The 72,089-nt window shown below is 33.6% G+C and overlaps 5 protein-coding genes across 10 annotated transcripts; 4 read left to right on the forward strand and 1 right to left on the reverse strand.

The window, feature by feature from the left end:
• The first annotated feature begins 4,666 nt into the window (after positions 1-4,666).
• On the forward strand, positions 4,667-14,741 carry LOC145618517 (uncharacterized). 2 transcript variants are annotated; one of them, XM_081673288.1, is made up of 9 exons: positions 4,668-4,806; positions 10,968-11,080; positions 11,438-11,563; positions 11,722-11,985; positions 12,086-12,304; positions 12,376-12,477; positions 12,568-12,666; positions 12,800-12,850; positions 14,223-14,741. In XM_081673288.1, the coding sequence occupies exons 3-9, from the start codon at positions 11,438-11,440 to the stop codon at positions 14,445-14,447; spliced, it is 1,086 nt and encodes a 361-aa protein (XP_081529414.1). In that variant the 5' UTR covers positions 4,668-4,806; positions 10,968-11,080; the 3' UTR covers positions 14,448-14,741. The 2 variants fall into 2 exon arrangements, with proteins under 2 accessions (XP_081529413.1, XP_081529414.1); XM_081673287.1 differs by having other exon boundaries at positions 4,667-4,806; positions 10,968-11,563.
• LOC145616861 (uncharacterized) lies at positions 6,662-10,166 on the forward strand. The gene is made up of 3 exons (XM_081671580.1): positions 6,662-9,234; positions 9,320-9,401; positions 9,486-10,166. The coding sequence occupies exons 1-3, from the start codon at positions 6,662-6,664 to the stop codon at positions 10,164-10,166; spliced, it is 3,336 nt and encodes a 1,111-aa protein (XP_081527706.1).
• A 22,876-nt stretch (positions 14,742-37,617) lies between the features above and the next one.
• On the forward strand, positions 37,618-41,509 carry LOC145618065 (uncharacterized). Of its 3 annotated transcripts, none has more exons than XM_081672844.1 (3): positions 37,618-37,700; positions 37,883-37,994; positions 39,991-41,509. In XM_081672844.1, exons 2-3 carry the CDS (start codon positions 37,904-37,906, stop codon positions 41,334-41,336), a joined length of 1,437 nt encoding a protein of 478 aa, XP_081528970.1. In that variant the 5' UTR covers positions 37,618-37,700; positions 37,883-37,903; the 3' UTR covers positions 41,337-41,509. The 3 variants fall into 3 exon arrangements, with proteins under 3 accessions (XP_081528970.1, XP_081528971.1, XP_081528972.1); XM_081672845.1 differs by having other exon boundaries at positions 37,658-37,700; positions 37,874-37,994; XM_081672846.1 differs by having other exon boundaries at positions 37,661-37,700; positions 37,888-37,994.
• A 1,310-nt stretch (positions 41,510-42,819) lies between these two features.
• On the forward strand, positions 42,820-43,322 carry LOC145618627 (uncharacterized). The gene has a single exon (XM_081673401.1). It carries the CDS (start codon positions 42,834-42,836, stop codon positions 43,182-43,184), a length of 351 nt encoding a protein of 116 aa, XP_081529527.1. The 5' UTR covers positions 42,820-42,833; the 3' UTR covers positions 43,185-43,322.
• A 399-nt stretch (positions 43,323-43,721) lies between these two features.
• On the reverse strand, positions 43,722-53,184 carry LOC145618057 (GTP 3',8-cyclase-like). Of its 3 annotated transcripts, none has more exons than XM_081672839.1 (8): positions 53,001-53,184; positions 52,741-52,847; positions 51,466-52,086; positions 51,218-51,385; positions 50,921-51,112; positions 46,019-46,087; positions 45,727-45,844; positions 43,722-43,963 (listed from the first exon to the last, which is right to left on the reverse strand). In XM_081672839.1, the coding sequence occupies exons 2-7, from the start codon at positions 52,801-52,803 to the stop codon at positions 45,761-45,763; spliced, it is 1,197 nt and encodes a 398-aa protein (XP_081528965.1). In that variant the 5' UTR covers positions 52,804-52,847; positions 53,001-53,184; the 3' UTR covers positions 43,722-43,963; positions 45,727-45,760. The 3 variants fall into 3 exon arrangements, 2 of the variants coding, with proteins under 2 accessions (XP_081528965.1, XP_081528964.1); XM_081672838.1 differs by having other exon boundaries at positions 43,722-44,047; XR_014107839.1 differs by lacking the exon at positions 43,722-43,963 and adding an exon at positions 48,211-48,281 and having other exon boundaries at positions 45,823-45,844.
• Between the last annotated feature and the right edge of the window lie 18,905 nt (positions 53,185-72,089).

Consider the following 72,089-nt stretch of genomic DNA (forward strand, 5'->3'; position numbering starts at 1 on the left):
TTTTCGACCCTAAATATATCAACAAAATAAAAGATTATATGTAATGAGATAACATAAATATAGGAAAATTTGTTAATTACTACCTCAAAAAAGGGGTCTTTGTGAATTACTACCCGTAAAAAAAAAAGTTGTTAATTACTACCCTAAAATTGATGAATTGTATAGATTGCTACCCTTTTCCCTAATCATCCCCAAATTAGGTGATTTAATCTACTAGTAATATCATTATCCGGCTAATTTATAATTAGTTACTTTTAAGGCATGATTAATTAAATAAACCCTAACACCACCTCTAAACCACCACTAAACCACCTCCGGCAGCCCCCTTACTCTATCCCCACCATCTCCAGCAGCCTACCCTCGCCCCGGCATCCACCCCACCTCTAAACCACCCATTGCACCACCTCTAAACCCCCAACAATCCCTCCAACCCTCGAAAAAATCCCTCCTCCCCACCCACTAGCCACCCTAGCCCCCTCCCCCTTGCTAGAGAACTCTATTAAGCCCTCCCTAAGCCTCCTCCACCCCCTTCCCCCCTTTAATCACCACCCTAATGTTCCAAAATTAAAACCCTAAAGCCCTAAAATTGAAATCCTAGGGTGCACTACTAGAAAACACCTTATTTCCGACGGAATCCCTCCGACGGACCATAATTTCCGTCGGAAAGTTTGAAATTTACGACGAAATGTCATCCTCGAAAAATTTCGTCGGAAAATAAATCTTCCGACGGAAAATCCGTCGTACATTTTCCGACGGAATTAAATTTCCTCGCAACAATTAAATTGCGACGGAAATTTCCGAAGGAAATTGTTTTCCGACGGAAATTTCCGTCGCAATTCAAAATTTGGCTCTATTTTGAGTAAAATGGCTCCTATACTTAGCAAATACATCATTTAATGTCATTTGAAGCCATGATCACCTATAACTATGTAAATGTGAAGTAATTTGAGAAAGAATGAGTTCATAATCCTAGAAATGTAGAGAATAGGCAAACTAGAACGTCTTTTGCCCTTATTTGGCTCTATTTTGAGTAAAATGGCTCCTATACTTAGCAAATACATCATTTAATGTCATTTGAAGCCATGATCACCTACAACTATGTAAATGTGAAGTAATTTGAGAAAGAATGAGTTCATAATCCTAGAAATGTAGAGAATAGGCAAACTAGAACGCCTTTTGCCCATAATTGGCTGTGTGTAGGTGAAAATGGTGCCTAATTTCAAGTATTTGGTTGTTTTATTTCATTTCTAGTCATGGACACCTTTAGAAACTATTAACTTATGCTGTTTCATGTCTTTTTTATTTAATATATGTTTGTATAATGAATATCTTGTAGGAAACCTACCAGAAGAAGGCTGAAGAAGCAAGTACTCAAGGGATTAAGAAGAGTCCCAATGAGTTGTATTGGGAGAGTGTGGGTGGCCGCAACAAGAAGGGTCGAGTAAGGGGTCTTGGTCAAAGTGCGGAGTTGTACTACAGCAACCGGATGGGTCGAGTTTCTAGGTCGTCACAGCAGTACACACCGTCCGTTGTTTCTCAGATGCAGGATCAGATGGAGCATAGGGTTCAGGCTCTTCGCGATGAAATCAGAAGTGAAATGGAAACTGAGATGCAACTCCGAATTCAAAGTGAAGTGGCTGAAATAGAGAGGAAAAACAAGGAGCGGTGGGATGAGTTTATGAGTCGATTCTCTAGCAACGACTCATGTTCTACCTTTCAGCCTCAGCATCGAGCCCCAGGGATGACCCGGGTAGTGGAGGAGCAGGTCAGGGTACCCCGGCCATTGTGTAGCCTAGCTTTTGTTTATAGTAGTATGGACATGTAGTCTCATTTAGTACGGACATGTAGTTAAGTTTATTTGTATAGCTTTTGATTATGTTTCCGCTCTTTTGGAAATAACTAAATATTATTATGTTCTACTGGGTGCATGGCTTTTGTGGAAATATATATAAAAATATTTTCGATATTCGATAAATTTTGTAAACAGGAACTAGTGCAGGAATAGGTTTTTAATATTATTTTATGGCAGAAAATAATCTAATTTGATGCGTTGTTTTCACAAATTTCCGACGGAATATTCCGTCGCAACGACTAATCTACGACGGAAAACGTTCATCGCAGATTTGCGACGGACCATGATCAAAAGTCAATTTTTTTTCCAAGGCCTTAAATTCCGTCGGAAAATTCTTCGGAAAGGTGTTTCCGACGGAATTTTCGTCGGAAAATAGCTGATTTCCTACGAAGGCTTTTCCGGCGAAGCATTACGACGGAATTCCGTCGGAAAGAGGATTTGCGACGGAAATTAACCCTTCACCGACGAAAATTTTCCGTCGGAAATAAGGTGTTTTCTAGTAGTGGTGGTGATTAGGGGGGGAAGGGGATATAGGAAGATTAGGGATGGTTGAGCAAGGATTTCCGACGAGGGGTACGGGGTCAGGGCCGCCGCGGGTAGGGGATGGGGGTATCGTAAAAGGGGGTGGGAATTGTGTGTTGGGGAAGCAGAATCGAGGTGGTAATCGTGGTGGGGGGAACAAGAATAGGGTGGATCTTGTGGTGGGGGAAAGGGAGGGTGGGTTTCGTGGTGGGGGATTGAGTGCGGGGAGTGGGTTTCATGGTGGAGGAGCTATCGGATATGTTAAGACGCCAAAGGGGGGCCGCCGGAGGTGGTGCAATGGTGGTGGAAAGGTGGTACTAGGGTTTACCTAATTAATTAAGGTTTAAGAGCTACTAATTAGTAATTAGATGAATAATAATATCATTAAGAGCTTAAGTATGTTGATTAGTAAAAAAGGTAGTAGTTGCTAAAATTAATCAGTTTTAAGGTAGTAATTAACAACTTTTTTTTTTAGGGGTAGTAATTCATAAAGACCCCTTTTTTGAGGTAGTAATTAACAAATTTTCCATAAATATATTTTATACTTTTTATAATTTACCAAATACTTTATAGGGTGAAATTTGATACGTAGAATATGTAAGTAATACTACCTTGATATACGAGTCATAGTAAGTGATGAGAATCCATTGACATTTTTGTTTCAATATTTTAATATAATGCCTTTTAGAAAAATAATAAAAGTTGATCTAATGTAATAGTTCAAAATTAAGGGAAAAAAAAAACAGGATAAAAACATTCAATTCAATAACATATTCAATTTTAAATCTCAATTTAATACTAAGTAATTTCAAAGAGAAAATACTTACCTTACCAAAATTGGATCGGTATTTTCATCACGCATGTAAACGAGAAATGAAATACTAGGTTAAACTAGAATGGGTACAGGATCGAGTACGGACACAAAACGGCTATGCAATACGATTGCTTAGAAAATAGAGAATACGGGATCGGCTAATTAAGTATGGTATAAAGTATTATGTAAAAACGTTTTTTATAAAATATTCATGCAAAAAGTTTTCCAAACATTGAATTATATCTATTTTCAAAAATTACAAAGTACATTTTAAAGAGACAAAAAATATCATTCAAAAATTTTTAAATGTCATAAACATTTTTTATATATCTATTTTAAACTTTTGTATTCAACATTGAATTATATTTACGGCAATGAATAATACAATGGGTACACTTTATTGTAATGAATAATAAATTAATGTAAAGTATTTCACTATTATGCATTAAGCTAACCTTAGTTGATTTTGTGAGATTTGATACTTAGAGCTTTTAAAACCATGCACATGCACGGGTACTATACTAGTTTTGACTGTTACAATAATAAATGACCTCCTACTCCGATCTTTCCCACTATTGTTTCATCTTCCTTTGGATAACAAAGATTTTCATCCTCCCATCTCCTTAATTTGACTCTATATTTCAAATCTACTCCATTTAATCAATTCTTAGACATAATTTTGTTTTTTTAAATTTCTTTATATGTACTGTATTTTGATTTTGGTTTTATAATTTAAGTTTTCAATTGTTTAATATTTCTCTTGTGCTGGTATATCTTCTACTTTCTTTATCTTCTTTATAATTATTCTTGGATCGTGTATTATGCTGTCATTTTAGAATAAAACATGTAACAATGGTTTTCGATTATTTGGGTTTTGTATGTGAAATTTGTTGGTTTTTCCCCCTTTAATTAGGTGTGTGTTAGAATTTGATTTGATTTTATTTCTCCTTTTTTTTATTGGTCTCATATGTTTTTGTTGTTGTTGAAGATGGTTTCTTCTTCTAGATCTTCTTTTTTTTTTCTTCTTATACTATTTGAAATATGTTGCACACACTACTAGAATTTATATAATTAACGACAATTCAATAACGACGAACTCAAAATCTCGTCGTTGTAAGCACTATTTATCCACTTTATAACAATGACCAAAAATGTTTCTCGTGAATGACAAAGTGATTGCCGTACTTAGATATTAATAATAAGATATGTCCGTCGTTAATAATTTGGAAAAAGAAAAAAAAAATTAAAAAAAAAAGTAGTTTGTCGTTAAAAAGTGACGCGGCAATAAATTTCAGAAAACCGCTAAATTGAAACTTTTTCTATCTTTATACTGCAAAAAAATTTCACGCAAAACCCTTTATTTTCCTGCCTCTTTTTGTTTTTTTTTTTTGGATTTCTAATTAGTTCGAAACACTTTCCACACAAAATTCACTAAAAATCAACGCTCAAGCAAATTCACTGAAAATCAACGCTCAAAGCAAATCGATCACTCTAAACAACGATCAAAGCAAATTCACTCAAAATCAAGAAATTCAAGACCTTTGTTCGTAATTATTGGTGAAACGGCTCATCAATTTTCCAAATTTGAAGCTAAAAAAGGGTTAATTTCAGACTTTCGGTAAGTTTATGTCTTTGTTTTGAATTGGGGTTTATTTCAGAATCAATTCTTGTTAATTTCAGATTGGGGTTTATTTCAAAATTGGGGTTTATTTCAGAATCGGGGTTTGAATTGGGGTGATTTCAGAATTGGGGTTTGAATCAATTCTTGTTAATCTGTTGATAATTAGGAGTTTTTCTATAGATAATGTGTATAAATTGGGTTTGAATCAATTATGGCTATGATAAATCTGAATAACTGATTTGATTAAGTTTGTTCTTATGTTTTGTTGATAATCATGTTCGTTTCCCCCTTTTCATTTTATTCTCAATTGAATTATGTTATTTGCTTTTTGGTTTGATAAATTATGTTAATAAGTACTTTGATTTTATTTTTCTGAACTTTTTAATTGTTTGCATGTTCACTTTCCAACTTCCTGATGATTCAATGTATGTATATGGATTTATTTTTTTCATGTTTTCTATAATATTGTGCAATGTCGAATGAATTTCTGGGTGTTTTGGTTGTATATTTATAGTATTAGTTAAAAAAAAATTCACAAGATTTGTTAATTTGAATTTCTGATATGTATTGTAAAAGGACAGCTTTGTTAATTTGGGTGTTTTAATGAATTTTGTATGTTAAGTTATTGAAAAAGGACATGGGTATGGGCGTATAGCTTGAGTACTGTAGAATCGGAAGGTATTAAAACTTTTATAACACCTTGTCTCCCACTGCCCTCCAATCTTCTCACTGGCACACCACATAGCTTCCCCATCAATAGTCCTAGCATCCACCCCAATCCCACATCCTATCTCTTTCAACACTCCCACATCAACATTAATTTTGATAATACCTGTGGGCGGTGTACTCCAGCAATCTTTGCCTCTAATAGTGGTCTCAGCTGGGCGCGAATCTCACCATCCATTTCAATCATGAGCTTTCCTACATACTCCAACACCTCACTAGCGCTCTTCCATTCATTCTCAAACAAACCCCAGTTTCTGGCACCACATAAGACCCCAACAAATCACCATTACCCACCTTTTCTCCTGCACACCCAACCCCTTAAAAGACTGCAGCACCCAGTCTACAAAAGACCTCCAGTTACCTTCCACAGCCTATCTAAAACCACTTGCTTCCCAGACATCCAAGGCACGCAGACATCAGAAAATAGCATGACAAACACTCTCATATGTCTCCTCATAAATCCTGCAGTTAGGCGAAATGCTAGAAACACTTTTGTTCAGTCCCTTATTTGTTGGTAACACTTCGTGACACGCCCTCCAGAAAAAGGTTTTAATTCTAGGGATGACCTGCATACTCCACACTCCTCTCATTTCACCAAAATATGAGCAGCTACCCCCCTCCTCCTCCCCTCCATGTATCAAATTAAACACTCACTTAACTACTCTTGATTCTAATTTCTCTTTTAGTATATTGTTTTATATTTTGATTAGCTTCAGAGTAGTTGCAAAGTTGTAGGTCTTTTTGTAATTTCTAGGAAATCAATAATGATGTCTCAAACACTTAAAGTAGGTAAATAGACATATTTTTGAGATAAAATTAAATGATTGAATAATGGTTCTATTTATATGGAAGAAAGTTTTATCTTTATTACAAAGATTGTAAAATAAAAAAAATGATATGTAAACTAATGTTTCATTTACTAGACCTATAATTTACTAAGCTATAATTACTACGACGAAACATAATCAAGTATGTAAACACAATCAGACACTTAGTTTTGTTTCTACTTTTATTTTTTTTTTTAAAGATAGTTTTGTTTCTACTTAGTTCCATCTATATTTGAGATTATTGTGTTTTATCTTTTTTTTTTTTTTTTTTTTTTTTTTTTTTTTTTTGCTTATAGAAAATGACTCCTAGTAAGGATTGGATGACCATTGAGGATTATGTTAATGACCCATTATATGTGGAGGGAGTAGATAATTTTTTAGACTATGCATTTCAAAAGTTAAAAACTTCGACAATACGTTGTCCTTGTTGTCAATGTATGAATGGGGAGTCAGGTAATCGTGAAAAAGTCAGAGAACATCTACTAGTTTTTGGAGTTGTTAAAAGGTATACCTTTTGGTATCATCATGGAGAAGAGTTAGATGAGACTCAACTCGATTCTGATGATGAGGCTAATGGGAGAGATCATGAAGACCATGATGAAATGCTTAGCATCTTGCAGGATCTTCATCCAGAGTACCATGATGGGAGTTCACCCATTGGTGTTAATAATGTTGAGGAGCCAAATGCCGACACTAAGAAATTCTATAGTTTGCTGAAAGATTCACAAGATCCAGTATATGAAGGTTGCAAGAGTTCTAGAATGTCAGCACTCTTAAAACTCCTTCATATAAAGACTCTTGGTCGCTGGAGTAATGAATCGTTTACCATGCTATTAGATTTCCTTAAGAAAGAGCTTTTGCCCGAAGGATCAAATTTGCCCGATTCTTACTATGAGTCAAAGAAGATCATGAAAGATTTGGGGCTTTCTTATGAGAGAATTGATGCTTGTGTCAATGATTGCATGTTATATTGGAAGGATAATGAAAAGTTGGATGCATGCAATGTGTGTGGTGCTTCAAGATGGAAATCTAACAAACATAATGGGGAGGACAAATGTAAGAAAAATGGTAAGAGAATACCTCATAAAACACTGCGATACTTTCCTCTAAAACCAAGGCTTCAAAGACTATTCATGTGCTCTAAAACTGCTTCTTTGATGACTTGGTATCATGGTAAAAAGAAGAAAGATGGTACGATGAGACATCCTGTAGATGGATCGGCTTGGGAATCATTTGACAAAGAGTTTCCTGACTTTGCATCAGATCCTCGAAATGTTAGGTTAGGGCTTGCAAGTGATGGTTTTCAACCCTTTGCAAATTCAAAAACCAACTATAGTATTTGGCCAGTGGTTCTTATTCCCTATAACTTACCCCCTGAACTTTGTATGAAGCAGTCAAATATGATTCTGTCAATGCTTATTCCTGGTCCTAAAGGTCCGGGTAACGCAATTGACGTATATCTGCAACCCTTAATCGAGGAATTGAATGACTTATGGGCCACTGGGGTAAATACTTTTGATGCAGCAACTCAACATCATTTTCAACTGCGTGCAGCTTTGATGTGGACCATTAATGATTTTCCAGCGTATGCAATGTTATCTGGATGGAGTACTAAGGGGTATTTAGCATGTCCTTGCTGTCTTAAAGATACCTGGTCGAAGAGGCTATCTCATGGGGGCAAAGAATGCTTTATGGGCCATCGAGTGTATTTGCCAAATAATCATAGATGGCGAAAGGATAAGGCTTCATTTGATGGAACAGTTGAGCAGGGTTTACCTCCAAAGCCTTGTTCAATCGACGAAATTCTTCATGAGCTAGAGGATCTCGAAAATATCATACTGTCTAATGATCCACGAGTGAAGACAAAGATATCTCATGAGCTTAGGGGAGACAACTGGAATAAGAAAAGCATTTTCTTTAAGCTTCCATATTGGAGGACACATTTATTACGACATAATTTGGATGTGATGCATATTGAGAAAAACATATGTGAAAGCATTCTTGGTACAATGATGAATATTAAAGGGAAGACAAAAGACACCATAAAATCTCGTCATGACTTACAGGCTATGGGGTTGAGGCCATCATTACATCCAACCAAAGAAGGGGACAAATGGAAGATGCCACCAGCCCCATTTACTTTTTCCTCTGTCGAAAAGCAAAAATTCTGCAATTTTTTAAAAGAGTTAAAGGTTCCCGATGGTTTTTCATCTAATATATCATATTGTGTTAACTCTAAGGAGGCCAAAATTTCAGGTTTAAAGAGTCATGATTACCATGTCATACTTGAACATCTTCTTCCTTTAGCAATGCGTGGCCTACTAACTCCACTTGTACGTGAAGCACTAATTGAGTTATCAAGGTATTTTACTATATTATGTGCTAAAGTAATCAATGTGGAAGAGTTAAAGCAACTAGAGTCTCAAATTCCTATTACTCTCTGGAAATTAGAGAAAGTATTTCCTCCTTCTTTCTTTGATGTGATGATGCATTTGCCTATTCATCTAGCTAGTGAAGCCATAGCTGGGGGTCCTGTTCAGTTCAGATGGATGTACCCTATTGAACAATATATGTACAAGCTTAAGTCTTATATAAGAAATAGGGCTCATCCAGAGGCTTCGATTGCAGAGGGCTATTTAGCAGATGAGTGCATGACTCTTTGCTCAAGGTACATGCAGAATTTTGAAACTAGATTTAATCGTCTTGAGCGAAATTATGAAAATGCATATGGTGGTGATGAGGCCTTGCCTATATTTAGTCATCCTGGTCGAGGCTTAGGTGCTCCCAATATCATTGATGTTCCAAAGTGTGAGTTAGATCAAGCTCATAATTATATTTTGAAGAATTGTGATGAGGTTCAACCGTTCCTTGAGTAAGACTTTTAGCCTTAGTAAGTTTTTCCTTTTTTTCTTTGTTGTAGTTTTTTTTGTTTTTTTTTTATAACTTTTTTTTTTTAGAAAATTTTCTCAGGCTAATGCAACCAATGGATTATCTGAGGAGGAATGGAGTGAGAACTTTAAAAAATGGTTTAAAGAAGAAGTGAGCCATTAAATTTTCATCAGATTTTAAGATAATTAAAACTTGAAGTACATTAATTTTTTTTTCTTTTTTCTTCTCTGGTAGGTTGCTCGATTATATGAGACTAATAAGAGCAAAGAAATGGAAAATCTCCTTTCACTATCACGTGGCCCAACCCAATATGTAACCTCTTTTAGTGGTTATATTGTGAATGGGTATAGATTTCACACACAAAATCGTGAAAACGCTTTGAGAACACAAAATAGTGGAGTGGTTGTGATTGGAAACACGGGAGAAGGAGATGATAACATAGATTATTATGGAGTAGTAACAGATATAATTGAGATGCAATATCTTGGAGGAAATCGAGTTGTTTTATTTCGTTGTAAATGGTGGGATGTATTTGATAAGGTTAGAGGAATAAAAGAAGACAAATATGGAATTGTTAGTGTTAATTGCAATAAGCAATTAAAAACTAATGAACCATTTATCTTAGCTAGCCAAGCAACACAAGCTTTTTATGCCATTGACAATGCTATCAAAGGCTGGTATGTCGTGTCAAAGACTCAACCTCGGAGTATATCAAATGAGGAGGCGACTGATTTTGAGGAAGGTGATGCATATCAGCAGGGTGAATTTTTTAAGCCTACTTATGTTGCAACCTCGTCTACAACTGCAAGTGCTGAAATTTGTAGAAGTCGGCTGGGTGTAGATCCAATTTTTGTGATTGACACGTCAAAAGATATTGGAGAGGAAGTACCTATGAAGAGGAGAAGAGAAGAATAATCTGTTAATTAGCTTTCTTTTAAGCTATTTAATTTTATTAATAGGAATTTTTTGTAGTCTTTCACTATTTCGAAAGCATACTAATAAAATAAAACAGAACATGATCATACTGTGAATTCTGTTCTGCATGTTTACATTCTAAATTTTATGAAAAATGACCTGAACATTGGGGAGATGAAAGGAATATGTATCTTTCTTCGCCATATATGATCAGTTGACATTAGCATATGCAGATCAGCTGCATAGTTTCAATTAAGCATTTGCACTTATTAGTGACTTAGTTTTGAGTGTAATTTATCTGTATATGCATTCAAAATTTGGAGGTTACAGTTTTTTTTTATTTTTATGATTAATTATATAAGACAACCTGCATTGATCTATCATGTTTATCTGATTTTACACATCATTGATTTACTTTGTGTTGATTGTAAGATATCTGTATATGCATTTAAAACTTGCAGGTTACGGGTTGCTTTTTTTTTTTTTTTTTTTTAATTACTATGATTATGGCTATACAAAATACAAGTTATGGACCTCTAGAAGATTGAAAAGCATTGTTTTTAATTAATTATACTTGGATTTGTCTGAAATTTTTTTTATTAGCAATTAGTATCAGGTAAAACAGATGCCTCTTTTCAGTTTGTCTATCTGTGTGTGTGCAATTAGAAGAAAAGCTATTCAAGCTGGATACATTCTAAATTTTATTCAAATCTGTCTTTTTTTTTTCTTCTTATTATAAGTTAGACCATGTAATATATGCGTTGCTTTTCTTAATATAATTTTTTTTAATGATGTTGACAGGAACATTATGGCTGATCCTACTGGAAATACTCGTAGACCATCTAATCTAAGATCTAAAAGAGAATATGTACCACCTCTTATGCTCGCAAAAGGACGTGGAAAGGGATTAGCAGGTCTGTATCCATTCAAAAGTAATGCTAGACCTAATGTTGATGGCATTGGGGCTAGTAGTGATCTTTTACAGAGAAGTAAACGTCCTATAACCCATTCTAGTTCTGGTGCTGATTCTCTTTGTGTTAATAAAGGTCATATAACATCAAATAAACGTCCTTTTGGTAATGTTATTAATTATGCTCCCACTATTTCTCCTAATAATGTAGAAAGAAATGTAAGAGCTTCCTTTAATCCATTACCTAACCCCCATATTCAAAATAATAATGATATGAATGTAGATGATCATAATTCATCTTCTGAGTCATGTAATGAGAATATCAATGATGATAATGAGCTACATTATTCTTCACCCGAAGATGAAGATATGCATTATCAAGAAGGCTATGCAAATTCTGATGGCCATAATAATGAGTCAAACTTTCAAGATGATGAAAATGACAATGAAATGGAGGCACGTACAACAGTTCAAGGAGATGCCAGTGGTAATGCTTAAACTCTTTATAATTTGTTTAATTCTGCCCATGTCAGTTAATGAACCACAATAAGTTTGCTTTTATTTTGATATAAATATAGGTTGTTTGTATTTTCTCTTTGTCATTTATTTTTTGATACTTTTAGCAATAAATTCTTTCTGTTGAAGGTGATGACCAATCTACTAGTAAGAAGAAAGCAGGGAATGAAAAAAAAAAGAGGAAGAAACAAATGTAAAGAAATTGCTAGACTAAAACCCAATGAGAAGCTACATATCGAGTTCTTCAACAATCGAGCCGTAGGGGAGAATCACAAAGTATTTTCAAGACATTTGGGAATCATAGTCCGAGATACTAACATTTGTCCTCTAAGAGTGCACAAATGGGATGATATTGGGGACAGAGAAAAAGATCACATGTGGACAGCAGTCACGGTAAGGATTAAGGACAATAATTTTGATGCTTTGACTTTTGTTTGCCAAGTTCTGTTTTATTTATATATTCTGAACACTTCATAACATTATCTTTTCTTAGGATGTTTTCACAAATGAAAACATGGAAACTTATAAGGAGCATGTTCTTGGGCATATGAAAGAGTTGTGGACAAATTGGAGAGGAGATCTATTAAGGTATAATGTTACAAAGAAAAAACTATCTTTAGAAGCTGCTGCTAAAGGTAATCCACCTAAGGGACTTGATAAGCAAGAGTGGAGCTGGCTCATAAAGGAAATTTTTTCAAAGGATGACTTCAAGGTATTTTTTACTTGAGCAGATAGTATGGATATATGTATTGAATTTTTTTGAGATGATAATTTTTTTTTCAGAAAAGAAGTGAAAGAAACTCTGTTAACCGAAGTAAATATCCTAAAGCGTTAATGCCACGTACTGGGAGCAAGCCTATTAGGCAAATCATTTGGGACGATCTGGTATATAATTAGTTTGGTAGTTTATATTCTAATTTGATTTCAAAATGTCAGATATTCTTGGGATAACAATAATGTGACATGTCATGATAGGGAGGAAGTAAAGGGAATAAACCTACTTTGGTTGATGTGTTTTATACCACTCGCAAAAAAGGCAATAGCCTTCCAAACGCGGAGACAATCCAGAAACATGTATGTACTTTATTTACTTTGGTTAACTTTTTTTTTTCTTTTTTTTCCTTTCTTTTTTTTTCCTTTTTTTTTTTTTTTTTTTTATGTTTCTTCTTCTGTAATATTAATTTGGTCATGCTTATATATGCTGTAGGCTGAAATTCAAGAAACAATGGAAAAAGATCCATCACTTTCCTATGTCCAGGTAACTATAACTCTCTTTTGCTGTGAGTTATTAAACGTTGTGGACTACTTCAGGCTATTTTCCCTCTCCCCGTAGTGCTTGCTGATTTTGCTGTTCTGTTTTTTTTTATTTTGCTGTTCTGCTGTTCTGATTTTGTTAATCTGTTGTTTTGATTTTGCTGTTCCGATTTTGCTGATCTGCTATTCTGATTTTGCTGTCCTGCTGTTCTGATTTTGCTGTTCTGCTATTCTGATTTTGCTGTCCTGCTGTTTTGATTTTGCTGTCCTGCTGTTCCGATTTTGCTGATCTGCTATTCTGATTTTGCTGTCCTACTATTCTGATTTTGCTGTTCTGCTATTCTGATTTTGCTGTTCTGCTGCTTGTACTTCTGTCCCCTTGAGTTTGTTCTTTCTTCTAGCATAAACATGAAGTGGTGGCTGACCTGAATGAGGCGGTTGACCCGAATGAAGGGCTGGGTTACTTGGGTCCATGACATACACTCCCCTGAATTGCAAACTGAAAAAGGCATATTAAACTAGCAAATTGGCAATTTTTGGCTCTCTTGAGAATTAGATAGCATATTGTAAACCCGTACCAAATCTCATACCAGAAAATTAGGTAGCATCGGAAATAATGTCTCATATTTGATTTATTTGAGTTTCGTTATATGTTTTATTAGTTTTGGAGTGGTGAATGTGTTTTAATATCTTGTGCATTGTAGACTTGTAGCCGGAGACTTGAAGAACAGGTCAACTTTTATGGACTGTTGTCAAAATACAAGAACAAACAAACAAAAACAATCCATGGACACTAATTATTTCCACACAATTTGTGTTCGTACTGTCATTTACTCATTTGTAACTTGTTAACATCAATATACCGTACAATAGCTTTTAAACCTATGCAACTTATGTGTAATAAACTAATAATGTACTTTGTTATGCCTAAACTTTTAGTTAATGCTTGGAAATTATTTTGGGACTCCTTTGATAAATTTGACACACCTTTATTTGAGATGATCATTATAGAGCACAAACTCCATCTAGAGCTAGGTACTGACTATTTCTCTCACACCAATCCCTTTTGTGATAAACTTTTTGTTTGAATCCTAGATTATTGTTCTAAACTTCTATAGTGGATGTAATTTTTCCTAATTCTTATCAGACTTAAATATCAGATTAGTAAGATAAGCAGATGTCAGAGAGGAATTTGTCTGACTTTTAAAATTAAAGGAAATGATAATAATTTTTTATCATGTAGATTTTCCATATGAATATATTAAATGATTTATATATGCCTATTGAGCAGACACTTTATTTTCCATGCATTTTAATTTCTCTATAATTAATTTTGTGTTCGGTAACATACTTTAATTTCTTTCTTTGAAACTTAGGTAGCACAAAAGGTTTTTAAATCCAAGTCTCGAGATCGTGTTGTTGGTTTAGGAGGAGGAATAACTTTAAAAGATATGATTGGACCACAACCAAGTAGAGAAGAGCTTCAAATTGAGTTGACTGCAACCCAAAAAAAAATGAAGATCTTACAAATCATGTGGAGACTATTCAAGAAGAAAACACCGAACTTAAGAGTCGCATGGGTTTGGTTGAAGCTGAAATGAAGATGTTGAAAGATACATTGATAAAACAATTCAATGCTTCGTTTTCGAATAATGGTTCCAACACACAAACTCCGAGTACCTGATTATGCGTGCAGAGCTTTGATGGTTAAGCCCATAGATTTAAATTTCAATCATTGTTTAGTTTGTTTAAGAATTAATAAATACTTTTAGCATTAAGGTTTACTTTAGAATTTTGACATGGAGTTTTTATTTATTAATTGTGTAGTATGGATCATACTAATTTTGTATGACAATATTTTTACTTGAAATAAAAATTGTTCATGATTGCAGATATTATGTATATAATAACTAATTATTTCATCATAAAAATACAGATTCAAATAATTGTTACAGGCTAGGGCATGCAGCTCTTGTACTATATATCCATTTATAACGACAAACATTTACCGTCGTTGTTTCACAAAATTTTGAATAATTAGATGATTTTCATATGATTTAACGAGGGATAATGTGGTCGTTATTGAATAAAAGTTTGTCGTTTAATGATATTTAATTACGACAACAAGGTGCATCGTCGTTAATAAATAACGATGAAAAGATTTTTTGTCGTTCTTAAGTAACGACAAATATGAACATTGTCGTTAGTTACTAACGACGAACATCGTTGTTATAACCAATAACGAGGGAACCTGTTACATCAACTTGACGATGAAATTTTTTTTGTCGTTAATAATTTTAACGACCACTTTTTAGGCTTATAACGACAAATTTGTTTGTCGTTAAAAACCCTTTTTTTAGTAGTGACAACTTTTTTATTTCACTGTACGATTGTCGATCAAGTATGGTATAGTGATTTGATTGTGTTTTTATGTATTTTTTTTAGAAAAGTATTATTATGTAATTTGATTGTTTGTTGATTGCTTAATTTAATTTTGTGGGAATTTATTTGATTTCCCCCTTTTTTAAAAAAAGGGTTTTAAATTGAAATTTTAAATGCTAGGTTAGGTACCGTGCCATGCACGGTTATTTTAATTACTCCATATTTTCTTTATATAAATTAATTTACGCCTTTATGGCATACAAAATAAAAAGTTAATATATTTGTAGAATAAATTATATTCCATCATAATTACACTTCTGTAAAAAGATTATTTATTTCCTTATTAATCCGTACTTAATTGGGTAATAACATAAGAAAGGTAAATATAATTGTTTGTTTATTTGGTTGACAAAAAAAACTTTTTTTTTAAATGACTTCTTTAAATAAAAAATCTAAATTTAAAAAAAAAAAAATTACTAGTGACACACCAGGAGATGACACGTGTCATTGCTGGTGTGTCTTTTAGTATATAGTTATTGAATATAGTTATTGATTGATGATTTGGTTTTCTATGCATATTATGATTTTTACGAGTAGTTGTTAAAAATAGCTAATAATATATTTTGATAGATTTTTTCTACTTAAATAAGAAAATGATGGTTTTGGGAATTTTATATTCATATTTAATTATGTTAAAACGTGCATCGCACGAGACTAACTTAGTAAGAAAACTACTTCATTACCCTTACTAACTCTTATCCAGCCTCCGATTCCTTCCCTCACCTCTATCCTTTTCATTAAGGGTAAAAAAGTCTTTTAATCTCTTATATTCATCTTCATCCCTTATACCACTAAATATTTGAGAAGGATCACTAACTTTTTGTATCCCTATCCCCACCCCCTTTATTATTATCCCCATCCCTCTAAATAAACAAAAGAGTACTTTAATCGATCATTCGATCCCCTTTATCCCTACTTCTCTTTTATCCCTCTAAATAAATTATTTGTATATAGCCTTAGAGCAACCCCATTGGTTGCCCATTTAAGGTGGGATCAAGAGAGAGAAAAATAATAAAGACTTTGTCTATCTATGCTACTATAGAGAAAACTAACAAGCATCTATCTACACTATAGATTAAAGGCGTTTCGAATCAAGTCCACATGCCATATGGCACTCTCCCAGCATTTTGAATCAAGTTTACAGGCCACATGGCACTCCCTCAGCTCTCTATATTGCTATTATTCCATCTCATTACACATTTAAAAGTCTAGAAACATGATTTATATAAGATTCAAACTCTTGATCTCAAGATGATTTGATAAGAACTAACCATTGAGCTATATATTAATATTTGTCCTTAATAGAAAAAAAAGAAATTAATATATAACAACATAATATAAACAATTATTATCATTATAGTACAATATTTGAATCATTAATATATTAACTGTAACACCCCGATCTGACTTCTCGTGATCTTAATTGGCGTTACTAAACCATACTTTTTTTTTTTTTGACAAGACTAAACCATACTTAACTTGTCATTCGCAGTGGAATTAATCATAGACAATCAATCACATAAATTATCTCATAACAACCTGTGGGTTATGGGCCCACAAATAAACGTACTCCTTGATAAAAAAATATTCCCTTAAAATAATACAACTAATGTGGCTATAAAACTTGACTAACTTGAGTTTTGTCGTCATCATACATCATTGCTGTAAATTTTCACAAAAATAGAAAACAAAGAAAATACAGGTTATACCAAAAATGAGTGGAAAACTCAGTAAATAACTCTAGCCCATTAAACAGTTTATTTTTCTTTCAAAATCATTTTGAGCAAATATCATCATATACTTTGTACATAGATAACTGTTTAGAAATAATCTAGTATCATTATCATTAAAAGTTGTGTCGGCAAGGATCATTCCCTTTACATAAGATCATAAATAAGTAGGGCTGTGCAGAGTACGGTCTAGACCGCACCAAATCGCAAACCAAACCGCAATTTTGCGGTTTGGTGCGGTTTGCGGTTTGAAAATTGCGGTGCGGTTTTCAAATTTGACCAAACCGCGGTTTTGCGGTTTGGTGCAGTTTCAAAAAAATTTCAAACCAAACCGCACCGCAAACTGTTTTACGATATTATAATATATATTTTTATAAACAAATATAAAAATAAAAGACCATAAATTTTTTTAGCCCTTCGATCTTTTTAGCCCTTACGATTTGACGGGGCAGCTGCTAATAGCCTCGGGATTCCTTTAGCCCTTCGATCTTTTCTCAACTTTTCTAGTCATCTCTACACAAAATCACACTCCCACAAATATAAGATATACTCTCCTCTGTCTCTCTAAAACAAAACAAAAAGAAAACACACAAAAATAAAAGACTAAAAAAAAACTAAATAAAAAGCAACAAAATACGGGTTACCTCCCGCAAAGCGCTTGTTTATCAAGGTCCTGCTCGACCATACTCGTTCTCTCAATCGGAAGAATTCAACGCCTTGAGTAACTTATCAAACGCCCCTGCAAACATTTCATTAGGCACTAGATAGGGCTTAATTGCAATCACAATAATCCCTACAAAGAAAAGGTTAGGAGCACATAAAGAGAACTCAAGGTAGAAGGAAAAATCAAAAGAGGGGGATGAAAATACACCACAACCTTCTACTTCCTCCGAAAAAAATTTAGAATTAATAGAACGAACATGGAGGTAGTCATTGTCTTTATCATCCAATAATGATTTGAATATTTTACCCTCATGAATAACCTCATCATCAACAAAGGAATTTTCAACCACCGTTTCTACAACTAATGATTTTTCAATCACTAATTCGTCAACCAGTGAATTTTCAACCAAAAATTCTATAACGGGTTCTTCATCGTCAATAACATTCGTATTATTATAGTGTGCATAGACTTTTTCATCAAGAGCCTTCCAATAACTTTCATTAGCAACTAATCTTTTTCGAATATGATCATATGTTAATGGAAAGACTCTAAAATCATCAGGAGCACGCACAAAAAACTCACTATAAGGGCATTCAGGATTTTCATGACAAAAACGTTGACAACAACAGTAGTCAGGTGCTGCATAAAAATCATATAATTCTTGTAGTGTAAGCATGGGTAATTTCAACTCATAAGGAATATAAGGGAAAAAAAATATATAATAATTTAGACTCTAATAACAACTAGAAATAAAAATAAAACCGTTTCCCCGGCAACAGCGCCAAATTTTGACAGGCTAAAGTCGTATCACCTAATCAAAAGTATTACCTAAATCCTCTAACTAAAGTAGATAGGGAAGTAGGGTCGAATCCACAGGGAAACTGGTCTTTTTACTCCTAATTAATTAATATAGTCTAAATTATTAGAGTAACCAATTTGTTGTATATAATGTGAAACTATTCTACGGAGATCAAGTTCAGGGAGAAAATCAATAATAAGAAGGCCTAGGGTCATAGGTTCACCAATAATTAATATTCCGGGATAAAACATAACAATCAATCAATCAACATTGCACAAATAACATGATTAACAGGCTCTCGCAATTTATTAACCAACATAGATCTAACAGGCTCCCGCAATTTACTAGATCTAAGTTCCTATTGAAAATAGCCTTTAATATCAAATTAACATCTGCTCGATTCATCAATTTAATATTGCTAGACATTCACAATCAAATTACATCTGCTCGATTCATAACCCAATTGCAAAGAATTAAAACAACTCAATAAGAAATTATCATGCAATATCAATAATCAATAATAACAAATTATCCCTTCATATTAATTATGGATCCCCAAGAACCCTAGAATTAAACTACTCGCACATAATAAAATATAAACTAAGCAAAGCAATTAAAGAAGACATGATTGAAAAAATAAAATAAATAACTAAGATTAAACCAAGAGTTGTAGAGAGAGAAACAAGAGAGAAAATAATACTAAGAGTTTAATTAAGGAAGAGAGAGAAAAATTAGAAAGAGAAAAGAAAACTAAACTAAAACTAATAAAACCAAAACTAAACTAAAGAAACTAATACTACCTAATCTCCTCCATTCCCGTAACTACTACTACTCCCTTATATAATTAAGGAATACTTTTCCACTAAGACTCAAACTACTATAAACTAAGATAAAATTATGAAAATAAAATCCTAACAAAAGACAACTAAGCAAAAATAAATCCTAGGATTCCTATCTAAAGTCTGACAAGAAAACTAGAATATCTTAGAAGTCCTAATTCTAACAAATTAATCACCGCCTAACACAACTAAAGCTGCTACTCCTCTGATCCATGAAAACCGAGTAAGCAAGCCCAATAATTCACAGGCCCACTAACTGAATAACTTGATGCTGAAGATGTCCGCCCAACTGGCCTGGGTCTCGCCTGATCGGGCCCGGTCAACTGGGGCTGCGAGCTGGGCTTTGTGGCTTCTTTTGTTGCCCATTTCTTCTCTTGTTTGGTCCGTAATTTATGTTGGAAACGTTGGACCTGTTCATATATCGAGCCCTTAATCATCAAACCAAATTTAATTAGCTCGACCTTAGGCTTAAAATTTACGGTCATAAATTACGCTCCGTCTCTAATATTTTTGTAGTGGCTAAAATAGTCCGGGAATTATCATAAATCTGCAAATTCCTACAAAATAATACCAACTCTACAAAAACACTAGAAAACGTATATTAATAATAAAAATAGCTTCGCAGAGCTCAAATAAGCACAAATATGACCGTGGGATGGGGAATAAAAATATATATAAAATAGACTTATCATGACATAAACTAAACAAGATGATAATTGTGGAAAAACCGCAAACCGCACCGCACCAAACCGTATATTGCGGTGCGGTTTGGTGTGGTTTGTATAGAATTGCGGTTTGGTGTGGTTTGTATAGAATTGCGGTTTGGTGCGGTTTGAAAAAATCACAAACCGCAATTTTACGGTTTGGTGCGGTTTGAGACCCAAACCGCCCCAAACCGCACCGTGCACAGCCTTATAAATATGTATAGTTTTGGACAAACATAACTTTTATTCGTGTGGGATTGATTCCCCGGCCCATTTCATTAACATACTTTCTTTCACCTGTAACTCACCCATTTACCATGTTCAGTTCATTTTCCAATGCCGATAGAAGTAACATCTATCATATCATATTAAATCATTTTAGAATAACTTTATACCCCATATAAATTCATAGCACATTGGCACATTTCATAATCATTCATTCGTTACACTTAAATAAAATAATCATAATCATTAAACATTTCCTACTATCAGGGGGAGCCAGTGCTCCTTACAGGGGAAGCCATTGCTTCATCATAATAGATCATGTTTGCATTCTTATAAGTTAAGAGAATAACATGAACAATGGTCATTCATAACATCTTGTAAAACTGTAAGATATTTTACAATCAATCATACATTTCAGTTCATCGTAAATCATCAATACGGTATCCTTGTGAGTTCTCATAAAACCTTTAATAGATTTCATATATTCATAACCTTTTGATGAACATGCTAGTTGCTAGACAGTATGACATAGTGGAACATCTTCCGCAATGGGTAGGTGCCCATAACATAGAACAGGTGCTCGACATAGTTGGGCTGGTACCCCATGGGTACATACGTGCATCATAACCTACAAACATATATTGCCAGACGGACTAGGTTTTTCACTTTTAGTTATCATGTTATGTAACTTTTAATAAATTATTAATAGATTATAAACATAATTTTGTGAGATCCAAAGATCAATAAACATCGTATATTCACAAAATCATTCATAATAAATAAATCATATGACTGAAACACGTCAATAAACATATTCATCATCTCGCAAGTCATTAAAATATATACAAGGGTATCATACGAGCATACATATGATAAAATAACATGACATTAAAATCTCACACGTGCACTCATAATTACCAAACATAATTGTCACATGTACGAGACTTAACACAGTTGCTAGACATAATAGTTACATATACAGGACTAAACACAATTACTAGACATAATGGTTACCTCATTCGATCATCCTTAATCATCATCATCTCACTAATTCTCCAATAATCATCATCTGAACTCTCAACCTCCATCATTAGTTTGTCATTGCCATGACTCATTCAATCAATCATACCGAATAAATTAAATATAAATACTCTTTAGAAACTTAATAATTCAAACCCTTTAAAAAAACAAATATAAACTCATTTTCAAAGAATAAAAGTAAAACAAGCACTACATTGAAAATAGGTACTACTACTATTCATTTTACCAGTAGAGAAATAGATTAAAAACATACTACCTCCGTTTTTTTTATTTGTTGACACGTTTTGACTTTAGCACTATTCACACAACTCCCTTTGACCTTGTTTTGTAATTTATATGTGAAGAAAAATATGGTTATGTGAGATCTTGTTAGATTCGTCACAATGTATATTTTCAACATATAAACTATTTATAATTTTTGCTTATCGATAATTAAAGATATTAATGATTGAATTTGTACATTGGCAAACGTGACTAAACGAATGTGTCAACTGAAAAGAATGGAAGAAGTATATACTACTACTACTATCAATATTAGGTGAATAAGATTAATACTATAAAACACTTTAAATGCAATAGCACCATTCGCATTTCGAGAGGGGATCCTTGTATTACTCATCTGTTTTTTGCTGATGACTCTTTATTGTTCTTCCAGATTTCTCCTCCATCTTGTGATTATTTAATGGACATTCTCAGGGAATTTTGTGAGATTTCAGGCCAAATGGTCAACCTTCAAAAATCCTTTGCTAAGTTTAGTCCGAATACGCCTCCCACTACTAGAAATGAGCCATTTTCCGATGGCCAAAATCCATCAGTAAAAGTGTAAAAAACCATCGATATTTCATTTACCGATGGTTGCCATCGGTAAAAAACCATCGGATCATAATACGTCGGGAAAATCGAAAATACCGATGGAAAAGCCATCGGTAAAGTTAATACCGATGGTTTTACCGATGGCTACAAACCATCGCTACCTTTTTAAATACCGATAGCAATAGCCATCGGCTTTTTTCTTCCGATGGTCAAAAGCCATCGGCATTTTTCGATTACCGATGGCTTTGGCTATCGGTAGTTTTTTAAGAAAAATTAAAAAAAAAATTAAACCCCCTACCCAACCACCCACCCCCTGCCCCCTACCCCCCCCCCATACCCCACTCATACCTCCTACTGCCATCTACCCACAACCACCCACCATGCCACCACCACAACCCTTATCCACCTACCACCACCCCCTTGAACCACTTAACACCACTAACCACCACCCGAAACAGTACAAAATAAACCCACAAAAATCAACCCGAAATCAACAATAAAAAATCAAATGAAATGACCCTCAAAATCAACCAAAAATACGAAAAACAACAAAGATAACATTGAAAATCAACCAAAAAACAAAATTCACCCCAAAAAGACGAAAAACATGAAATCAACCCATTTAAAAAACCAAAATCAACACAACATTGCCGAAATTAACTTTAAAACAAAGATAACCACGAAAAATCAACAACCAACAATGAAATCAACTTAAAAACCCACGAAATCAAACAAAACCGAACATACCTTCAACTTTTGTCACATACTTAAGGTTTAAAAGGTCAAATTCGACCACAAAAACTCCAGATCTGGAGTTCTGGAGTTTTTGTGGTCGAATTTGACCAAAAAAACCAACTACCACTACAACACCGCCGCAACACCGCGAAAAAAGAGATGGCGTGAGGAGATAGAGACGGCGACAAAGAGAAGAGGGAAGAGTGAGAGCAGACCCAAGAGATTAAGGAGAAGAAGAAGATAGTATAAAGAAAGAGTAGATCGGTAAGAGAAAGAGCTGAGCAGAAACACAGAGGAGATTCGGAAGAGTGAGAAGAAGAGAAGAAATGAGAGGAGAGGAGAGAGAAAGAGAAGGAGAGAGGCGAAAATGATCTGGGACTCTGGAAGAGAAGAGAGAAAGATGAAAAAAGAAAGTAAAGGGGTGGGCTAGGGTTTGTGAGGTTTTTTTTTTTTTAAAAAAGGTAATCACCGATGGCTAAAAGGCATCGGTAAATTACCGATGGCTTTACACCATCGGTATATTTATTTTACCGATGGCTAAAAGCCATCGGTAAAATAAGTAAATATTCTCTTAAAAAATAAAGAATTTACCGATGGAAGAAAGCCATCGGAAAAAATATGCCGACGGCTAGACCATCGGTATTTATTTTTATACTGATGGCTTGATAAAACCATCGGTAATATATTTTTTACTGATGGTTTTTTATGGCCATCGGTATTTTCCATCGGTAAAAGCACTTATTCTTGTAGTGTCCGGATTGTAAGGATTATCTAGCCTAGTGTTTGAAGCTCCAGCATAAGCCTTACCTAGGCTCTTATCTTGGTTTAACTGTGGATTTAGGTCGTAGAAAGGTTTTAGAGTTCTCTTATCTAGTTGATAAGACTTCTAATCACCTTCCGGGCTTTGCGTCTCTTCATCTTTCCGCTGCAGCGAAGCTGGTTATAATTAACTCTCATGTTTTATTGGTGTTTAAGATTCCGGTTTTGATCTGTGCCCGAGTTGATCAAATGTTGGCTAGAATTTGGTGGCTTTCTTCTTCTACTTCTCGGGGGTTAGCTTTGCGTTCAACTTCTCTTCTCAATTTGCCTAAAGGTTTAGGTGGGTTGGGTGTTTGAAGTCGAGGTTGTTTTTATTCAACAATGCTAGCTCACCAGAGTTAGCGCCTAATTCAGCATCCTCAATTATTGGTGTCCAGAATGATGTTCTCAAAATATCCCTCTCTTCGCTGGTTGGGTAAGAACAGGATCAGTCGTCCCTCTTAGGAATGTCGGAGCTTAATGGATGGAATGTCTACTATGGCTCAGGGACTTGCCTAGAAAGTTGGTTCTGGTGTTCAGGTTCGGCTTACCGAGGAATCTTGGGTTCCTGGGGTCCAGTTCAGTTCAAACAAGGTATTTCTGAATCAGTCTTACCGACTCTAGTTTCTTCTATTATTAATCCGCGTTCTACGCGTGGGATCTGACTTTGGTCCATTAGTTCTTTGATAATTCTAATGCTCTTTGTATTCTGAGTATGGAACGACCCCAAGAGCTGATGGATGACTTTGGTTATTGGAAGTTTACTAGAGATGGCATGTTGTCTACCTAATCAGCATATGCTTTGCTGATTAGGCAGCTCTCTGTTTCAACTGCCTCTGCTTCAATTCCATCAGATTGGTGGAAACACTTTTGGGGTCTCCGTATTCTTCCTAAGTTTAAAATGTTAGGGTGGAAATTACTTCATAATGCATTACCGCTTTATCCAGTCTTGCGAAACCGTGGGTTGCTTGTGAATTTGATGTGTGTGTTATGTAATCAACAGCCTAAGAAAATTTCTCATTTGTTTCGTGATTGCTCCTTCTCTGCTCACCTGCTAGTTTGTGGTCCTATGGGTTTTGATAGACATTTCCTCAGTGCAAAGCCGTTCAATATGTTGTTCATTGATTTAGTTTCGGGGTTTACTGCCTCTAATAACTGTGAAGGGTTAATTACTTTTTTCTCCTTGCTTTGAGCTGTGTGGCTTACTCGTAATAGCGTCATTTTTAATTAGGCGTCTTGCTCTCATGCCTTGGTTTCAGGCCCTTGATTTTTGTTCCAAAGTTGTCAATCTACGGAGATCTATCCCTTTTCTTTCTCCTTCTTTACATACTGTTTGTTTGCGGGGGGATCCTTCTGATGATCTTGATGTGTGTCTTATGTTTGATGGTGCCTTGTTGGCAGTGGACAATTGTACTGGCATTGGTTGGTGTCTTCGGGAGGCCTCTTCGGATAGAGTATTAGGAGGGTGTGCCAGAGCTTGTAGGACTTCCTCTGCTCTTCAAGAGAAATTGTAGGCCTGTTTGGGAGGTCTTCATATGGCCTTTCAGAGAGGTGTTTGTCGCCTCCTTATCTACATTGAATGTGTTGTTCTTGTCTCCCTTGTTTGTCATTTACGTTCCGCGGATGTTGCCCATGTTTGGTTACTTCAGGACATTAGCTCTACTCTTTTGAAGTTCGAAGCTTGTCGGATCTGCAAAGTTCAACGTTAATGGGTTTCTCCTGCTCACTGGTTGATTGTGAGGGCTCGCCCACGACAATTTATTTTAGGTCTTTTTAGTGTGACTGTGTTTTCTTTGGCGTGTTTTGTTGTTTATTAGAGCTTATGGTAAAAAAAAATAAAAAAATAAAAAACTTATTGAGAAATGAGTATTACTACGTAAGTTATATAAGTATATGACAGTATGCCCATTTAAAAGCAAATGCTACCATAATCATTAATTTAAGAAATAATAGTAGTTTTCAATTTGTGTAGAACTACTCTAAAGATAGATTGTTTTGTGAACAACTACCCATTTTTTAAAATATTGTTTACAACTAACAGTAAGATGGCAAAAGTTTGTCTAGCACTACCCATAAACGGTTTTTGTCAATTGAGCCGATTGTGGGATGGTGGGGCCCACTCCTACGGATTTCCACTCAATCTCTCCTCCTTCAATTATTTTCCCTCCAAACTCATCCAAAAACCCAAGAGGAATAAAATAATTTGAGCAATTCAACATAATTTCTCACTAAATTGGGTAATGATTTAAGCTATTATTTTAATTCTTTGTCTAATTAATTGGTTTAGAGTTTTTCATTTTACTACAAATCATTAATTAACATAGTCATGGATTCAATTTAGGGTTTAGGACTACAATTTAGTTTGGGGATCTTAATTTTTAGGGTTTGTGGCTTTAATTGGATTAGGGGTTTGCTTATTTCGTCAATTAAAAAGTTGGGGTTTTAATTTGAGCCACTAAAAAGTAGGGTTTCCCAAATTATGCGCAACAATCTATAATTGCCACAAATTACATAAATTTCTAATAAGGGGTTGGATTTAGAGATTTGCTTAGGTTAAATTAAGATGTTGAAAGGTGGAGGGCAAAGAAGAGGAGCAAAAAATGGAGGAACAGTAAATGAAGGAAGAGAGATAGTTAAGAGGGGGGGTTAATGGATGTAAACTGTAGGATTGGGCCCCACAAACGGCTCAATTGGACGAAAAACATTTATGGGTAGTACTAAACAGACTTTTGCTATCTTATGGATAGTTGTAAACAACATTTTTATAAACGGGTAGTTGTTCACAACACGGCCTATCTTTAGGATAGTTCTACACAAAATTAAAGTAAACGTCAAACTTTAGACCCTCTTCAATGGTGAGACTCAAGTAAGTTTTTTTAGGAGAGAGAGGGTATTTTTGCAAAGTATACCAATAAGCTGGTATCTAAACTTAACAACTCCAAAAGAAAGTTGCTAAATTTAGATACTCAACTTTGAATCTCGTTTGACAAAAAGTGTGGGCCCTTATCAATATTATAATATGTTTTATAATTTACGTAAGTTTTAACTTAATTTTATTTTTTTTGTAAAAAAAACTTATAATATGATTTGGTGGATCATAAATTGAAAGTGACATTAGTATACTTTTGAAAGTCTCACCATTGGGAAATTAGACTTCACATGAGTTGCTAAATTGAGAAGTGGGTTGGGTGTCACCATTGGAGGTAAAAAATAACTCATTTTGTATTTCAATACTCAAAGTTGAGTATCACCATTGGAGATAATGAAGTTACAAGCAAAAAGAGTAAACCTACTTTGGGTTTTTTAAAAGGCAGTTCAAGAACTTAGGCCCCGTTCATATTTACTGAACTGAGCTGAACTAAACTGAACTGATTGGAGCTGAACTGAACTGAATTGAGCTGAAATGAATATTTTATGAGAAGGAAATTAGGAGCTAAACTGAACTGAACTGAACTGATTGGAGCTGAACTGAACTGAACTGAAATTAAGTAAATGTGAACAGACCCTTAGTTAGGAGACTATTTTTGGTGGGTGAAAACAAAATCATGAATGATAGATAGTGAATGATGAGCGGTAGCCATGGTGTTGTTAGCTTCTTTAGTGGTTGGAATAATGGTAGGAGTATTAAGTGTTGTTAATAAGCTTACAAGAAGAAAATAATAAGCGATAGAGTTTGCAATGTGATAATCATGGAAATTGAGCAACAAACGATAAAGATTGAATTCTCATATGTTTGGTTCTTCTATGGCGTTTTTGTAAATAAATTAACTACTTTATTTGTAATACCCCGTATTTTTATACGTATTTTATTTAAAGTATGTATTTAATGAAATATTTAATTAGTTATAATCATTTTAATTAAAGCATTTTTATTAATATTATTATAAAAGGAAAGTTTATTTAATTATTTTATTTTAAAAGATGGGGTTTTAATTTAAGAAAGTTTAATTTTAACAAGTTTTATTTGGGAAGGGATTAGGAAAATTAAAAGAGGAAAGTTTAGGGTAAAAGGGTTGGTAGAGAAGGGGTATAAATATCCCACTTATGAGGCAAATCAACTTTGCCCAGAGTGGAGAAAACCCAAGGTAAGCTTCTCCCCTTTTCTCCTTACTTTTCTTTCTTTATTTTCTTCCTCTTCCCCTTCCCCTTTCTCACGGCCGGCCACCACCACAGCCACACACGTGGCCGGACCACCACCGCACACCACCACAGCCACCGGCGCACGGCCAGCAGCTGCGGCGGCACGCAGGCGGCAGGTGGCTGCTGCTGCCGTGTTTGGCTCTCGAAAAAAAAATAATCTTTCTTAATTTAATTTAATCTACGCTTAGATCTAATTATAAATTATGAGTTTTGGGATTAAATTTTGATGTTTGAATGTTGTAATTATGTTAATTAATTTTCAGATTTGGTTTTAATTAAAAAGCCCCAATTTTTGAAACCCTAGGTTCTTGATTTATGAAATTATGAAAGTATATGATGTATTAATATTTAGATCTTCAATTTAAGTGCTTTAAGACTAATTTTCAGCAAGTTTTAATTATAAAAATAGTGCAGGAATTTTATGTAGAAACCTAAATATTATGTTTTTAAAGGAAATTTAAATTACCCATTAAAGGGGACTTAATTATGGTGTTCTAAATATAATTTCAGCTTATTCTAATTAATTTATGAAGGGTTTTAAAATTGTATATATTGCTGGAAATTTGTTTAGAGTGGACTTTGATACACTATTATAATTTTAATGTACATGTAGGAGACTTTGAAGTAAGCGATTTTTACTAGTCGTGGCGAATTTAAGATCATATTCAAGGTACGTTCGCGTACTTAGCATATTTTTGATGATGTAGGATCATGCTAGGCTTAATTTCAATCAATTGCAAGTAGTATCATGCTAAGGTTCATGTATTGAATTGTGAATTATTGGTGTTGGTCATTGAATTGTGAAGCATGAATTATTTGTGATGATCTATGGATTGGAAAATTATATTTTGGCATGATTATATGGACTACATATTTATGTATGGCATGATAGAGAGCATATTTAATCAAACTAATTGTTTAATTATGTTTGGATTATTGAAAAGGAATTTTATTATGGTTCATATAATTTTTATTGATGCTTTAAGCATGAGGAAGGAGCTATATAAGTGTCTATGCACACAAGGAATAAATTGTATGTTGGTGCCTTTGTGCACTTAAGGTGTTTTTAACACCGAGGGATAGGATTGTTGGCGCTTTATGCGTTTAAGGTGTCTTTGACACTGAGGTAGAATTAAAAAGGGTTCAACATTAAATATTATGTGGTCACTAAATATTCAAGAATTAAATTGGTATGTTTGAATGGTTGAATTATTATTGATGATTGAATTGTTATGCTTTGAGAGTCATCACCAAGTCTAATAATATGTAAACAACGTAAAGTGAAAGAGATTACACACCAAAACTCTTGGAACGTATATACCTTGAGTATGAACATATGGGGAGAGTTATGGGGTTTTATATTTAACCATAACTTCTAATGGAGTACAGGACGCTGTATATTCCCTTTTATTATTATTATTATTATTATTATTATTATTATTATTATGCGCTAGAATTCCGCCACCAATGGATGTGGCATAGGTGATGCTGGCACGGTTAGCTCACGTGTCAGTGGGCCTCAATTTATTGAGGTAGGTTTGGTTTAGTTGGAAACCCGTTCGATGCGTAATCAACGCTAAATAAATTATTTAGTGTCCAGTTAAAGAGTTTTGTTGTTTGTTGTGTGTGCTTGTAAACAGGTGCAATGAGGTAAGTATGTGTGATGCTAGGAGTTGCATGTTAGTGTATTTAAATACGCTTATGTACTCAGCTTTGCTGATTGTGTGTATTGTTTGTGTCTGGCTATGTCTTTATCTTGGCCCTACGATGATCCATTTTAATGGAGAGTAGTGGGGGCAAGTAGAGATACTCTTTTCAGGTATTGAGGCATGTTCATGATGGGGCATGAGTGAAGAGAGAATTATGCTAGTTTCACTAGGATGTGAAATGTTTATGTTTTGGATATTTTGTTTTATTGATTGTTGGACTAACACTATTATTTGATTGATCGGTTTTTGAATAAGGGCCTTAAGTGGTTCCAAGTTGTAGTGGATTTTATTTAACTTGGTTTTGTTGATTTTCAACTTTACTTTTGATTAGTTCGGTTTTTAAATTGTGTTATTTCTTAGTTTTGACTTTCAAGTCTTCCGCTGTGTGTCTTTGATTGTTGCCTTAGCCGTTTTCACGGTGGCGGTAGTGTCTTAGATATTCCTTAAACGTATTTTCAAGAGGGGAAAGTGTATTTTAAAGGAAAGGAATTTCTAGGATGTTACATTATTAAACTTTATTTTTTTATGGAGCCCACAATAATGAAAAAGTTATTGATTTATTCACGAAAAATACCCCCTGATAAACAAATTTCGTTCTCAGTATGAGAACAGAGAATTTTCGAAGGATGAATTGAAGTAGTCCTCTTTGCCTTAACCATGCATGAAGTAGTGATAACTATAGTTTTATTGTAGTAGAAATTGGATGAGGCAAAACTTGATCTTATCCCAAGTCATTTCTTAACCATGACTGAAGAATTAGGAAGGGGTGGGTGTTGTCTTCTTATTCTCTTGAAAACTTAATTGTAAAGGAGGTAACGTTTAATACTTATGGTGTATTATTGCTAGAACATTAAGAAAAGGATGATAAGACCAAATTGCTAACGGATAATCATGGGGTTTTAAGCAACCAATTATATAAAGAAGTAAAATTAGACTTTGTATTATCAATCCCTTAACCGTGAGGGAGATGGAGAAACAAGATATGGGTTTTGTCTCTTTAGGTGAGCGAGGGCACTTTGGTCATTTCATTGTCTCGGTAAAAGTATAGGGCTTGATGAAAATCTTTAAATATTAAACGAAACATAAAATATCATTTGACCGAAAATAAATTTTAAAATAAATTACTTTCGTTCATAAAATTAGCTTCCGAAATAATATAATCTTAAAATAAAACATTCGTACTTAGTAAAATAGATATTAAAAGAATATAATAAATCATGGTTTTGAATCTCAGGTATTACATTCATATTTATTGTAATACATGTTATAATCCGAGGCATTGCTGGGGCTAAAAAACTAGTTTATTTTATATATTAAAACGCATTTATAAAAACGTCTATGTACATAATTCCTTTTATATTACGCCATGTCACCTCACAAATAATTCATGACGCCACATCACCTACCCGTTATCTCTTAATGCTACATCATCACTTAATTAACCTTAATCGTTATGACGCCATGTCATTAGGGATGGCAGTGGATCTGGACCCGGCCCGGATCCGTGGATCCAGATCCGTTTTTCACGGATCTGGGTCTTCAAATTTTGGACCCGACGGATCCGGGTCGGATCCGGGTCCTGCTGAAAAAAACGGATCTGGATCCGGGTCTTGCCCCCAGACCCGGATCCAGATCCGTTTACCCGTTTTTTATTTTTTTATTTTAAAAAAACTATAATTATTTGTTTCCTTATTAAAAATGTTGACAATGTTAATATTGATAAAGCCCTTTCAAGAGATGAATTTTCAATGCCTTATATCAAATTTACTATCTCATTTGTAAAATCGTACATTTATCATTATTTATAATTTTTATTTCAAAATATAAGTGTATTAGTTGGTTACTTTGTGTTTTTGGATTAGTTGCATAATTATAATTTAGGTTGAACTTAATAACCCCCCGACGGAAGTTTTAAATGCATTTTTTGACCCAAATATTAAATTTTTGCAAAAAATTAGGCAAAATATATTGGACCCGTTTTGGACCCGGATCCGAAGCCGGATCCGTTGGACCCGTCGGATCTAGATCCGGGTCTTCATTTTCCAGACCCGACGGATCCGGGTCGATCTAGACCCGGTCCAGATCCGACCCGTCGCCATCCCTACATGTCCAAGCAACCCACATTACTTCATAGAAAAATAAAAGGTTTTGGGGATTCGAACATCCAACTACTTATAACAAAGTTGGCTATTTAACCATTTTAGCCCATTATTAAGCATGTTATACATATGAAAATGAAATGTACATTAGTGTAAACCAAATGATTTAATTATTAAAAAAACACATCTACATCTATCTATAATAATATTATTAAAACTCATGGGGACAACATGCTAACGACATGTGTCACCCATATGCCACATATGCACTACATGTCATCCTACGTATCATCCCTTTTCTCTCACCATATTGATGAATTGTATTAATGTATAATCTCTTTAACAAAAAACTCTTTATTGGTCTAACTTTAATGCTATATAATATTCTTGTCAAAAAAAATGCTATATAATATTAAGTGTTTAATTTATTTGAAAAACTTTTCATATAACCTCTTAATATATTTTCATTTAGTAATGAATATTGTTCAACATCAACTCTTCTAAATTAATTTCATCAAACTTATCAAATTATAGTGATCTGGGGCATCGCCGGGTCAATAACTAGGTCAATAATAAAAACTAATCTATACTACTTCCTCTGTGTTATAATAAGTGTTACACTTACCAAATTCGGCCGTGTGTTAATAAGTGTTACACTTCCTTTTTTTTTTGGCAAAAAGCTACATCTATACTTATATATTAAGCAAAAATTGCTTAATATATAAAAAGCGTTTCTAAAAATGTGCCATGTGTTCTTCTAGCATATTTTTGTTTCATGTCATGGTTAACAAAAAATGCATACAATAAGGTTTGAACACAAGATCGACCTCATTGAATGAAGACCAACCTACTACCATCCAAGATATAAGCTTATGTTTTTCTCTCTATGCACATAAATATTTAAATACATATTAGAAATAAAAGCAAAAATTATTCAAAACTATTTATTATTGTTATGGTAATACGAGTATTATAATTTCCAACAATAAAAAAATTCTTTCAAGCTCTTTGATAATAAATATGATAAAAATACTCAAAGTAACACCCGGAGCAACGCCCGGGCTGAACACTAGTTAAAATATTATATCTCTCTTTTTTTATTGGTGCCACGTGGCACACTTCAAAGTATTTGTACAATGTCATGTCACTATATTCAAAGGTTTAAGCACAACATAAGCTTGTCACTTCATTTAACAAAATAAATTATGCTTTGAGCGAGAATCGAACCGGTAACCTCCAATACATTTACCATCTCAACCGACTTTGATTGACATCTTTAATTTAACATAATTAGCAACTTGGGGCATCGCTCGGGCTACACACTACTAAGCTAGTTTATATATTAAAATGTGTTTATAAAAACGTCCAAGTTGTGTGACATAGTTACTTTTAAATTACGCTACATCACTTCACAAACATTTCATGACACCTCATCACCTACACAACATCTCTTTATGGCCCAGGTCATTAATATTTTTCTTGTAAATAATCTGTTATACTACCTCCGTTACATATTAGTTGCAACTTTGGGCAATATCTGTGAGAGATAAAATATTCCAAAGTTGCAACAAATATGTAACGGAGGTAGATATATTTCTAAAATTTGTTTCAAAAGGTAATATAAAATATTCTATAGCTTGGTGGTAAGAGTCTCAACTTTAAAATTAAAGGTTGCTTCAAATCTTGCGGAGAACATTTTTTTTAATATAAGTGCATGACATGCAATGAGAAATATGTGGAAGGTAGAGCCACGTAGCGTTGAGTGGGTGATATGGCGTAATAAGTAGTTAAGTAGATAATGTGGCGTTATGAAGGGGGCTACGTGGCACATAGACTTTTTGTAATACCCCTCATGATTGCTTTAAAGGAGTTTGATATACTACTCATATCAACAAGATGCATCTTCCTTTTAGGGAGCTCATATGCTAAGAATACTCCATAGTTAAGTGTGCTTGGTTGGGAGTTGTAATATCCCGTATTTTATACGTATTTTTATTTAAAGTATGTATTTAATGAAGTATTTAAGTAGTTATAATATTTTTAATTAAAGCATTTTATTAATATATTTTTATAATAGGAAAGTTTAGGGTAAAAAGGGGTATAAATATCCCACTTATGAGGCAAATTAACTTTGCCCGGAGTGGAGAAAACCCAAGGTAAGTTTCTCCCCTTTTCTCCCTTACTTTTCTTTCTTTTTTCTTCTTCTTCCCTTCCCCTTCTCACGGCCGGCCACCACGCCTCACACCACACGCGTGGCCGGACCACCACCGCACACCACCACAGCCGCCGGCGCACGGCCAGCAGCTGTAGCGGCAGGCTGCAGCAGCCCAGCCTTGCCGCGGTGGCTGCTGCTGCCGTGGCTGCCTCTCGAAAAAAAAAAATGTAATCTTCTTGTTCCTATTTAATCTATGCTTAGATCTAATTATAAACTTTGAGTTTTGGGATTTAAAACTTGATGTTTGAATATTGTAATTATGTTAATTAATTTTCAGATTTGATTTTAATTAAAAAGCCCCAATTTTTGAAACCCTAGATTCTTGATTTATGAAATTATGAAAGTATATGATGTAATTATGTTTAGACCTTTAATTTAAGTACTTTAAGATTGATTTTCAGCAAGTTTTAATTATAAATATAGTGCAGGAATTTTAAGTAGAAACCTAAATTTTATGTTTTTAAAGGGAATTTAAATTACCCATTAAAGGGGACTTAATTATGGTGTTCTAAATATAATTTCAGCTTATTCTAATTAATTTATGAAGGGTTTTAAAATTGTATATATTGCTGGAAATTTGTTTAGAGTGGACTTTGATACACTATTATAATTTTAATGTGTAGGAGACTTTGAAGTAAGCGATTTTTACTAGTCGTGGCGAATTTAAGATCATATTCAAGGTACGTTCGCGTACTTAGCATATTCTGATGATGTAGAATCATGCTAGGCTTAAATTCAATCAATTATAAGTAGCATCATGCTAAGGTTCATGTATTGAATTGTGAATTATTGGTATTGGTGATTGAATTGTGAAGCATGAATTGTTTGAGATGATTTATGGATTGGAAAATTATATTTTGGCATGATTATATGGACTACATATTTATTTATGGCATGATAGAGAGCATGGTTAATCAAACTAATAGTTTAATTATGTTTGGATTATTGAAAAGGAATTTTATTATGATTCATATAATTTTTATTGATGCTTTAAGCATGAAGAAGGAGCTAAATAAGTGTCTATGTACACAAGGAATAAATTGTATGTTGGTGCCTTTGAGCACTTAAGGTGTTTTAAACACCAAAGGATAGGATTGTTGGCGCTTTATGCGTTTACAGTGTCTAAGACACTGAGGTAGTATTAAAAGGGGTTCAACATTAAATATTATGTGGTCACTAAATATTCAAGAATTAAATTGGTATGTTTGAATGGTTGAAATATTATTGATGATTGAATTGTTATGCTTGAGAGTCATCACCAAGTCTAATAATATGTAAATAACGTAAAGTGAAAGAGATTACGCACCAAAACTCTTGGAACGTATATACCTTGAGTATGAACATATGGGGGGAGTTATGTGACTTTATATTTCATCATAACTTCTAATGGAGTACAGGACGCTGTACATTCCTTTTATTTTTATTATTATTGTTATGCGCTGGAATTCCGCCACCCAAGGATGTGGCACAGGTGATGCTGGCACGGTTAGCTCCCGTGTCAGTGGTCCTCATTTCATTGAGGAAGGTTTAGTCAAGTTAGAAACCCGTTCGATGCGTAATCAACGCTTAATAAATTATGTAGTGTTCAATTTAAGAGTCTTGCAGTTTGTTGTGCGTGCTTGTAAACAGGTGCATTGAGGTTAGTGTGTGTAATGCTAGGAGTTGCATGATAGTGTGTTTACATACGCTTATGTACTCAGCTTTGCTGATTGTGTGTTTTGTTGTGTCTGGCTATGTCTTTATCTTGGCCCTACGATGATCCATCTTAATGGAGAGTAGTGGGGGCAAGTAGAGATTCTCTTTTCAGGTATTGAAGCATGTTCATGATGGGGCATGAGTGAAGAGAGAATTATGCTAGTTTTCATTAGGATGTGATATGCTTAAGTTTTGAATAATATGTTTTGTTATTTGTTGGACTAACATCATTTTGGTTTTGACGGTTTTGAATAAGGGCCATGAAGGTTCCAAGTTGTAGTAGTTAATATTTAACTTGGTTTTGTTGATTTCCAACTTTACTTTCGTTTGGTTCGGTTTTTAATATTTGCGTTATTCCTTAGTTTGACTTTCAAAACTTCCGCTGTGTGTCTTTGATAATTGCCTTAACCGTTTTTACGGTGGCGGTAATGTCTTAGATATTCCTAAATGGTATTTTTAAGAGGGTAAAACGTATTTTGATGGAAAGGAATTTCTAGGGTGTTACAGGAGTAGTCTTGGGATGGGTGACCTCCTGGGAAGTTTTCCCGGGGTGCGCATGAATGAGGACAAAATGCGCCGGAAGGACTTGTGTTGGTATGTGGGGACAGTTGTTGGCCCTCGATGCGCATTTCGTGACAATAGACCCCTCCCTAATTTGTTTGGGGTCGGGGTGTTACACTTTTTTAGAAACGCATTTTAATATATTAGTATAGATATTTATAGGTTTGACTTTGGTAAATATCTTCTAATACTTGTACTATTTTCTAGGCATAATAGATGGAAGGATTTAAGGTGCGTTCTATTCACCTGATTTTCACTTATCTGAACTTACCTGAACTTATTAAAACTTATTTTAGTTGTAATTTATACTTAGGTAACCTTTATCAGAACTGATTAACCTGATATGAACTTATCTAAATTTAACTGAACTTATCTTAACTTATTACACCTGAAATAAGTGAGAATAAGGTGAATAGAACATACCCTTAGCACAAAAGAAAAAAAAAATAATAAAATGATGTCATCATACATTTAGGCGGGATTTTGTTTTTATGAGAGCATGCCATGTGCACAATTTAGGAAGAGAATGATGTCAGCGATTTCAACTTTAGTATTAGTTATAGATGGTACTTTTTGATAAAAAGCAAATGAGACTATTATTTTGGGACTTAAAATTGGCTATAAGGAACTATCAATAAAGGACGGAGGGAGTATGATTTTAAATAATCGTCATTGAAATCAATCTAACAAGATTTCATATAATTACTTTATACTACCTCTGTTTTTATTTAGTTGACACGTTTTGACTTTTGCACTATTCACTTACCTCTCTTTGACCTTGTTTTGTGCTATACGTAATGGAAAATATAGTCATGTGGGATCTTGTTAGATTCGTCACGTTATATACTTTCAAAATGTCAACTTTTCATAATTTTTGGTTATCGATAATTAAAGATATTAATAATTGAATAAGTGCATTGGAAAACGTGACTAAAGAAACGTGTCAACTAAAAAGAAACGAAGGCAGTATTGTTTGTATGTATTCCGTTTCTAAATAATTAATATTGTTAAATAAGTACTTCCTCCGTCCCCAAAACTTCGACCCTTTTAGCCTAATATTAGTCCCAAAATGATCCACCTATTTGTATTAAATTACCCACCAATTTACAACAATATTTTTGCAAAATTAGCTTATAAATTTTGTTTTTTCATGTATTTTTAATACTTTATCTCTCTAATTTTTTACAAACTCCATGTAAATTTATCTTTCCAAAACGTTTTTATTTATGTTATTTAAATTTTTAATAACCGCAAAATCAACCCAAAATGATCAAAATTTTGGGGACGAAGGGAGTACAAATATAAATTATTTAAAAACGGAGAGTATAAGTGACTGTGATTTATGGTCAAATTTTTAAAAATTTGACTCACATAATTGTAATAAAGATTATATCCTTAATTTCATGGTAAGAAATCCCCCAAAATTAAAATCCCAAACGATTTCATTCCCCTACACGTGTCAAATTCCCATTTGCCATAAAACATTAAAAAAATGTTGGAATTTGACAAAAAATTACGAAAATCGAGAGTCCAATTTCTTGTAAACTGCGTTCAATTTAAAACCCCTGTTTCACTCAAAACACCAACACAAACAGAGAGAAAGACAAACTCAAGAACGCTCCTCCTTCTGCCATTCTTTTTTCAGGTTTTTATTTTTATTTTTCCCTTTTCAATAATTTCCTTGTTGCTCTTGAATTATTTTGTATTCTTGTTAATTTAAATCTTTTTTAAGAAAATTGGATAATTGGGTATATATTTTTTTTGATTGAATTCTTGTGCTAAGTTGGTTTGTTGTTGTTTTATTTGATGAAAATTGAGGGAAAAAAGTGAAGGTAGAACGACAAAGAAATGGAGACAAAGAAGCAATCTTCTCATTGTTGGTGGTTTGACAGTTACAATAGTGCAAAGTGTTCTCCTTGGCTTGAATCTGCTGTCAAAGGTTCTTCTTTTACCATTAATTTTGGTTTTAAGAATTTTTTTCGTGTTTTATTCGTGTTCTGGTTCAGTTGTCACGTTACTAGTTCAAATTATGTTATCGGCAGTGTGCCGTGACTATTAATTTGGACGGAAGGAGGAATTTAATTTGTGGGTTGTTTGGGTTCAGCATATTTGGGTTAATAAAGATTACATTTTTACTTGTTTTTAGTCCATAATTTCTGGGTTATGAATTCTCTGTTTGTGCATTTTGAAAATTAAATTTTGATTCTTGATTATAAGTGTGTTTCAAAGTCACAATCTTTACACTTTAGGCATATAATAAATTTTGTGAATTAAATCTTGATTCTTGATTTGTTTCCCTGAAAATCTGTGATATTTCTGTGTTTTATGCTATCACAAAAATCATGAAATTCATTGAACCAAAAAAAAAAAAAAAAAAATAAAAAAAAAAAAAAAAATCATGATTTCAGTCAACAAGTCTTACTCAAATTAATTGTTAATTTAATTTAGAAAAATAATTAAATTCAAATGTGGCCTGTTATTTTTTAAGGCCGGTAATAGGTTACTTTGATAAATGAAGTATTTAAATTGAATGCAATTCATTATAATTACCAGATGTTTGATGAATTGATGTTTATGTCATTACAATAATCACTTGGTCAATCACTCTGTTGTTTAGAGGGGAAAGACGGGAGCACACAATTATTAAATCAAAACAAGTTCCGTCAAAGTAATTAAACATAGTAGGGAAAGGGTCTAAACAAGTTCCGGTCCAGTCAATTTAGTTCCGGGTTGTTTTAAATATATCGCGTTATCCCTAAATTCTTGGATGAGAGTGTCACATAATATTCATGCCCGACCTTATTTAGGAGTAATTAAGTATTAAGTAGCTCATAATCCTGCATAAACTAAGGATGGATAATTAATTAATTAATTTCATAATGTTACTCAATACAAGTAATTAATTGCTAGCAAGTTATGTACATGAATCATAGCACACAAATGTTGTGTTACTAACAAGTTATGTACAGAATATTACTTTAGTATAATTGAATGTTGAATTCGACCGTTGGAGGTTTTTAAAAAAGATGTACAAAAGTTGTGAATTTAAAAATTGTGACTAGTGGAGTGTTGACTTTATGACCGACCGATCTATTGTGAATTTGAATAGAAGTATGGTTATTTAAAATTGTTATTTTTGTACAAAGAAAATGATGTAATTGTCTTGTCTAGTTCAAACTTTTAAACCAAGGATAGTGCATTATGTATTTATGTGGCGGTCCACTCTTTCTTTTTCTTGTCATCTTTTTTCCACTTTTGTTGGTTTCAGTTATCACTAGCAAGTGTGCAACCTTGTTTCTTGTTTAGGATTAGGAGTTTTTCTAAACATTGATTTATAATATATTCGTCGGCGACTCTAAACTTAATATCGATTGGATGAGGATTGTCTCACAAAAAAAGTCAAAGTAGTAATTGTTATGAGTACATGAATTTGATCTGAAGTGAATTTGATCCGAATGAGTTATTTGTCATCTGTACTCACAAACGTTTGTAAGTTTTAAATGGGGCTTCAAGGGGATCTCTTGGGACTATTTAAAAGGGATAGTGAATTTGTAATATGATTTAGCTAAGTTAATGAGACAAATAATTAAACATAAATTAGAATTATCACTCTTAAACATAAATACGAAATATTTATTATACAATTTTATAGTATAATTCAAGATAGAATGACCTTTTGTGTGTGTCATGACTAGAAATGTAATTGAAGTGAGTTCGTACATGGAGTCACACATGAAAATGCTTGTAGTGAAGATTGCGGTTTGATTATTAGCATGTTTAATTACACTTCAAATCAACAGTTGCAAGTTAAATCAGTTTATAGATCGACGTTATCAGATCCTTGTGCTAAATTTGAAACTCTTGTATTTATTGAATTGACACAATGTATTAATTCCTGTTTGCTGTTCTTATTTGTATTGCTGTTAATATGACAGAGCTCAATGAGAAGACAGATTCAATGCTGAAGCTAATAGAGCAAGATGCAGATTCCTTTGCACAGCGTGCAGAGATGTATTACAAGAAAAGGCCAGAGCTTATTAGCATGGTGGAGGACTTTTATCGGGCTCACAGATCACTAGCTGAAAGATATGATCTACTTAAGAGTGATCGTGGTGCTCGTGTTAGGTCCCCCTTGAGAAGTTCTCTCTCCCTACCAAAGGAGGAATATGAATATGTGCTTGACTCTGCTACTAACTCAGTTAAGTCTTTTGATAGCTTTGCTGAGGCGGCGTACAGTTCTGAGGAGTGTGCTGAGTCTGAAATAGATGATCCTGATCATGAAGATGAAGTTGTGCAAATTGATCAGGAGATAGAAAAGCCGTTTTCTGGTGGGGCTAGTTATGATGAACTGATGAAACTGAGGGATGAATTGGATCGATTGAGAGAAGAGAATGAGAATCAGAAGAACATTATCAAGCAGAAAGATGGGGAGAAAGAGGAGTTAGTAAAGCAGTTGTCAGACAACATCAGTAAGCTGCGAGAGATGAGGGAAGAAATGGCTGCAGTTAAGGAAGATAATGTGCTTGTTTTGATGAAGGAAACTAGTGATTTATTAGTACCATTTGACGAGGTGACAAAGTTGAACGACGAAATGGAGAGTCTAAAGGCAGAGAACATGTATCAGAAGGAGCTGGTGAAGAAGAAAGCGGATGAGGTAATTGAGGTAACGAAGAAGTTTGAGGAGGCAAAGTTCGAGTTAATGAAGTTTGAGGAAGAAGCAGAGACTAAAAATAGGTACTTGAAGGATGCACTTGTTCTAAAAGAGGAAGAAAACATAGAAGTTGCAAGGCAATTTGAAGAGGCAAAGTCTGAGTTAGCGAAGTTGAGAGAAGATATTAAAAAAGAGAATGGACAGACAAAGAATGAAGAGAAGCAAGAGGCAATCAGGCACCTGAAGGATGCACTTGTTGAAAAAGATGAGGAGAAACGCGAGGCAATTAGGAAGCTAAAGGATGCACTGATAGAAAAAGACTTGGAGAAAAGAGATGCAATAAGGCAGCTGACTGATGCACTTACAGAAAAAGATACCGAGAATAAAGAGGCAATTAGGCAGCTGAAGGATGCACTTGCAGAAAAAGATGAGCAGAAACGTGAGGCGATTAGGCAGCTTAGTGTAGCCATGGAAATTCTCAGGGAGGAGAGTAAGATGCTTAAGAAGTCAATCGTCGATATTTCCCCCAAGAAAAAGAATGCTGACTACCAAATTTTCAAGGGTGTTAATCTGGGCAAATTGTTCAACTTATCTTCGAGCAGTCAAGATAGTATTGTACCTCTGAAGTAAACTGACATTCGTCCGAACATATTAGCACATCTAGAACACAGTTTTGTTCCAGCAGGCATAGGGTCGATCTGAAATCTAGATTAAGGATAAGGATTATGGTACTAGGTTGTATAATATGTTACTGTAGCGTACATATGTTCGAAGATTTTGTCTGATTGTAAAATTGCAGCTTGTATTCATATATCTTAATACAATAATATGTGATATATTTTTTCTCTCTATTGAGATCTATTTTAAATGTATATGTAAGTACGATTATATATTGTCACATTTTTCAAATCCCTCACAATATAGGGTATGATATAATTTTACAAATGTACTCATGAACAACTGCAGGGTTCTGCCGCCCTTACAAACACTAAAACACTGATTTACGAGTCGTATACTTCATATTTGATAACCTTCAGCAGACTAGTGTTTACTACAGGGTGCAACTCATATACTCTATGATAAAATTTATGTACTAAAGTCTTTCAAATGACTAAATAAGATTGGTATTCAAGTTTTTTTAGTCAATTCGGCACTACTATTGCATACTTGTGTAGTTGTGCATACCCTTAATAATAGTTGCCTATCTTCTCAACATTCCTCATCATTCAATCTAAGTGACTTTTAGGAAATTTAATAAAATTATTAACTATAAAAGCATTAGGAAATACAACAACTTTGTTCATAACTTCATATATCTAAAATACGCAAGGGTATCAGTTTCAAAATTCATATAGAGGGATAAGTCCAATGAGAATGGATACGATATAAGCTCAATTTCATGAACATTAAGCTTGACGAATACTTCATACTTCATTGTACAAAATATGTTCTTCGTGTTACTTTATTTTTTGTTTTTGATAAGGTTAAAATACACCGAGATTAGGGCAGTCTTTTTTCAACACTAAACGTGATTATTCACCGGATTTGAAGTCGTACCTAACACTCTCATAGCATGTAACCCAAATAATTCCTAGAGAGGTCTTGTGATTTAACAATCAACAGTAAAGATGCTTTTAACAACCTTTTTTTTTCATTTTAAACCTCAAAAAGCAATTTATCAGTTGCTTTTTGGAGGAGACTAACAAAGTAATAATAATTTAAGAAAAGAAACAGCTTTTCCATTGAATTAGTACATACAAAAGACACTAACTATTGCCTCATCATTCACCTTTTGAAACCAAAAAATACAAAAAAAAAAAAAGTTCCATTCAATTTCATAATTCATCAATCTCTTCCACTTCTACCAAATAACAAAAAAGTTTGTCCCCCTTATTATTTTTTAGTACAATAAATTCTATAAACTACTCAAGTAACTTCAAATAAATTATCATCCTACATTAAGAAATTATTGCAAAAGATACAGTACAATGTAATACAACTCAATCATATAAGTAATTAACATAAATATATACCAACTTTATCAAAAAGTGAGCTAAAAAAATACAAAGTGGGGTGGTGCAGTATTACACCATTACAGTACCTTGAAGCTGAATTCACCAGAAAGCAATGAAAACAAGAATCACCATTGCAGAACTCAGTACAACAGATAGTTTCGAAGCGAAAGCAGAGGATTCCGGTATCATGGATGCTGTAGGGGACATGGAGGAAGGCAGTGATGAATCAGGATTAGGGGTGGAGAGGGAGTCAGGATTAGGGGGGCTTGGACTTGATGGAATGATTGGAAGTGACGATTCCGATGAAGGCGGGTTCGAGGCAGAGGTTGGTGTAGTAGGAAACAGAGGAGTAATATCAGGTGATAATGCAGGAGAAACAGAAGAAAGAGGAGAGTATGGCAGTACACTTGGTTCAGCTGCTATAGTTGACAGCTTAAATGTTGTAGTTTTATGTGTTGTATAAGCATTGCAGAATGTTATGTAAAACATGGTGAGATTTAGAAATATTTTGGGAAGGTTTAAGGAAGCCATTAAATGTTAAAAGGGAAACTGAATGTTGCAAAAAATGTGATAGAGTTAGAGAGAGAAAGAAGAGAGAGAAAATGTGGTTACATAAAGAGATGTGTTAATGATATAATTTGAAGGGGTTTAAATGATTTGGTGAATAAACTGAATGATAGGTTGGATGGTGGAGTAAGTGGGATCTATAGTGAGATTACAGCTTGGCATGTTTCACTAAGGGACAAGTTAGATATATGTACCTTTTTTTCCTGGTACACATGTTACTGAGGTGTATTCCTCTTTGGAAATTTCTTTCTTTTCGTCACGGTTATCTAATTTTGATAGTCACAAACGACAGTAATGTAGACGATATTACAGACTTAATACGGTAAATGATATCTGCTATTTTCTACAGTAACATTGCGAAATTGCTGTATGTTAACCTGTATGGTTGATGAAATTTCATATGTAGCAATTTTATTAGCTGAAAATAAGAAAGTGAACAGGGGATATAACAAATTTATTATTTGATACTGAGAATTGTGTTGTTTGTAATTACAAGTCCAAACTCGTTCTTTTGAACCACGAGTCTGCTGGTATGTTATGTTAAGGTACTGTGTATACAACATACAAGGTATCAACTTCAACATACAAGGTCTTGCGACTGTGAAGCTTTTCACATTTCAGATATGTGAACCAAATGCGTGATGTTCCAGTCTCCAGCCTGGTGCCATGATCCTGCTACACATCATAACCAAAGTATAGGATGAGCAGATCAACTTGTGTACTTGAGAAAGAATGGTCATTATTCACTTATAACCGATTCTGCAAGAATAATAAACATCAAGGGAAAATTAAGGGTCAAATGACTAAAACATATAGCCAAAAAGTTCAATAATAATGGCAGAATACAACACAATTGACAGATAAATTGAATGAGGAAAATTGATCAATCCCATAAAGACTAATAGGCAAGGAGCATTAATATAATGAAGAAATTACTCCATAAAAGATGCAGTTTAAATTCCAACAGCAAAAGTTAAAAACTTTATCTAATTATTAAAATTTATAACCTATCCAAATCATTATATGTAATATTCATGTATTGTTTTCTATTGATGCATGTAATTCAAATTCATACTATTATGAGCATAAAGTGAAGGAATGTATGTTTGATTACTGACTGAAAAGAAACTCTATAACCCTCAACCTATGTTAGTCAGACTTGGATAAACCCTAAACCCTCAACCAACAAACAAAAAATTCAATGTAAATGTAAAATGATTGCAAGGCAGACTTTAGTTAGGACAAAAAAAAAAAAAAAAAAAAAAAAAAAATAAAATAAAAAAGTAAATAAAAATTAAAATCAACCAGAGCTCCAAGGCCCGTTGAAACAAGAAGTAAAATAACCTACAATAACAAACCAATAACAAACCATTGTAGCACAAGTGAATTTACTTTCACATAAACATTCTACAAAAAAATTAGCATTTACAAGTAAATTTCTGGCTAAAGTAATAATGCTCCTATTTATTTTAGATTCTTCACCATCGTGTTGTTTCAACTTCATATGCCAGGGAAAATAAAAATCCCATGCTCCTATTTATTTTAGATTCTTCACCATCGTGTTGTTTCAACTTCATATGCCAGGGAAAATAACAATCCCCTCATAAATTGCAGTGAATGATGATTTCCAACTAATTTGGCTTCTAATTCTCATTTTGGTAGGAGCGAGAGAGACAGATAGCAGATGACATATTACTTTTGTTGCACAAAAGCGAGCTGCAACGAAAAAATTTATAGCTCCCTACACGTCCTTCAGCATGATAAAACTAATTTTTGAGCAGTAAAAGAATCATTACCAACTTCATACATCATTCGAAATACGACTCTGTTAAGTAGGCAAGCTTTAGATAACAAAAACTTAGGAAATACGAAGTATAATAACAAAAATAAATAATAAATAAATTAATAAAATTGCTGCTCTAAGCATACACCAACTAAGATATCAGCAAGCAGTAACTTGACAGCTACATAGTCTGTAGACCATGCCCGCAAATTGAACTGCAAACTAAATGTGTTGGATTATCATCATCTAGCCCTAACCTGCTTCGCTGTCAGTAAAAGAGCAAACTAACATATTTATTGCTGACTATATACATTCAAGAAGCAGTTTGGCACTCTGGCATGACACGCTAAATGCATTATTGAGCATGACTTAACTTTCATGAAAAAGATATCCTATGAGAAAATTAAGCAAGCAGAAGATTAATCAGAGTAAAACAATATGAAACTTATGATTGCCAAGGACAAATTTCAGCTTTAGCATCTATCGTAGATATTGATACATCAGAAAGTCTAACTAAGACCTGTCACAAGAAAAGCGATACTATCAATATCATTTATCAAAAGTTTAGTTATCAGATTTTTCCTGTTAACTATGTTACCTAACAAGGGAAATCATGAAGTACGAAACAAACAAGATCTTTAGGTTTAAAAGCTACCTGAGGGTTCTGAATGAAGATACACCACCAAGCCTTAGCCACCAATACGTATCATTGGTCTATTAGCCGTATTTGCAAGGTCAAACATTCCTGCATGAGCAGCTTTCTTCCTTTTCACCTACATCAGAACAACACATAATTTCTTATTATATAAATTCTTCTATAAAATAACTTTTCCAGAAACAGAGGGTGCAACTTGCTTCAGTCACCTAACTTCTCATAAAAAGTATGACTAATTGACTACAGGAGTCACATGCATCATTTACAAAAGAGCTGAGATATTAGAACATACTGCTCTTCCAATTATTTCCATGAGCTCATTGTCATCGGCACCACTGCGGATGGGGTCTCTTAAGCTCACCTGCACTCCAAAAGAATCATTAATGATTGCAATTAATCCTATATATTGAGTGGATAAGGAAAATCAAAGCAGGTCAAAGTTAGAAAATCATAACATGCAAGTTATGACTTTGACGATGAACCTTTGCTCCAAAAGCACTTTGGCCAATTGCCCAATACTTACCAATCTCAATCTTATGAACATATTCAACAGGTAAAAAAAAGCCTACGAATTTAGGGTTGCTTAGGTAATACATTACGTTTTCACAACCTGGCCGGCAGACTTAGATGATTTATTATTCATACCAGTAGCACCATGGTCCTTTTTCTTGAGGTGACAGGTGTAATTGCTTACTCCCTCAGTCCCCAATTAGTTCAGACACTTCTCATAGCATAGAGTTTTAAGTCTATCATGCTTAGTAACCTGTTGCAGGATAGTAAACTCAGCTTTTAGGATAAAGGAACCATTTCTGCCCAGGTAACCAAAGAGATGGTCGATAACCATAGAAAAAGGCATATCAAAGCGGTTAACCACACCCATTATGAAGGGATAACCACACCCAAGTAAAGTTAACAGTGCTTATGAAGTTATGAGAGAGCATGAAAGTAGATTTTATCAAAGTTTTCACTCAGAAGGTTCTAGATCTCAATGACATTGGTAAATCGATGATTGGTATGAACTTTTCTTGTCGACAAAGGAACACCAAGTTCTGCTTTTTGTAATGGACCGACCAAACACGACCAAATAACAGAGAAGAAAGCAATAGAATGGTAAAATAGAGAAGAAAGCAAAAGAATGGCAAAATAGAGAAGAAAGTTTGAGGCTTTGATTTACAAAAGTAACAGTTAACACAATCGATAGGTTTAGCCTATCAAGCTCTATAGTGAGTTGAGCTCACAACTCTCTAATGAGTGAGTGACTTGAGGTCACAACTCTCCTAAGGAATCACAAAATTCTGCCTGCCTTCTCCTTTCCCCTCTCGATCTATCTATACTAAAGCTAAGGACTATAAACCTAATAATACTAGACTACCAATATTTCCCTTCCTTAGGTTAATCTATTACACGTTTTAATACTGGAGCCTCAACTGCATCATAGGTCTTATAGCATGATCTTCGTAATCCCTTCCTCTCCTCACTTCTCTCTCCTCCATCTCATATGTATACCTCCCCCCCCCCCCCCCCCCTACTATATCTTCCTTATACCAAACCACAATAAAAGCTAACCTAGAGACAGAAGAATCAGAATAGATATTTAATTCCTTGTAGAGCTGTAAGAATACAGATCCCATCCACTAATTTTCTTTATCCTCTACAAGGTATTGCACTATATAATAACAATCGTTTGCATAGTTTGTCATCCTAGCGTGATTTCTAAAGCCAATTTAAAAACTGTTATTTTCTTTTAATTAAGAAAGACATCAATTGTTGCTATTATCAGATCCACTTATTGGGCTGTAAAAATAATGATCTAAGCCTTTAATCCCCTGAGGTGACATAAGTTCATATTCATCTAAGAAACATTAGATGGGTTCAACTTTGAACAAGTTAGAAGAACTCAAGTTATAAAATTTAATTACAGTCATTATCACATATATAACACTCCCTTCGTTCCCAAATTATGTACTATTTCTCTCAAATTTCTTGTCCCTAAATAGTAGCCGTGTTTCTTATTTGGGTGGGGTCCACTATCTAGTAGCTTTTTTTACTAGTAAAACAGTTATAAATTTAATCAACAAAATCGCAATATATGATCGTACATGGCTTGTTTATCCTACTAAAAAATAACTCAATTTTCTTCTTTTTTTTAATTATTTTTTTTTTAATCATTTGTGTGATGACTTTTTTTTTTTGTTATAAATTCCTACTAAACTTCAATATAGATCCACTATTTTAAAAAATCCATAAGAATTTACATCGTATTTGATAATTTGGGATTTTTATTTGGTTTCAGCAAAAAGTTACACAGTACTTAAATTCTAAGCACTTTTTCTGATCAATGGGTCAAATTTTTTAGGTCAAGGAGCCTACAGGGAGGGGCAAATGGGTAAATCAAAATTATTAGTGATACTAATAGTTTTAGACATGCATGGAATTAAATCTCAGCCACAACGTGTTGGCATTGTAAGGGTTCTCTTAGCTTACCAATTACCATTGCTTGTGATATAAGGCCGCAACAAGCGCAAACCATTCCATTATCATTATTGTGATCAAAACTGCATCAAAGATTTGAAACCATGTTTTAAGGTGTGGTCAATTAATTTTTACAAATAAAATCCCACAGGGATGTAAAGGGTGGGAGATTAAGATAATTACAAGCAGTATGCAGTTCTTCTAGGAAAAAGGCAAGTAACTATTTGATAAAAACATTTGAGGCCTTGCTATGGGCTTGTGGTATAACTAAGGGAGTAAATTTAAATTTGATTTTGCATGGAGGTTAGAGAAGGGGCAGTTGTATGATACTTTCTAGTACCAAAACTGCAGTGCCTGCATTTTTTATAGTAAGTGGGTTGTTAGGGGATTTCCTCTAGAGACCTTAACTTCACTTAGTCTGAATTTTGAAATATGGATTCTGCGTTGGACATGTTTCTACATCCTACTTTTCTTTTTTAACTTAAAACATTTCTCTTGTGTACACTATTCACGCACTCTACTTCACTGCCATTTATACTTTCTGGAAACATAGTCATATGGGATCTTGTTGGATCCGTTTAAATGTTGTACTATTTAGTTTTAATATATTTTAAAATGCATAATTAAAGATATTAACGATTAAAGTTATGCATTGGCAAGTGTGAAAAACAGAAAACTTTGCAAGTAAAAACCAACAAAGGAAGTATATACTTAAGTTCCCAAATCTGGTCAATGGGAGGGTCAAGAGTTAAGTCCTATTATTTTACCCTGGTTGAAGTCTTCAAAAGTGGTTAGAGATGCTCTTTAGGTTAAGTAATACTAGGATTTGTCATGAAAGAGTATTATCTGTAATGGTCTATGAATCATTCGAGTAACTTAATAGTGATGAGGAAGCTCAGCTTTGTTAAGGAAAAAATTGATGTAAAACATACAGAAATTTTGTTAATTACTTAGATTACTTTGGCAAACTGTTCTGGCCTTTAATGGTACCTCAGAGATTGATAACAGATAGACAGATAGTTAAGGCAAATTAATAGAGGAATGAAGGCTAGAATAGAGTTGGATGATTTTATTCTTCAGAAGATATGTAGCATGCCTCACATTTATGAAGTAGAAGAGTTGGATGGTTTTATTCTTCAGCAAGCTGTTCTTTAGTTACTCTCTCCTTTTTATTCAAGAGCATCGGAAGGTGAGTTAAATGGAGTAAAGTATAGTGTAAGTAGAATTATTAGGAAACTAAAAAAATGATAGAAAAGAGATAGCTAGTAGTTAAATGGAGAAATTATTATAAAAGCTTAAGTTTATAACGAGTTCTTTACTTCTCCTCCTACCAATTTTTTTTTATTTTTTATTTATTTTTATTTTTTATTAATTTTTTATTTTTTACAATGAGATTGTAAATTGTGCAAAGCTTGACAGATTAGAGTAAAGCTTGATCGTTTGAGCCAACAAAAAAATTCTTAGAAAGGCCTTGTTATATTACTAATTTGTTAAAATATGGAGCCCAACAAATTCCTAGATCTATATAGTTTCATGATGGTTTCTTTTTCAAAATTTCTTTCTGGATGTGACAAGATAATATGCTTCAATAGCTTCAAGCTTACAACTTTACACTGATCAATTTTACACTTGTATTTTACAAGAACTTGGCAAAATTTCTTTCTAATACATTGGACAAGTTTCTTCCTGACACGAATTTCTCATAAAGATTAGCTTTTGTGAAGAGTAGACTTTATATCTGGTGCTGAACATGATGGTAGAAGTTCTTCACAAGGGAAGAAATTTTAGAATCCATTCTGAAGTTTGATGTTCTAAGAAGGCTTAAGTGGGGTATTGAAATTACAGGATAAAGTTATTGACAGAAAACTCGTTCTTATTTTTAGGTAGAGGAGGAGTAATAGTGGTCTTTCCACCTTGACTTTTCCAGAGTTGGTAGATGGTCATCCTAGGAGATGGGTTATGACTGATGAGGCTCAAGACAAGGAGATACCTACCTTCTCTATTTGTTTACTTCAGCCTTCTGATCTTGAAGAACATGATTCTCTGTGAGACAAAACGAGGTTCATTAATGGCTTGGGAGGAGCCATCCCCCCTCCTTTTTCTCTCTCTTTCTCTGGCCAGTGAGGTAGGTTGATTTCAGTCAGGCTACTTAATATATTCAAACAAAAGACATTATCAAGAGAAACATCATTTTGGTCCATTACACTCCAAAGTGAAAGCAGATCTTTCACCTCCATCGTATAGGATTTTTTTTCAAGCAAGTGCAAACAAAAAATTGCTCACTAAGTTCAGTCAATAACTCAAAGTCGGCCAAGGCACTTCAACAAGACCCCTTTATCACTCCACAGAAAAATGCCTTCATAAAGACAAGTTGAGCATGGCATTTTATAAGGAATATATAGAAGTGTCATGCAAAAAATTGACAAAGGTAGGTAAAAGGTATTTTTGCTAGTCAGATGGAAGAGAATACAAATGGATGGAGACACTAAGCAGCAGAACAAATGCCTTCAAAAAGACATGTTCACCATGGCATTTTAAAAGGAACATGCCTTGAAGTAGACGCAACAAAAATTACAAAAGAAGATTAAAGGTACTTTCAGTTTTGCTAGTTTAATGGAAGTGTATACAAATGAAGGGAGACACTAAACGCCAGTGAAGTGGCAGAATATAGCCCATGATGAAAGTTCAGGAAAAAAAATAACTAAATCATGAAGACAATTACCTCTGCAGACCCAAAGAGGCACACTTTCAGGTTCCCATCAGCTAAAAGTCGCAATCGATTGCAGCCAGCACAAAAATGCTCAGTCATTGATGTGATGAAGGAAACAGTTCCACGATGTCCCTCAACCCGAAAATTCTTTGCTGTGTCTGTGGGATCATCATTTAGTCTCTTCAAGTCAGAAAATTTATTGACCTGTAATTTAGGAGTAACCAATGAAATGTAGAGGAGATGAGGACTTAAAGAGTATGATTCATAAAAACTCTTCATAGCACGCAAAATTGCATACGATAGACATACCACTTTATCCATCATCTCATGATAAGACACAAGTTTCTTGACATTCCAAACATTTCCGTCAAATGGCATGAACTCGATGAATCTAATATTAATAGGCTTCTCACGCGTTAATTCAACAAAATCACATATCTCATCGTCATTAAACCCACGCATGACAACACAGTTCACCTAAAAAGGCAATAGTGAAGAATGAACACACATAACATAAATAGGTAGGGAATACTCAAATTAAAAGATGAATAATATACCTTAACTGGATCATAACCAAGGTCAACAGCAGTATTGATTGACTCCATAACCTTTTCATGCCCTCTCCTCCGGGTCATGAATTCAAATTTTGCAGGAACTAATGTATCTAAGCTAATATTCACTGCATTAAGGCCACACATTTTGAGCTTTGGCAGTTTTCTCGCAAGTGTAAGTCCATTCGTTGTAATGGCCAGTGTTTTCAATCCCTTCAATTCAGACAGTTGCAAGCAAATATCCTCAATATCTTTCCTAATTGTAGGCTCCCCTCCGGTCAAACGTATCTTATTCACTCCACAATTGACAAATAGACTTGCCAGTCGCACTATCTCATCTTTCGAGAGTAGTTCAGGGCCAGGAGTGAGCTCCACCCCATCAGCTGGCATGCAGTACTGACATCTAAGGTTGCAACGTTCAGACACAGAAATCCTCAAATACGTATGCAACCTCCCAAACGAATCAACCAACATGTCAGAAACTGAGCTTCCTTTTGTATCATCTTCAACCATCTTAGTGCAAGATGTTGAGTATGTATCAAAGACAGAACCACGACTAAAATTATCGATCAAACCTCGAGAAGCACCGTTACAGTCCATAAAATAAGACCCATTTCCATGATCAAACTGGTCAACAACGTCAATATAGAAAGATTCATTACAACCCCCAATGTGACAAAATCTTAAGCCAAATATTTCAATTTCCATAACCAATTTTCAAGTATCCTGATGGACCCATTTGGTAAATAGTTATAATTTCGATAACAGGAATGAATTTGTACGTAAATTTGTAAGGAAAAAAAAAAAAACATGTGCCTATCATCATGTTACTACTAAACCCGAGAAAAAAAATATGAGTGTTTGACAAGGTAGCGGTTTAGAAAGTAGATAAGTCCGAAGAATACAATGGCCTTGTTTGGCAATTGGCTGTTGGCTGTCGGCTGGTTTGATTGGCTGGTTTGACTGGCTGTTTGTATTGGCTTTTTTGTTGGCTGTTTGACTTTTTATTAGTCTAAAAACATGTTCGGTAAAATTGGCTGTTTGATGTTATTAGTAACTTAGGTAGCCAAAAGCCAAAAGCCAAAAGCTACTCCAAGTAGCTTTTTCATTTTGGCTTAAAAGCCAGCTTTTCAGCTGGCTGAAAAAGCCATTTACCAAACACAAATTTTGGATGTTTGACCAAATGAAAAAGCCAAAAGCCAAAAGCCAACCAAAAAGCCAATGAAAAGCCATTTACCAAACAAGCCCAATATAACAAAATAAAACATATATGGAAATTACCACATTTTGACATAAATTGAGTCGTCTGTAACTGAGTAAAGCTTTTGGTAAGTAGCGCCACATCTTCAACTCAACCAAAACAAATGGCGTCTTTCAATAATTCAACTCTATAACAAGAACAAAGTGATCAGTATTCAGTACACCTTAGAAGACCCTAAATTGACTACACTAGTAATTCAATTAATGAATTAATTGATATTCAAGGATTTAAAAAATCAATTAATTGATGTCCAATGATTGAATAAAAAAGAGCATGTTACCTGAGAAGGTGGTTGAATGGAGGAGAGAAAGCTTGAGAAGGTGCATCAATGGAGAATTCAGAGTAAGCTTCAATGGAGGACAGAGAAAAAGAGGGGGTTTAGAAAGGTGGAGTCCGATTGCGTTAAACTGTGAAAGAGGAAAGAAATGTCGATGAGTCAATTGCTAGATTAGTAGATTGAGATTCTAATGTAGCCAAGAGTGGTGAGTTGGTGACTTTGTAACTTTGTGGGTCGTTCGGTTGTGTGTATCTATTAACGAGGGTATATTTGTAATTTTATCACAAGACGAGAGCATTGGACGATCTGCCTAGTGCCTTCTACCTTCGTTTTGTGGATTAAGGGTCGCTTCTAATTTATTGAACTGAACTAAACTGAATCGAATAGAGTTGGATGATTTTTTTGTGAGAGAAGGAAATTAGGAACTAATTGGAGCTGAATTGAACTGAACTGATTGGAGCTGAATTGAACTGAAATTAAGCTGAAGAGATCGACCCTAAGAACTACGTATACTAAGGAAAATTATAAATGAGGACCACATATATAGGTACTTTTGTATGAGTAAGCCTTAGTTTCTCAATTGAGACAAATGTTGCTGACTCACCCCTCTTCCCTTCCTTCTTATTTTTTCGGTGTAACAATGGCGGTTTCTTCACCAAAATCTAACAACACTACATACACCAACTCCAATTTCGACGATGAATGCCCTAGATTTTGAAATCCAAAATTCGATAATTGACTCAGAAGTTGCTTCAATTGTGGAAAAAACACTCAAAAGCTGCTTCAAGAGATCGTCTTTTGTGGCAATAAGCCAGTCAGCCGAACAAAAAAGATACCCTTGTAACAAACTATGTAAATTGGGCTCATACTAACTCATTAGGGAAAGGTATTTGCTAATTGCCATGTAGTTGGAGCAGTGAGAATGGGAAAAAAATCACAAAATTACATTGTTATCCCTATTTTATTAGCTGAAAAGACAGCTTTCACCCTTTGATGAGAAGCATATAAGGTTTCTCAATTAAGAAACTTATATTTACATCTTTTGTATTAAAGAGGAGAGAGAGATAGAGAGTAAGACATTTATTTATTAATAAAATTTGAACCTAAAAAGTGGGGGTTGTACTTGTAGTCTTGTAGATAATAAAAAATGAATAAAAGTTGTCATAAAAGTAATAAAGTGAAGTGAATAGAACTCAGAAAAACGGATGACAATTAAAGTGAGCACATCTTAGGAAACGAAATTTGCCCGTTTTTATATAAGTATTAATTAGTTCAGTTCAACAAATATTTTTCATAAAAATATATTTTAATCACTAAATTTGTAATTCGAAGAACAAATATAATAGAAAATCCTCAAAGTTTTAGTCCATGTTCTCTTTACCCTATATTTGTTGAACCGAAATTAATTTTTTTAAAAATGTAATGATGATTTTTGGACTTTAATTATATTTACTGAATTGAATTAGGAAAAATTTGCATATTATCATCTACAAGTAACACACTTATTGATGTTACCACCCCTCTCCCCTCCAAAAAAAGTTATTTTAAAATACCAACCAAAAAAAAAAAAAAAAAAAAAAAAAAAAATTAGATTTCACCACCATTTAGCACTTTATGTTTAAAAAGTTATTAAATCTAAAGGGACAATGATACACATACATTGAATGTATGTGGTCCCAACATATATACATTACCGATTAAAAATTGACAACTCATCATTAGCTAAAAAATGAGAGGAAAAATTGAGAGGGAAAAGTTTCTGGTTTTTTACGCCATTTACCATAAGAAGGAAGGACAAATTTCATTAGCGCCAAATAATCTTTCTTGTTACTAAAAAAAATATTTTAGGTTACTAAAATATACAATTTTTTTACTGAGAAAATAGCATCCTAGTCAACGTCATTAATGAAGAGAGATGTTTATTATAAGAATCGAATAATGCTTTAGTAGAAACACATTTGAGTGGCACATACACAAGCTCAAAAAGTGTGTGATCGAATTGGTTTTTAAGTTCGGGCCAAACGAGAGTGGACGCTCAAGGTTTTAGTGGTGGAATTTGGCTTTTTTGGAGAGAGGAACAAGTCTCTGTTACGGTTTTGGATAATCATACTCAGCATATCACTATTGAAGTGGAACAAAGAGGTGAAGAACCTTGGATGTTCTCTGTTGTTTATGCTATCACGGACTCTACGACAAGGAAGGATTTATGGAGAGAATTGGAGAATATTGCAAGAAATTTTACTGGCCCTTGGTTGATAGCAGGGGACTTTAATGATACTGTCTCTATGAATGAGAGAATAGGTGTTGGTGGGGCTGATATGCAAAGAAGGTGTAGAAAGGTCTGTGAGTGGGTGGAAACCAATAACTGGATCGATTTGGGGTGCTCGGGCCCTGCTCATACATGGTGTCGAGGTTTAAGTGCTGCTACATTCAAATTTGCAAGGCTTGGCCATAGTTTTGTTAATGAGGAATGGAGTTTAAGATTTCCAAAAGGTGCGGTGCACAATTTGCCTAAAAGTGCCTCGGATCATTGCCCGATTCTTATCAACATCAATGGCTTTGTGCCTATCCCAAAAGCTATCAAACCATTTTGTTTTCATGCCGCTTGGATGCACCACGAAAGATTTGATGAATTTGTCTCTCACAATTGGGACAGAACTGCTCCTTTAATCCTCTTTCTTCTAGTCTTTGCAAATAAATTAAATGACTGTAATAGAATGGTGTTTCATAACATCTTTCGCAAAAAGGCAGAGCTGGTTACGAGGCTAGAGGGTATTCAAAGATCTCTTGCTGCTGGAGGGCCTCGACACTTGTTGAAGCTTGAAGAAAAATTGAAGAATGAGATGAGCAAGATCCTCGATGAAGAAGAATCCCTATGGTTTTCCAAAAATCGAGGGCAGAGGCTATTTGTGATGGAGATCGAAACACTCGTTACTTCCATCTGTCAACTCTATCTCTTCTTTCGAATAAATCATTTATCTTTTTTCAAAGTTGTCAATAACATTTTCTTCTGGATCGTTTGATGAAATAGAAGACTGAGAATTGTTTTCCATATTTGAGCAATAAAAGAAAAAGTCTTTTTTAGGAGAGAGAATATACAAGAACACAAACATGCAAAATGTGTGAGAAAATAATGGTTTTATAGACAAATAAAAAATATCAAAAAAAAAAAACTATTTTAATTAATTTCTATATCTTATTTTTACATTTTTGTTGTCTTTATCCAAAACTCTAATTAATTATCTTTATTATTACATTTTATCTTTATCTAAAACTCTTAGTAAATATCTTTATTCTAAATATCTTTAGCCAAAACTTTAAGTAATCACAACTAGGGGTGAAACGAACTCAGTTTAAAACCGAACCAAACCAAACACCGAACCGAATAAGAAATTTGGTTTGGTATTTTTTTTTAAGTGGTTCGGTTTCGGTTTTTTAAAACAAATCGGTGTGTGGTTCGGTTTCAGTTTGCAAAAATGAAAAACCGAACAAAACTGAACCACACCGAAATATAGGCCCAATCCAATTAAACCCTAGCCCAACTCTTAAATACCCTAGGTATATAATGCAAAAAAAAAAAAAAAAAAACCCCTAATCACTCGGCCTCTCTCTCTCTCTCCACCCTTTCTCTCTCCTTTCCTCTTCTCTCTTGCGGATTCCGCCATAGCCCATTCTCTCTCCTCTCCTCTTCTTCGCTCCACGCCTTCATTCTCCTCTTATCTTTTCCTTTTTCTTGTCTTCCTCCTCGCCACCATGAACGAACACAAACGATGGGAATTCGCTATCAAATTCGCCCCCTTCACCATCTACGACCACCATCAACTAAATTCAAGGTCTTCATGTCCTCTTTTCATGTCCACCATCAACCATGAAGACCTTTAAAACCCAAATTTGATGGTTTTTCGATGGAATGTGAGGTATGTCCTCTTTTTCTTTGTTTTAATTTAGTTTGAGTAATATTTTTCTACTAATTTATGCTAAACTTCTAATGTATTATGTAGGTCCAATTTTTTCTGATATTTCGGTGCTTTTTATTCCAATTTTAGTTCAATGATATTAGGGTTCTATCTTAATTTTTTCGAGATTATTTGTTTGTGGATCTATGTTTTGATTGGTGTGGTCTGGTTTTTTTTTGCAAATTTTGATGTTTATGGTGCTTGATATGAAAATTCGGTTTGGTTCGGTTTTTTTTTATGAAACTGAAATAAATATGGTTTGGTTTGGTTTGGTTTGGTTCTGTTTCTAAAGTAAAGTGGTGCGGTGTGGTTTCTAAAATCCAGAAACCGAAATAGAGTGGTTCGGTTTCGGTTTGGGCAAAAAACCAAACCAAAAATCGAACTTTCACCCCTAATCACAAACACTCTAAGTAAACTCTAAGATTATTTAATTCCTGGCTAAAATATTGCTATGCATGACTAAAATATTGTTATGCCTGACAAAAATAGACGAATAGCTGACATTAATTATCTAATATCTGACTAAAACACGCTAATTTCTGACTTAAATATTGTAATTCCTAACAAAATATAACTATAGACACCTAATTTTGGCCTCTTGTCCCGAAAGGAAGTGCGATGATGTTACAAAAACCTGTTCTTCATGCTAGACCAAATTTGAAGTGTTTATTGACTATGAAATTAAAACATTATGAAGTAAGATAAAACCCATACTTGAGGCCAAATTATCCTAGAGCCTTGTCCGATTACTAATTAGGCCTAAAACATGTTCATACATGTTTAAACTTGATTAATAACGGACCCAAATGCGTCAAATGCAATGATTTAATCCAATGGAACCTACATTGTTGAAAAACCGAGCCAAACAGATGAACCAAACATCAAATTCTCGTAAAAGGCCTATACAAATGGATAGCCCTTCCAAAGAGCTTTCCAACGGTATATTACAGGCTCAATTCCGAGCTAAAACAAAAGAAGTTATGATCAAAACACTAAACTGGGCCCTAAAACCGACACCCTTGCACTCCAACGGCCATATATTTTGATCTGTAACAGATTTTAACCTAATTCTAACAGCATTGGAAATTAGACATTCAAAGCTATCCATTGATATCTCACACGCATAAATCCAACTTTGCCATCAAAAGTCATGGAAGTTTTAAAAACGCGTTTTCGTATAAGGCAAACCACAAACCAGCTGAGATGTGTGCGGCACCCAGCGCGACTCAGAGAGTTGCGCGCGCCACCTGACGCTGCAGCTCAAAAACCCTAAACCTAAATTCTTATGCCTAAAATTAGGGGTCTTCGTTCAGCACGAAATACACAGAAAAATCAGTATTCTAAACCCTAAATTCTGAAATCCCTAATCTCTCTCAAACCCTCTTACTATCCTACTACTTTTCCCTCTTTCTTCCCAAGTAATCTTCAACCCTAATCCGTCCATTGAAGCTCTTGTAGGTACGAAGAATAAAGAAAGTCCATAAACGCATAAGACGGAGATTTAGCATAAAAGAAGAATGGTTAGTTTCCTGAGCACTTAGATAAATCACTTTTCTTTTATTGTTTAAATAACTTTAATCGATTAATTAGTGTTGTTTGATCACTTTAAACAAACTTTTAATTAATTAATTCACATAGTTTTCTTTCGTTAATCAAGACTAGAATTTGTATAATTAATTGTTGTTTTATCACTTAAGACAAGGCGAATCTTGTTTATTTATACTTCTTTCACGAATATTGATTAAATAAGAATAACGACATTTGAAATGTAATTCTTACATGATTAATGCGTGTAGATAAAATCAACTAACTTAGTTTTTAAGTTTAACGTTGCATATATTGTTTGGTGATGAAATTGTGAAAAAGGAAGAGCTAGTAGAGGCTGCACTAGGGCTAGAATAGTGATTCCTCCCTAAAAGGAACGTTATTTTAGTACCCTTGCTCCAGAACTCATTTCTGGTTTATGTAGACCAATAATTTGGGCATGGGTAAACTTACGATTCGTGCTAATTATCCCATGAACTCCACATGGGAGAAAGGCATGAACGAGGTTTATGAGTTTTTCTAAAACTCATTGGCGACTCCCTACTTGTTTCTTATAAAAAAGCGTGGTGATAGAATCAACTCTAATTCAAGGTCCCCCAAACAATCAGGAATTCAAATCCTAATACACCCTAACAACTGTAGTGTCCTAGGCTTCTAAAGGGCCTTGGGCATCTAAGGAGAAGGATCCCCTACGATTACTGGAACAAGAAGGATCCCCTACGATTACTGGAATAAGAATAACGACTTTTGAAATGTAATTCACAAATGTTTAAGTGGTTGTGATTCAGAATCTGAATTTGAAGATTACTGGAACAAGATGGTTTAAAAACATGGATTAGAAAAAAAAGAAGGGTTTGACAGGTTATTCGGGCTACGAGAAAAATGGTGCACGTACAGCATTGATCGAGCAAGGACATTTTCTCAACTGGAACTCTTTCATCTCAAAGAGTAGAAGTAACAAACAGAGCAATTTCATTCAAGGCTAACAGAACCACTAAACTTTTGGAGTTCTTTCACATATTTGAAACAACTGTTAGAAGATGGAGAAGCACTGAAAGAGTGACAACTTCAGATGTACTACTGAGAAACCAACAACAACAACAAAAATATAAAACATGCAGCTGAAGTTTATACTCTAAACTATACAAGGATTTTAAGTTGGAATTTGATACAAGTCTAGGAGCATATGCAAGAGAAAGGCCACTTCAATGCAATATGTCAAATTCTTTGATGTTTCTCTTGATGAAGATTATAAGCACACCTATGAAATCATATATCACAGTCAAAACCATGAGTTTGAGTCTTCTTGTATGTGCTTCATAGAGACCAGATTGACGTGCTTTCACATCCTTAAGATAATGCAAATGTACAACATACATGATATACTAGAGGGATACGTTCTGAAACGTTGGACCAAGCTTGCTAAATCAATGATATGGGATGACAATGAATCGGGTACGTACATACTTTTTTATTTTAAAATTTATTAATTGTTAATTTAATATAAAATAAAAGTATTATTATTCTTGATTATTAGAACTTATTTCTGACAAATATACTCTTATACCTGACAAATATAGTCTTTTTCATGTTAAAAATATTGTTATTTCTAATAAAACTATTTATTTCTGACAAACATAATTTAATACCTGATACAAATATTATTATTTTTGATAAAAAAAATATTTATTACAAACATAATCTTAATAAAAAAAAACTTATACATTAATACCATTTTCTGCTTCAGTAGGAAGCCTTTCATTACCATCACCATTAAAAACTCTAATGTAAAAATTTGAATCATTATCGTGATAAATATCCAGTCTTTCTCCATCAACAATATTATTGGATGCTACAAAGCTTGTCCATGCATCATCAACAAAACAACCACCAAACCTTCATGTATCTTGTGGTACGCTTATCACTCTTACCTCCCAAAATCTGCCATTATTCCCACGATAGACTCTAACTGGACACCTAAATTTTAAAAGAAAACTTCTCCGATGCATTCCGTAGTCCGCAGATTGCGACTGGAATAAAAAAAACACAAAAAAAGAATGAAATCATTTAATATTTACTAAAACACAAAACAAATGTATATATATATATAAAACTTAATGTATAATGTATTTACCAAATTAAGTCGATAAATTGATCTGAAATTAACATAACATTTTGCCATATTTACGAAGAAATCAGCCATTGTCTTTAAGATTGTATAGTAGAAGAAAAATATAAGTTAATGATATAAGACTCAACCTTATATAGAAACAATATAGGTTGTTAATTGAAGTCTTTTAATAGAAAAAACTTGATTTAAAACAGCATTTAAATAGAGAATTGTTATGTATGAACAGCAATAATTAACATGTAATTTAACAGAAGAACTTATGACTTTACTCAGATTTGTATGACTTTTTGGTGATGCAATAAATTACTTTTTCAAATTTGTATGACTTTTTGATAATGGAAAAAATTACTTTTTCAGTTTTATAGGACTTTTTCATGACTTTAGTCAGATTTGTATGACTTTTTCATAATGCAATAACTTAATTTTTCTGGTTTGTATAACTTTTCATGATGCAAGAACACTTATGGCTCTTGCAGAAAATAATTTTTTTTTTCTGACAAATTTGATCTTATTCCTGACAAACAATATCTTATTCCTGTTCGAAATATTTTTATTCCTGACAAAAAAATCCTTTTGGAAAACTTATGGCTCATGCAGAAAACAAATATAAAAACTTATTCCTAGCTTAATAAAAAACTTATTCCTGACTTAGCTTATCTTATTTCTGACATTTATAATCTTATTTATGATATTTATATTGTTATTACTGACAACTATAATAGTATTCCTGATTTATATATTTTTATTCCTTAGTAAAATTGTCTTATTCGTGACAAAAATGTAGTAACTTTTTTTTTTGTTAGGTAATACAACTACAAATCATTCATTAATAAACACTCCTTAGAGGCAATCAGTAACAAAGAATTTCAACAACCTTATAACATAATGTCAAAGGAACGAAGAAGCATCAAAAAATGTGATGATGCTTTGGAACAAATGTACAAATCTGTAAGAAAAGTGTTCCAAACAAATCAAGAAAAATCCGCGAACTTAATGAAGAAGAAGAGAGAAGGAATACAGTAAAAGATCCAAAACGACCAAAACCAAAATAAAGGCCAAAGAAAAGAATTAGAGGACAATTTGAAAAAAGAACAACAACTAGAGATCCAAATGAGTTTGGAACAAAAACTCCAAATCCACAACTAATTTAATATAGGGTCATTCATCAAATAATTTTTTTTATTCAAAATAACTGTAAAAAATATTATGTTCTGATATTTTGATTTTGATATTTTAATTTTTTAATATAAATTAAGCTTTGAAATTTTTTTTCTTATTCCTAGCAGAAGTAATTTAATTTATGAATAAATCAATGCTATTTGACTAACATAATTTATTCCATGATAGAAATCACTTATTTCCTGAACAAAATAAACTAATTCCTAACTGTCATTTTCTTATTCCTGATAAAATTAATCTAATTTCTGACATAAACAATCATATACTTGACTGATTATTATTAAAGAAAAGAAACTTAATATTTGACTAAAAAAATATATATACAAAACATAAATATATACATATATAAATAATCGTAATAATAACTAGAAAAAACAAAATTAATATGTATCTATACTTAAATATTATCAAACAAAACAAACCTAATATCTGACTACAAAGAGACAACATATATACATATGAATAATTGTAAAAATAAAATTATCTAACTTTTGTCTCTATTTTGCTGGATGTATTTTTGAATTTCTTTATGTATCTTTTGCTCCAAGAATCTCCTCTCTTTTTCTTTCTCTATGGCAGCTTTTTTCCTTCTTATATTTGGCCTCAAGCTTCTTCCTTGCAGGCTGAGATTTCAAACTTTTATCCTTGTTAATAGAAAATGCAATGCAATCATTCCACAGTTGCTTCCGCAAAAAATTCTCTTCTCTATTCATCAAATCAAAAGCAATTCTGCATCTATACAACTTCTGATTTTGCTTTTGCAAATTTATACAAAAAAAATAAAAATAAAAAAAATAAAAACACTAAAAAATAATAAGTATAAATCCAAAAACAAAAGAGAAAAAAAACACTTACACATTTCAAGTCAATAAGTCCTCCATCTAATCCAGTGTACTTTTGCATACACATTAATATAAATAGCCCACAATCATAGTTATAAGGAAAAATTGATGGGAATAATCCACCTTTTGAGCGTCGGAGATTAATAATCCCATCTTTGAGATTATTTTTAATAATCCCACCTTTGATATCAATCCGCTCAAAATGATCCCGGGTGACCAGTAACCGGTTGAATAGGTAATTTTTTTTTTATTAAGTGTATTTTACACATGTCACAATTTGATTTTGTCCAAGAAGAAAAAAGAAAACTAACACCACCTAATCTACACCACATCTACCACCATCCCCACCAACATCCAAAACCATAATCAGAACCACCACCGCCACCCAGACTTGAAACCACCGCCACCCATACTTGAAACCACCGCAAACACCCCAACTAACCTAACCCCAAAACCACAGCCAACCTAACCCCAAAACCACCTTCGAAAAATCAAAAACCCACCAAACCGAAAACCACCTTCAATATTTCAAAAACCAAATAGGCTGAATCAAGGTCGGGGAAAGGGGAGGGAGGTCGGGATTGGGACGGAGGAAGGAGAGAGCTTCCAGGATCGAAACGGGGGAATGGGTGGGGAGCCGGGATCAGGGTGGTGAAAGGATTTTCGGGGGTTGTGGGATGATTGGTTTTCGAGGGTTATCGTGACGGTGGAAGGGAGGCTGGTGATTCAAGGGAGGCGGAGAGGGGGCGTCGGCGCTAGGGGAGTCGATCTAGACGGTCGGTGTCGTGGGGCAGAGCACTTTGGCGGCAATGACGGCGGGAGCGGGGTGGCGGGGAGGGTGGTTGGGGTTGTGGGTGGTATTTTTTTTTTAATTATTCAATTATTATTATTTTCCTAAAAATATTAAACTTTTTAATTTTTTTTATTTATTTTGACCAATCACAGGCTGACACGTGTCTGGTAGTTACATGACCGGTTGGGACTATTAGAAGCAAATAAGGTATAAAGGTGGGATTATTAAAAAGAATATCAAAGGTGGGATTATTAATCTCCGACGCTGAAAAGGTGGGATTATTTCCATCAATTTTTCCTAATTTTGATAGCTTGTCTTCCATGAAAAAGAAGGAATATGCCAACTCAAAGTTGTAATAATATTAGCTCTTGGATGATCTTGCTAGAGTAAATAAATAGCTACAGCTCTAATATGTAAATATAAATATATATATCTAAGCATCAAAAAGTATAATTTTCAATGAACAGACTTAGGGTCTGTTCACATTTACTGAATTGAGCTAACTAAACTAAATTGAATTGATTGGAGATGAACTGAACTGAACTGAACTAAACTGATTGGAGCTGAACTGAACTTAACTGAATAGACCTTAAATGAATATTTTATGAGAAAGGAGATTAGGAGCTGAACTGAACTGAACTGATTGGAGCTAAACTGAACTGAAATGAACTTAAGCTGAAGTAAACATGATTTTACTTGAACAACTTTTTCTTCTGTTTTCCTCTTCATTTTCTTTTGTGTTTCAGATTCATGCCCCTTTTCAAATTCATCTACTTTTTCTGATTTATCTTCTGTATCCAAACGCAGAAACTTCCTCCACTCTAACTTCAAACTCTCATCAGGATTAAATCCTTTCTTATTTTTTAGAAATCTCTTTCATCAGTAAGAGAAATGAAAAACGAAAAAGAAAAAAAAATCACATTAAAACTGTAAGCTGAATAAAACAATCTTATTCCTGACAATAATTATGTTATCCCTGATAATAGTGATCTTATTTCTAAGCACAAATATCTTTTTCCTGACAAAAATAACTTCATTTCTGACCAAAATAATTTTAATCATGATAAAAGAAATGTAATGTAATCCACATATATCTTATTCCAGATTTAAGTAATCTTGGCTTGTTTCCAATTGAAGCAATATTATTCCTTACAGATGTAATTTAAATACTGACTAGAAGAACTTAATTTCTGACAAAAAACATCAAATTAAAATTGTAAGCTGAATCAAACAATCTTATTCCTAAGAATAATTATGTTATCCTTGATAATAGTAATCTTATTTCTGAGCATAAATATCTTTTTCCTTACAAAATTAACTTCATTTCTGACCAAAATAATCTTAAACCTGATAAAAGAAATGTTATTTCTAACTAATGTAATATAATCACACATATATCTTAATCCTGATTTTAAGTAATCTTATTTTTTATTGAAGCAATATTATTCATTACTGATGTAATTTCAAGAAGAACTTAATTTTTGACCAAAAATATCTAAATCATGACAAACATATACTATTATCAAAATAAAATAATATAATTCAAGATAATCTAATTTGCAAATATGATTTATCACAGAATAATAAGCTAATTTCTAATAGAAAGAAATTCAAGGCAATCCTGACAAATCAGTTCACATTTATTGAATTGAGCTAACTGAACTGAATTGAACAGATTGGAGATGAACTGAACTGAACTGATTAAAGCTGAACTGAACTTAACTAAACTGAATAAAGCTTAAATGAATATTTTATGAGAGAAGGAAATTAGGAGCTGATCTGAACTTAACTGAACTGAACTTAAGCTGAAGTAAACATGATTTTACTTGAACAGCTTTTTCTTCTGTTTTCCTCTTCTTTTTCGTTTGTGTTTCAGATTCATGTCCTTTTTCAAATTCATTTACTTTTTCTGATTTATCTTCTATATCCAAACACAGAAACTTCCTCCACTCTAACTTCAAACTCTCATCAGGATTAAATCCTTTCTTGTTTTTAGAAATCTCTTTCACATCTAGATCAATATAAGGAATACCCAACACACAATAATATCAGAACTATCTATATGAATGGCATGTTCCTTTTTACCAACAATCAGATTTCTATCCTTGGGATTATAATGAGTTACTATACAACTGTACAACTAATGGCTAATATTTTCCTTCAATTTCATATGAAGCAATCCACCAAAACTAATGTCTATTACATCCTTCTTTTGCTTAACACTTAAATCTTCCATAATTAGACAACGATGATTAGGACCAGATTTATTACCAAGTTCAAAGTCTGAAATATCATCTTTAGTAAGAGAACTGAAAAATTAAAAAGAAAAAGAAATCACATTAAAATTGTAAGATGAATAAAAAACAATCTTACTCCTGCCAATAATTATGTTATCCCTGATAATAGTGATCTTATTTCTGAGCATAAATATCCTCTTTCCCGACAAAAATAACTTCATTTCTGACCAAAATAATTTTAATCATGATAAAAGAAATGTAATGTAATCCACATATATCTTATTCCTGATTTAAGTAATCTTAGCTTATTTCTGATTGAAGCAATATTATTCCTTACAGAGATCCGTGCCATTTATGGCACCTTTAGGCTATGTTTTCTTTATATTTCTATGCTCGTTTTCAGTCGTTTATGTCGTGTTTTTAGAGAATAATGCTCGATTTGCGTGATTTTGTGTTTGTTTAGAGAAATGCATGCTTTTAATGGTTTTATTATCATTTTATTCATTTCTCGGCTATTTCTCTCGCTTCTCCATTTCTTTGTGTTGTTTTGTAGGTACGTTGCGGGCTATATGCATGGAAATTGAAAATAGCACCCACTAGTATCAATATGCACTTTTCGGAATTGAATTTGAGTTTGAAACAAAGGAAAACGAAAGATTGCAAAGTATCAAATAGGACCTTTGTGCATTGTTTCAGCCATATCTCAAGTTCTACAGATCGGATTGATGTGATTCAAGTTGGGTTGGAAACTAGACTTAAAGAGTTTTCCAATGATAGGTTTCACACCTTCATACAATTCATATATTGAGAGTTACAGCCTTCCGAAGTTAGCCCTGAAATTCTGCCGCGGGCGCGGGCTACAGTACCCGCGGGCGCGGGGTTGCTGCAGCTTCAAAACTGCCGTAATTGGGCAGTAAGCACCCGCGGTTGTCCCGAGGTTTCCCCGCGGGCGCGGGCCCTGACCCCGCGGGCGCGGCCTCGGGGTGTCCGTTCTCATCCGCGGGCGCGGCCGAGCTCTCCGCGGGCGCGGGTTTCTGGGTCTTTTACGATTTTAAACTTCTTTTCTCCTTTTGTTTATATAATTTTTGGTTTCCTTTATTCTTCATACATGTAATTCCTTAGTTTTAGAATAGTTTTCTCTCTCTTAGTTTGAGAGCTTCTCTCTTTAGATTAGGCTAGATTAGGAGTAGTTTTAGAGAGAGAAAGTGAGGAATTTCAATGGTGATTGAGAGATTGAAGATGCAAGTGTGACAATTGTGTTGGAGATCTTCTTAATTATCAATGAGCATTTCTAAACTCTATCTCATTCAATTGCTTTGTTTAATTTGATGTTTGTTTGGTTTGATTTTGACATTTGATGTTTGATTAGAGTAATTGTTCTTGATATTTTGTTGATTCTTGTTCTCTATAGTTGATAGTTGATTTGATGATGTTGTTTGAGTAGTTGTTGGCTAGGAATTGGGTGAAACTTGTATGATTGATTAATTGTGATTAATTTTGGAATTGTGTTGATTAATTGTTGAGATTAAAGTGATTAATGAAGGTTTGCATGTGTGTAATTCAATTAGGCCTTGAGAATTATGCTAGATTGCTTTGTAATTGCTAATGACACGAACAATTGATTTAGGGATTGTAATTGTCTATTGGTTTTGATTGTTATTCTCTTGATTTGTTATTCATAGTGAACCCTAGCTTAACAATTAGGAGATAGCTCTTTGATTCCAATTGATTGCTCTTTTCATTAGTCCTCACAACCTTTGATTGGCATGCTCTTCCAAGTTGATGCAATTGACATGATTACTTGTTGATCCCCGTTCCTAGTGTTTTATTTCCTTGGTTACTTGTTTTGTTAGTTGTTAGTATTCTCTCTTACCTTCGTCTTCGACCTAGCTTAGGCGCAATAGTTAGAAATACTTGAACATAACCGTTCCTAGTGGTTTGACCCTTGACTTACCTCTATAATTGTATTTAGGTTAGTTGAGTGATTATAAATTTGTTTGACCGTAGGGAGGATTAGTTAAACGACCTAGTTTTCCCCACGTCAAATACTGACAAGAAGAACTTAATTTCTGACCAAAAACATCAAATTAAAATTGTAAGCTGAATAAAACAATCTTATTCATGAGAATAATTATGTTATCCATGGTACTAGTAATCTTTTTCCGAGCATAAATATATTTTTCCTTACAAAAATAACTTCATTTCTGACCAAAATAATCTTAATCCTAAAAAATAAATGTAATTTTAACTAATGTAAAACAATCACACATATATCTTAATCCTGAGTTAAGTAATCTTATTTATTTCTTATTGAAGCAATATTATTCATTACAGATGTAATTTCAATACTGACAAGAACTTAATTTCTGACCAAAAATATTTAAATCCTGACAAACATATACTATTATCGAAACACAATAATATAATTCAAGACAATCTAATTTGCAAATATGATCTATCACAGAATAATAAGCTAATTTCTAATAGAAAGAATGTAATTCCTGATCAAATAATTGTGAATCCTGACAAAAATAATCTATTATCAAATTACAACAATATAATTACAACAACAATAAGCTAATTCTACACAAGAATATTCTACTTAAAAATATTGTATAATAGAACAACAAATAATACTATATCCAAACAAGAGTTTTTTGCGAATTAAAAAGAATAGAATTTCACACGTAACAGGTCGACTTCGTTTAGAACCAGGTTTAGGACCACGCTTCTTCAATGGAGGTTCTGAATGATCCCTACAGAACGAAATAATAACTTATAAAAAAGGAATTTTGGAAAAAAAAAAATATAACCTAAAAATAACTGAAATATAATAAACCTTTCAGCCATTGCAAATGTCTTCTTTTGTGTTCGTGCTTGTTTACTTTGTTTAATATAAACTTTTTAGGGCGAAGTATCCTTTATTGACGGAACGCCAACCATTAATGGAGTCGAGAATAACAAATGTTAAGGTTTGTATAAAAGAACTAAAATTAAATACATGCAAATAAAATTAAAGCTGGAATATGAAGGAGTGATGCGAATTATTCGGGATAATGGAGATAATTCGATAGTAATGGATTGTAACTAATGAAAATGGAGTGAAAATGCAGAAAACGTGGATAAGAAGAAAAAGGAGAAAGACTAAACATTGGGATGAATTTTGATATTTTTTACAAAAAAAAAAAAAAATAAAAAAAAATAAAAAAAATAGAGAAATCATGGATATTTAAAGTTCAGGCCACGCGTGAGCTGGACTATAAGTGAATGGGCCGAGCGCGAGCCGATTAATTACCCAATACTTTTCGATATACTACCTCTCCGTTCACGCAAATTTTTAGATGCACCATGGTGCACCTAGAAATAGGTGCACCACGCCTATACTTTTGAACATTAGGTAAAAAATTCTGAACACTTGTAAATTTTGAACATGTAGAAAAATCATTTGAACATCGCAAATTTTGAACATTTAGTAAAAAAAATTTGAACAATCGCAACATACCACGCTTATACTTTTGAACATTTAGTAAAAAAAAATCTGAACAATCGTGAATTTTGAACATTTAGTAAAAAAAATTTGAACATCGCAAATTTTGAACATTTAGTACAAAAATCTGAACAATCGCAATGCACACGCCTATACTTTTGAACATTTAGTAAAAAAATATAAACAATAACAAATTTTGAACATTTAGTTAAGACATCCCGAACAATCGCAAATTTTGAATTATTACGAGTCAGACAAATTTTGAAAGAAGTTTGTCTAAGTCGTAATAATTTTATAATATAAACTGAACATTTATTGTATACAAAATGAACATTTTTTTTATAAAATATGAACATAAAAATTGCATGTTTATGTTCAGTTTTTATGACGTGTTCATATTTTTTTACCAAATGTTCATTTTTTTTTTGTAAAATGTTCAAATTTTTTAACTTAATGTTCAAAAGTATAGACGTGGTGCACATAATACTAATTGCTCCGTTCATTAACGCTTTTGTCATATTATACGTCATCTATGAATAACCAGGCCGTATATATAGTCACATGTACATAATAAGGATCTAAAAAAAATAAAAATAAATTGACAATCACACATACATCAGGACAAAAGGGTATTAAATAGTAAAAGTACCTTACATCATATTAGGATGGCTCACATAATAATAATAATTATTATTATTATTAAAAAAAAGAAAAATTTGTGTGTGTATATGGAGAGCCATAAGGATTGGCAATAATAATCGATATCAGGACCCTCTGAAACCGAAAAAAGTGCTCCAACCACTTAAATTACTCTCAAATAATTATTTTTAAGAGCTTGTTCACTTCAGCTTAATTTCTGTTCAGTTCTGTTCTGCTCCAATCAATTCAATTAAGTTCAGTTTAGCTCAGCTCCAATCAGTTCAGCTCAGCTCCAATCAGTTCAATTCATTTCAGCTCCTAATTTCTTCTCTCATAAAATATTCAGTTCAGCTCAGTTCAGTTCAGCTCCAATCAGTTCAATTCAGTCCAGTTTTATAAATGTGAACATGCTCTAAGCTCTAAGTAGTGTGTAAAATTTCATATATTGTGGATGAAGAATAGGAAAGTATTAATTTAGAGATTTGGTCTTGTCAATTTTCTGCATCATATACCCTACCCCACCATATTAAAATGTAGTAAAGAAGAAAAATCAAGAGTTAATTGGGGCAAATAATTGGGAGTGGAGGGACTAGCTAGAAGATGGGAGCTGATTATTTTACTCTCATCACAATGGGCAGCTTCATTAATTTTGTCTATAAGTCACAAGATGCATGTTTTTCGAGTATGCATCAAGTCAAGTCAATCATTATTACTCAATCATTATAAATTTCTTGCCAAAAATAAATAAGGGTAATGCTATATGTAGCCCTTAGGGTTATATATAAACATTAAATGTACTTTTGGAAATTGTATAAAATTAGAAATTCATGATAAAAACACGTGTAAATCAGTGTATAAGTGTTTATATTTTCATAATTTCTTTCGCTATGTATAGTAATATATTCGACACCATTAAACTTACTCCAACTTTCTTTCTCTTCTAATATAACGTGTACACAGTTCACACACACACACACAAAATAAAAAAAATAAAAAAAAAATCAACAAAGGATCGGAGCAAGAATAATTGAAGAGTTCTAGCAAATTTCAAAAAAAAAAAAATTTAGAATAAAAGAATTCTTCATAAAAAAAAAAAAATTGATTTTTCTGTTTAATTGTAACTAGTATTTGGGCCTGAGTAATACTCAGGGTCATTATATTTTTTTTCTTGTAATAAATTTGTTGTACATATTAATATTTTTGATTAAAAGAAAACATAAAATATCACCTAGCTTACTGGAAGAAGTTGAGTGGATGATGTGACGAAATAAAGGGGTTTATTTGACACGTAGACATTCTTAGCAACGCCTTTTAATATACTCCTTTCGTTTTTTTAAATGCATCACTTTTCTATTTGGAATCTTTATACTATATATTATCAATTTTTTCTCTTATTTTATATCCCACTTAAATTATTTTATCAATTCTCTCTCCTTCATGGTCCCCACGTATATAATAAAAATATCTACTCTTCCTCACATTCTTTCTCTTTCATGGTCCCCATTTTACTTATACTATAATAAATTATTCACCCACTCATAATATTATATTACCCTCCTAAAACTCCGCCCATCACCAAGTGATGCAAAAAAAAAAAAAAAAAAAAACCCCAAAGGGAGTATCAGTATAGATTGATGAATAAATGTTTTTTGATCCATCATAAATCTTTTTCCATAAATCAAGTTGTGCACTTGTGCTATACTAAACTCAATCAATTGAACTTAAACAAAACCCCAACATGTGTACTTACTACATTCAAATAATGTAGTTTTATTGAATTTAATCATGGAAAAATACACTTTAATAATGCTAATTATTAACGATTTACTTCTAACAATCCCAACTAAGTTTTATTTTTTAGCAATCCTAAGTATGCCCTTAGTTTTCCTCCAAAAGTCCCAAAAACCGGCTAACTGCTAAAAGGGTAAAAAAATTTATTTTTATTTTAAAACGCCACATGTTAGCACATGATTGGCCTAATATTAAAAAAATTAAAATAAAAAAAAAGAAAAATAAATAAACAAGACCCATTCCAGCCACCCCCAGCCCACCGGAAGCCGCCAACCAAGCCCCAGCCAACCGGGAAACCGGCCGGCCAACCCCAAAACCACCTAGCCACCTTCCCCCACCCCGAAAATGGCCGGCAGGTCCTCTCAACCCCCAAAACCACCCATCCATCTTCTCCCCTAACCACCGCAACACCCTAACCCCACACCGCAAAAGTGCGAAACCCACCTAAATTCGCTGGAAAATAGCCACACGTCCCCACTAACCACTGAAACC

Source organism: Chenopodium album, chromosome 26 (assembly GCF_948465745.1).
Source record: "Chenopodium album chromosome 26, dcCheAlbu1.1, whole genome shotgun sequence".
NCBI lineage: Eukaryota > Viridiplantae > Streptophyta > Magnoliopsida > Caryophyllales > Amaranthaceae > Chenopodium > Chenopodium album.

Excerpts from the sequence above, each read along its gene's own strand:
- LOC145616861 (XM_081671580.1), top strand. The coding sequence starts at position 6,662 with ATGACTCCTAGTAAGGATTGGATGACCATTGAGGATTATGTTAATGAC. Across the intron at positions 9,235-9,319 it reads GAGGTTCAACCGTTCCTTGA|AAAATTTTCTCAGGCTAATG; the intron begins GTAAGACTTTTA and ends TTTTTTTTTTAG. Across the intron at positions 9,402-9,485 it reads AAAAATGGTTTAAAGAAGAA|GTTGCTCGATTATATGAGAC; the intron begins GTGAGCCATTAA and ends CTTCTCTGGTAG.
- LOC145618517 (XM_081673287.1), top strand. The coding sequence starts at position 11,360 with ATGATCATAATTCATCTTCTGAGTCATGTAATGAGAATATCAATGATG. Across the intron at positions 11,564-11,721 it reads AGTTCAAGGAGATGCCAGTG|GTGATGACCAATCTACTAGT; the intron begins GTAATGCTTAAA and ends TTTCTGTTGAAG. Across the intron at positions 12,305-12,375 it reads TTTCAAAGGATGACTTCAAG|AAAAGAAGTGAAAGAAACTC; the intron begins GTATTTTTTACT and ends TTTTTTTTTCAG.
- LOC145618065 (XM_081672844.1), top strand. The coding sequence starts at position 37,904 with ATGGAGACAAAGAAGCAATCTTCTCATTGTTGGTGGTTTGACAGTTAC. Across the intron at positions 37,995-39,990 it reads GCTTGAATCTGCTGTCAAAG|AGCTCAATGAGAAGACAGAT; the intron begins GTTCTTCTTTTA and ends TTAATATGACAG.
- LOC145618627 (XM_081673401.1), top strand. The coding sequence starts at position 42,834 with ATGAAAACAAGAATCACCATTGCAGAACTCAGTACAACAGATAGTTTC.
- LOC145618057 (XM_081672839.1), bottom strand. The coding sequence starts at position 52,803 with ATGTGGCGCTACTTACCAAAAGCTTTACTCAGTTACAGACGACTCAAT. Across the intron at positions 51,113-51,217 it reads ATGAGATGATGGATAAAGTG|GTCAATAAATTTTCTGACTT; the intron begins GTATGTCTATCG and ends CCTAAATTACAG. Across the intron at positions 45,845-46,018 it reads TGGAAATAATTGGAAGAGCA|GTGAAAAGGAAGAAAGCTGC; the intron begins GTATGTTCTAAT and ends GTTCTGATGTAG.